Source organism: Myiozetetes cayanensis, unplaced genomic scaffold (assembly GCF_022539395.1).
Source record: "Myiozetetes cayanensis isolate MyiCay16 unplaced genomic scaffold, myiCay2020 scf4, whole genome shotgun sequence".
NCBI classification, from domain to species: Eukaryota; Metazoa; Chordata; class Aves; order Passeriformes; family Tyrannidae; genus Myiozetetes; species Myiozetetes cayanensis.
Window position 1 is genome coordinate 39,344,226 of NW_026087631.1, and position 70,883 is coordinate 39,415,108.

At 39.9% G+C, this 70,883-nt stretch overlaps 4 protein-coding genes across 8 annotated transcripts in view; 3 read left to right on the forward strand and 1 right to left on the reverse strand.

Annotated features, from left to right (window-relative positions):
* TJP2 (tight junction protein 2) overlaps positions 1-20,317 on the forward strand; it is a 61,511-nt gene extending 41,194 nt beyond the window's left edge. For all 5 annotated transcript variants that reach the window (XM_050329712.1, XM_050329711.1, XM_050329709.1 and 2 more), the window contains 21 exons: positions 534-658; positions 2,545-2,647; positions 3,116-3,695; positions 5,783-5,886; positions 6,374-6,527; positions 7,531-7,639; positions 7,746-7,885; positions 8,501-8,567; positions 9,294-9,444; positions 10,154-10,262; positions 10,941-11,151; positions 12,576-12,763; positions 13,788-13,883; positions 13,992-14,071; positions 14,548-14,758; positions 15,166-15,266; positions 15,633-15,845; positions 16,158-16,268; positions 18,071-18,412; positions 18,631-18,716; positions 19,391-20,317. In XM_050329712.1, coding sequence (XP_050185669.1) covers positions 534-658; positions 2,545-2,647; positions 3,116-3,695; positions 5,783-5,886; positions 6,374-6,527; positions 7,531-7,639; positions 7,746-7,885; positions 8,501-8,567; positions 9,294-9,444; positions 10,154-10,262; positions 10,941-11,151; positions 12,576-12,763; positions 13,788-13,883; positions 13,992-14,071; positions 14,548-14,758; positions 15,166-15,266; positions 15,633-15,845; positions 16,158-16,268; positions 18,071-18,412; positions 18,631-18,716; positions 19,391-19,562 — 3,453 coding nt within the window. In that variant the 3' untranslated portion in view covers positions 19,563-20,317. The remainder of the gene's footprint in view (positions 1-533; positions 659-2,544; positions 2,648-3,115; positions 3,696-5,782; positions 5,887-6,373; positions 6,528-7,530; positions 7,640-7,745; positions 7,886-8,500; positions 8,568-9,293; positions 9,445-10,153; positions 10,263-10,940; positions 11,152-12,575; positions 12,764-13,787; positions 13,884-13,991; positions 14,072-14,547; positions 14,759-15,165; positions 15,267-15,632; positions 15,846-16,157; positions 16,269-18,070; positions 18,413-18,630; positions 18,717-19,390) is intronic.
* Positions 20,318-26,494: 6,177 nt separating this feature from the next.
* LOC126647268 (interferon alpha-2-like) lies at positions 26,495-27,190 on the forward strand. The gene has a single exon (XM_050329351.1). The coding sequence runs from the start codon at positions 26,495-26,497 to the stop codon at positions 27,188-27,190; it is 696 nt and encodes a 231-aa protein (XP_050185308.1).
* A 9,538-nt stretch (positions 27,191-36,728) lies between these two features.
* On the forward strand, positions 36,729-52,084 carry HACD4 (3-hydroxyacyl-CoA dehydratase 4). The gene is made up of 7 exons (XM_050329657.1): positions 36,729-36,812; positions 40,859-40,962; positions 41,834-41,961; positions 46,897-47,009; positions 49,401-49,507; positions 50,259-50,390; positions 50,922-52,084. Exons 2-7 carry the CDS (start codon positions 40,866-40,868, stop codon positions 51,002-51,004), a joined length of 660 nt encoding a protein of 219 aa, XP_050185614.1. The 5' UTR covers positions 36,729-36,812; positions 40,859-40,865; the 3' UTR covers positions 51,005-52,084.
* Positions 52,085-59,171: 7,087 nt separating this feature from the next.
* Positions 59,172-70,883, reverse strand: part of FOCAD (focadhesin) — a 91,296-nt gene continuing 79,584 nt past the window's right edge. Inside the window, exons 36-44 of the mRNA XM_050329815.1 lie at positions 70,580-70,708; positions 68,515-68,630; positions 66,976-67,236; positions 66,298-66,387; positions 64,901-65,078; positions 63,382-63,479; positions 62,258-62,509; positions 61,041-61,116; positions 59,172-59,609 (exon numbers count right to left, since the gene is read on the reverse strand). Coding sequence (XP_050185772.1) covers positions 59,536-59,609; positions 61,041-61,116; positions 62,258-62,509; positions 63,382-63,479; positions 64,901-65,078; positions 66,298-66,387; positions 66,976-67,236; positions 68,515-68,630; positions 70,580-70,708 — 1,274 coding nt within the window. The 3' untranslated portion in view covers positions 59,172-59,535. The remainder of the gene's footprint in view (positions 59,610-61,040; positions 61,117-62,257; positions 62,510-63,381; positions 63,480-64,900; positions 65,079-66,297; positions 66,388-66,975; positions 67,237-68,514; positions 68,631-70,579; positions 70,709-70,883) is intronic.

The following is a 70,883-nucleotide window of genomic DNA, read 5'->3' on the forward strand; positions in this document are numbered from 1 at the left end:
ATAATTTACATATTTAAAATAGTTGATTGTGATAGAGATAATTAGAGAGAAGGTACAAGTTCACTACTTGATTTTTTGTCATCAGCCATGATCTTGTTTAGTTTGATCAATGAGTAAGTAGTTCTTACAAAGTAGTTAGCAATCATAATGAAGATGAGATCCTGGAAAAGCTGTTCCACTTTCCCAAGCATTACTAACAAAACAGATTTACCTAAAAATAAATTTGGTGTGAATAACCAGTGGGATGGTGAACCAAAATGCAGGCAAAGTTAATGAGTCCTCTGCTTAATTACTAACCATCATAAGGTTGTAGATTGAGGGACTTGTTGTTTTGTTACATAGATTTATAAACCCATTCTTTTTTAAATCTAGAGGTGCTGTGTATTTCTGCAACTCTCTGCATGCAATTATCATATTTTAAATAGTATCTAGTTCGAGTGCCATCACAGGAACATTGATGTTACTCTTCTTTCTCCTTGTCAAACTTCCTGTCACTGGATTTGAGTTTTGTTTTATTCTGTTTTGTTGTAAAGGATTCAAAACGAGGATTTGGGATTGCAGTTTCTGGCGGAAGAGATAACCCTCATTTTGAAAATGGTGAAACATCGATAGTCATTTCAGATGTTCTTCCAGGTGGTCCAGCAGATGGATTACTTCAGTAAGCACTTTCTTTTTTCTCTGTCTAATATTTTGGGGGGCATGGCTGCAGATACAGAAATACCTTCAGCCAGGCTTTGTTTAAATCTTTGTGATTTAATTCACTATTTGCTATTTGGTAGGAAATTAAATTTCAGTGGTGTTGAAAAGTTTTTAACAGTTAAGTATGTTTCTTTTACACTTGCATTTCTTTTGAAGAAATGGTAGAAATACTTAGTGTCTTAAAACATCCTTCTTGTTCTTCCTCTAACAAACATATTTAGTGATCTATCATTAGTTTCCAAGAATGGCTTAAACCAGCACAAAGAAGGTTTGCTAAATATTTATTTTTTATTTGAAGGAAAAATATATGGAAATAAAGTGCTTCTCTAGTCCTCCTGATAACTTCATCCTTGGTGAGGCAGCATTTATCATGGGATTTTAAATCTGTAGACTGAGAGTTTCTTACCCATCTGATCATTTTGTTATCCTTTGACCTGAAATACGTGATGAGGACTAGACAACTTGGAAGAATGCCAAAGTTGTGAAGTAATAGTAATTCAAAAATGTAGATCTTGTCCATTTTACCAAATATTAATTTTTGGTTAGGAAATTAAATGTCTGACATGGGAGTTGTTACTGAGTAATTGAATAAAAGGATTATTGTGAAGCAAGTAATAAACCATTCTTAACATAAATGTATAAAACCTACATTTTACAGCAGTGATCCCTGCACAACACCACTGTCATACATCCTGTTCCATAATGTTACAACATTAAGTTCAATACTGTCTTTGGATGTATGGACTGTGAAGAGAGCTATTTTAGTTCTCACATACAGCCTGGATGAAACTGGTGCTGGAATATAGTGTGCTTGCATACTCACTCAGTAAAAGGAATTAGAGGGGTGTGAAAAGAGGCACAAAAATCATTTAGGAGATAGAGTACCTTACAGATAGAGGCTTAGATTATATAATCTTCTTATTGAAAAAAAAGATTGTGATGTGATTTGATTATAATAAAGAGAAAATAGTTGGAATCAGATATTTCTTTTACCTATCAGAAAGTTGCAGAGTAACCAGTAATTGGTTAAGCTAGTGCTCTGACTATAAGGTTAGTAACTGAGTAATAACCAGAATAAACTAATACGAGGAGCGGTAAGTTGTTTGGGTTTTTTTATCTCTTGCATTTTTGCACTGAAATGCCATTATGAAATGTATGGGTTTTAATTAATCAATGTTACAGGGCTGTTTGGGGTGAAAGTCTTACTGGCCTATTTGACATGCAGGAGGTCTGAATAGTCAAGTTAGTAATCTCAGTTGGCCTGTGTTTTAGGGCAGGGAGGACTTCCTGTGTATTATAGTGTTGTTGGGTTTTTTCTCCCCAATCTACAGGGCAATCTACAGAGTAGATGGGACCTGAACACCAGTCTTCTAGAAAAGTGTATAATCGTACTTGTCAGTATTAGACATATGGTATTAAAATAATGGTACGGCTGCAGCAGTTTGAAGAGCTTGTGAAATGCTGGTATGAAAGAACTCTAGCACTAGATGTGGAAAACTAGGAGTTCTGAAAAAAAATTAAATGAAGAAGTTTTAATAGTCATCACAAATAGTCTTTAAAAAACAATGTCACAAGGTATTTAAGCTCGACATAGTATATGTACAAAGATACACAGTGTTGCTCAAAGTCTAATTTTTAAACATACCTAAAGCTGCTTCTACTATTCAGATATTGTGGTGTTTGTGTAACAAACACAGTTTTTAAGCAGAACTCCGTGTTAAACTGAATAAAATCCATAGGTTCCCTCTGGGGGAAAAAAAAATCAAAACAATTGTTTTGGTGTTTCCATGACAACTCCTCTTAAATCCTCTTTTTCTTTTTTTTTTCCCCTCCCCCTGCTTCCAGAGAAAATGACCGAGTGGTCATTGTTAATGGGACTCCAATGGAAAATGTTCTACATTCTTTTGCAGTTCAACAGCTTAGGAAAAGTGGAAAAGTTGCCACCATTGTAAGTAAATTACAAATGTATTCACTCTACTGTGGTATGTACATGTGTAACCAGTTAAAATTTTGGATTTCTTCTATGAAGTGTAGCATAAAGGCATAAAGCAAAGCAATCCTTTGCCCAATAGAATGTACAGCGTAAAAAAAAAAACAAAACAAAACACAGATATACTACAGGTGAAACAAATGGAAATTAACCAATGTCACAAAGTTATCTTGTTGGAAAACTGGAAGTACAATGTCTTCTATGTTTATTTTACTCAATAATGAGTGGTAATTGGATAAAACAAAAGTTATGTGAGGCCAATGATGTTCTGTGTACACAGATCTAGTCCATTAATAAGTAGAACATTGTTCTTTTTTTTCCTTATTTTTCCCCCAACCTCTCTTTTCGAAACATGAAGAATATTCATCTGTTGAATTTCACGCTCTGACCTTTGAAGGGAATTTTTTTTTTTATTGTACTGAACAGGTAGTGAAAAGACCAAGGAAAGTGCAGGCTGCGGCATTGAAGAGAAGCCCCTCCCTTGACTATGAGGACAGAGCTTTAGATGTAATGGATGACCATGCAGAATTTGATGGCAAAAGTGCTCGAAGTGTCTATAGTGAGAGAAGCTGGCACAGTGGTAATGGAGGGCGCAGCCAAAGCTGGGGAAACAGCCTGGATCAGGGCTACAGAGATGAGCAAAACAGGGGGCGTAACCGAAGCAGAGACCGTGAGAGGGAATGCAGCTACAGCCGTGATCGAAGTCGTGGTAGGAGCATTGACAGGAGCTTGGATCGAGACTACAGAAGAGATCGAAGCAGGGGAAGGAGCGTCGACAGGGATGGTGTCTATGAACAGGACTACAGAGGAGACTACAGCCCACCTAATTATAGTCATGGATCTCAACCTGATCCTAGATATGGGAGGGAAATGAGGAGTCAAAGTAGGGATAGGCTTCATTCGCGAAGTCCTTCTCCTGAAATACATCACCAGCATGAGTACCTAGGACCACAGGACCCAAATGCACCCATCAGTGTTCTCTTAACAAAAGGCAGACATAATGAAGGTAGGTATAGTAGGGGAGGAGAGGAACTGACTTCTGATACAGCTTGACTTGTAACACAGCATGGTTTTTGATGGGGGAAGGAAAAGAGCTGAATTACTTTCTGCTTTTACAGGTTAAATGTCGACTTTTCTAACTGGTGGCTTAGGTTGTTCTTTTATTCTTCCCAGTTGATTTGGGGTGTTTTTTCCCCAGCACCTCAGACTTTACCTTTGAACAAAGAGCCTGTTCACCCACATAATTTCAGTCTTTTCAAGCCACTGTGTCCTTGGTTTTCCGTTTTCTCTGCCCTTTTCTTCTGGTGAAAAACATGGATCTGATCATGATTCAGATTACACTTGGCACGTCTACAAAAGGGTTAGCTACAAAGGGTGAAGACTAGGCTCTGCCTTTAATAATAAGGATTGTTTGGTTCTGGTTGTTAAAGAATACTGAAACCGCAACAGCTGAAACAGGCTCTCTTTCCTGAGTATTGGAGTGTGTAAATGAAAGCCAAAAGCCTGACCTTTTGTGCACTATGAAATAAAGACTTCTGCTGTAAAGCGTATCTGAGATTAGGTTATGCATTCTTTTCTGTTTGGGGTTTTTTGAGGGGGGGTGGTGGTTTGTTTCTGGGGCTTTTTGGTGTTGTTGTTGGGGTTTTTTCTAATTTGCCCTGTTGTGATTTGTAAGAATTTTCTGCTAATATAAACTTTGTATGCTTGAGTTAACATCTTTTTTTCATTGACTTTGGCAAGGATCCTTTTCCCTCCTTCCTCTTTTTTCCCTGCATATAAAGTTTCCACTTGTAAAGGTAATGCAGATACATACACAAATAAGGGGAAATTTAGGGTGCCTTTGTTAACTTTTCTGTTTAGGTAGTTACACCGTAATAACTTCTGACATTCGTATGGGTACTGTGCAGACTTGCTCAAACATGGTAATATTTTAAAGCAGAACAATATCCTGTTACTCTAGGATGCATGTGTTTTAAGAGTTTTTGCCTATCTTTTTAAGTAACAAATAGAGTGATCCAAGTAACTTGGATCAAAGGGAAAGAAGGGTAGGGGAGGAAAAAAAATTCCTTTGCCTGAAACAACCAAGACATTTCTTGGAGTACAGATAGAACAGGGTCAGCATTCAGCAGCTGGTGGAAAAAACCCACAAAATCACAGAATATTCTGAGTTGAAAGGGACCGACAAGGATCATAGAATCCAACCCTTAGCCCTGCACAGGACCATCCCCAAGAGCCACACCAAGCACCTGAGAGTATCATTGAACTCTGTCAGGCCTGGTGCTATGACCACTTCCCTGGGGAGCCTGTTCCAGTGCCCAACCACCCTCTGGGTGAAGAACTTTTCTAATATCCAGCCTAATTAGGCCTCCCCAGACACAACCTTAGGTCATTCTCTTGGATCCTGTCACTGATCACCACAGATGAGGGACCAGTGCCTGTCCCTTCTCTTCCCCTCATGAGGAACTTGTAGGCTGCAGTGAGGTTTCCCCTCAGTCTCCTCCAGGCTGAACACACCAAGTGACCTCAGCCACTCCTCATATGGCTGCCTCTCAAGGACCTTCTCCACCCTCCTTTGGACACTCTCTAAGAGCTTAATATCTTTCTTCTATTGTGGTGCCCAAAACCAAACACTATTCCCCCCCTGTGCAGAGCATGGACAAAAAGTTCCCTCCTTCAGCTGGCTGGGAATGCTTTGCCTGATGCCCCCCTAGACACGGCTGGCTCTCCAGACTGCCAGGGCACTCCACAGGAAACCCCCTCTATGCCAGGCAAAATATGAATCAGAGAGAATAGTCCAGTATGTTAATAAGCATCTCCAGAACAAAGGCATTGTTTTGCTGTTGAAGATGCAGACTAATCATCCATCCTTGATTGGTTTTGGACTGTTGTATGTTTGTATTCTGGAGACAGCATAAATAGAGGAGAATTAGCCTAGGGTTAAGTGTGTTTACTGGGTCTGCATGTTTTTCTTTTTTGTTCCTTTCTTTTTTCTAAAGGTGTAATGGTGTTTGCTGCATATACACTGTGTATTTTTTTTTTAAATACATCCTAACTCATCTTCTAAGCTACAGTGGATTATTTTCTTGATTCCAGAATATGGACTCCGTCTTGGAAGTCAGATCTTCATTAAAGAAATGACCCGTACTGGCCTAGCAACCAAAGATGGCAACCTTCATGAAGGGGATATCATTCTCAAGGTCTGTTCTGATTTTACTGCCAGCAGTTTGGCAGGCACTGGTTATAGTGCTTATTTTGAATGAAGTCATGTTATAGTCAAGTTCACTATTAAACTTGAGCAAGTTTAATAAATGAACTTGTTTGTTTACTTCTAGTGTTATTGTTGCCTTTTTTTTTTGTGGAGCCCCTGGTGGTCTAGTGGTAAAGGCGCCGCGCTATCACTGCGGAGACCCGGGTTCGATTCCCGGTCAGGGCCACTCCCGGGCAGGTGGGGCTCGTTAGCCCTTAAAGGCAACCCATCTACGTCCTAAGGACCTCACTGCCACCGTCCAAGCTCGCTTGGCCCCGGCAGATGAACCTTAGGATTAAAGGGTGGGCTCAGTTCCGCGCACACTGTGTCTCACCTAAAAAATCCAATGCGCAGGCTGGAAGGTGTAAAGACCTTCCCCGGATCTTCGCTTGCGAAGACTGGCCATTATTTATTTATTGTTGCCTTTTTATGTCCAGATCAATGGTACAGTGACGGAGAACATGTCTTTAGCTGATGCCCGAAAACTGATTGAGAAATCACGGGGGAAACTGCAGCTGGTTGTTCTCAGGGACCGAAAGCAGACACTGCTCAACATTCCTTCACTGAACGACAGTGACTCGGAAATGGATGGTGAGGTTTAATGTGGATAAAAAGTTCTGGACTCCGTGCAGGGACAAAATGAAGCTTATAGTTTTTTGCTGTGGTAGAGTGGTACTAGGTTCTTTGAAAATAAAGAAACACAAACCTAAGTAGTAGTCAATTAAGCATCAAGCTCACTTTCTTTAGGTGAAAATAATTTTATAGTAATCATATAATTACATTTTGGGAAGGGACAAAGATAGAATAAGAAATATTGGTCTGTCAAAATCAGTCTTCTTGGAACAAGCAAGTCAATTGTTTTAATAAAAGTTTTAAAACAAGTGCATTGGACTGGTTTCTCCTTCTGAGGGTATGAACATTCATGGCAGCATTCAAATGGAGGGAAAGATATTAGGACAAGAGGAAATTAGGTCCCCCTGGACATCTGGTTTCCATTCCAAGTACCTGTTCTATACGAATGATCTCTTAGAGTGTATGAGCTATACCTGTCAACATAATCTTGCTTTGGGAATGGCTCAGAATGTTTGGGGGAGAAGGATGTTGTTATTCACTGCAAAATACTTGCTTCTCTGATGCCAGAATATGGGGTGGAACTTCCAGTAGGTTTTATCTAGGTGGAGATGCGGTTCAAGTCCGAGGGTCACTCTGTTTCATTTGTCACTGAAAGGCAATTATATGAAGACTATAAATGTGAAGGTAGTCTTCTGTTTGGGAACCTCCACAAGACCTCAAATAAAAGGCTGCTAACGCTAGCTATCAAGTCTGTAGTATGCTCAGAGTAGTTGTGTGATGTGTGTGTTTCCTAAAGGTTGTGTGAAATCTTCCTGAAACATTTGGGGGGGGGGATTGAGGGGTGGAAGCACTAAAAGGTATATAGCACTTTTTGAACCCTAGTCAAATCCAGCTTGAAACCAGGAGTAGGCTGAAAGGTTCAGTGTATCTTATATTTGAAAACTGTAAATTAACATGATGATCAGACAAGCAAATAAGTTAAATAAATCCTGCATTTCTTGATTTGCCACTCTCTTTATAGACATTTCTGAAATAGAGTCAAACAGATCATTCTCCCCTCAAGATGACAGATTGCATCATTCTGATCTAGATTCACATTCATCCAATGAAAAGCTGAAAGAGAAACCAAAGTAAGAAGTGGTCTTTTCTAGTTCATTTTTCTAATGCTTATCAAAGAAGTTCTTAAAATACATGTCATTCTTTCACTACGCTTTTTTTGCTTTTTCTTTCTTTTAGTGCAAAAGATGATCCATCCAGTAGGATGTCCAGGATGGGAGCAATGCCTACACCATTCAAATCAACTGGTGACATTGATACTCCTACTCTTACAGCTGTGGACACAAACAAAGAGCAGAAGTACCAAGATGACTCAGCAGGTCAGAGTCCAAAGGTTTTGGTTGCTATTTTTTCGTCCCTGGTCACAGAATGTCTCATCCCTCAATCATATCTGGTATGCTCTTCATGTCAGACCCATCCTGACACATAGAGAAGAGGTCTATCTTTCTTTGTGGTGCAGAGAGAGAAGAAACACTTGAGATTATTTGAAGGCAGTTGCTTATTAGATTTACCACCTCCAAAAAAGCTAGTACTCTCTAGAGCATCTACTGTTAGCTTGTCGCCCTAAGCAGTCAAATGAAGTCAATCTAGCTTGCCTGAAAGCAAGATTTCCTTCAAAGCTAGATTTCCTTGAAAGCTAGATTTCCTTGAAATCTTTGTTCTTTTTAAGAATTAAAAAAAGAAGGGAAATAAATTAATTCTAGTCAGACATTCCTGATGTGTAAGTCTGTATTAATCTTTGGCATGGAGGGGTTCGATTGCTATCTGATAGCTAAAAATTGCTGCCATATATAAGATATATATGATATATAAGATTATATAAGATACATAAGATATATAGATATATATATAAGATATATAAGATTTTAATATATAAGATATATAAGATTTTCAATATCCCAGTAACTTCTTTTGTCTTTGTTTTGTGTGTTTAGTGTCTCAACCAAAAGCAGTTACACGGACGATTCTTAAACCCAGCCCAGAAGATGAAGCAATATATGGGTAAGACAGGACTTGCTGAGTTCTTTTGCACTCTTCCATTGAGCTGTATCTGATTCTTTGTAGCATGGCTTTGTGGGATTTTTTCCCCGTTTGGAGTGATTAAGCTAAGAAGAGATGACATGGATTCTAATGTTGAAATTTGGAGTTCAACTTTGTTTTAGAAATATCTGCCAGGAAGGTATAGACTTGTCTTCTACCTGGAAGGTATAGAACACCCTATGCTTCTGGGCTTGCATGGGAATGTACTCAATAGTTTCATTTTTTTGCAGAGTGTATCAATAGGAAATCAACCTACATGTTTTCTTTTGAGAGTTTCCAAATACAGAAATTGAAGAGAGAGAAGTGTTGAGATTGTAAGGAGAAGCCTAGAGATAAGGGTTTGAAGGTATTCTGTAGCTTGGAGTATTTTCTTAAATGGATTCTCTTTTTGAATCTTTTCTGGGTTGGACTCTGCATATGTTCTCATTGAAGTGCAAATTAATCGAGTGATTATTTTGGTGAAGGGGAATTTATAGTACAGGCTTAGGGTATTACTGAGAATGGCTGACAGATAAGTAGTGTCCTCTGTTTTGGAAGGTCACTCAGTCATACAGCTTTTCTGACAGGGCATAAGGGTATTATTAATATGATTTTGTTGAAGGGGTTCCAATTTTTTTCTGTTGACAAACCTGTTACTGTTATATGCCTTATATCTGGTCTTACTTCCTTTTTCTGTAAATCTTGTAGTCCTAATACGAAAATGGTGAGATTCAAGAAAGGGGATAGCGTGGGTCTACGACTGGCAGGTGGAAATGATGTAGGCATATTTATTGCTGGAATTCAAGAAGGGACCTCAGCTGATCAGGAGGGACTACAGGAAGGAGATCAGATTCTTAAGGTATGAGTATATGTGCCAGAAATGTAAAAAACTTCTTTATACTTTGTTTTGCTTCTTAATGGAAATACGGAAGAAATTATTATCTTAAGAAATCAAATTACTGCTTTGAAGGGAGTGTGTGTGGTGGAGTCATCTTACAGAAATGAGTTTTTGAAGGAGAGGTGTGTGCCAAGCCTTAGTTTGTTTGCAGTTTTGTGGAAAGAGCACTTAGAAGAAATAATCAAGAAAAATGCTGCAAGATGGGACAAGGAATTTTTTGTAAAATGCTTCTTCCTACTTTGGGAAGAGGAAAAAATTGAGGTCATAATTATTTTCTTCTTTCACCTTTCTCCAGTTTCCTTATGTTACGGTGATTCATTTTTCCAGTTTCTTACTTATATCATCTGTACTACTTTTTCCCTTCATTCTCCTTTTTTTCCTGAAAATTCAAATAGGAAGCTGATGTAATTTTCTCTCTGCTTCTTTTCTCTTGCTCCTTTGGAGCCTGTTTAAGTTGAAGCAATCTAGCAGTGCACATCCAGGACCATGTTATTTCAAACAGGTTGCTGTTAATAGCTGGAATAAAATATTCACAAGAGACACTCATATTGACTTAAAAAAATACATAATAAGGGAAGAGAATTTAAGATCATTTTAGATGAAACAAAAATTTCTCTTATAGTTGATTTTTCAACTGTGGAATTCTTTTTTTTCTTTTTTCTGTATGTAGGTAAACACTCAAGACTTCAGAGGCATTGTTCGGGAAGAAGCTGTTTTGTATCTTTTAGAAATTCCCAAAGGTGAAACTGTGACAATTTTGGCTCAAAGCAAATATGAAGGTAAGTGCTTTGAACATAATGTATGTGTATCCATGAAGCTTTTAAGCTCTGCTTTGTCAGTGAAACCACAAATAATCTGTCTTGTGCTTATTCTCAATAGCGTTTTAGTTACTCTTCACTAGTTCAGAAGACAGCGGTATTCCATACATATGAGGGTGCATGTGTGTCATGTTTTTCAGAGTATTTGTCCATCTCTTTCATTATTAGCATAGTATCTCTTAATCCTGAAGAGTGGAAGGTACTGTTTGTTTCTTCTGCTTTTCTGTCTGTAGCAGCTGGCAGAAGATGTGCTGTTAGCATTGCTTTTCTGCTGTGCCTTGGCAGACATAAGGGATTTGGTCAGCAGCAAATGGACAGTTTTGTTGATGTTAAGAAGCAAACAAAGCCTCTTGTTTTCCTGTTAGAGACACAGCCTACTGCAATACTTTAGTACCATAGCTGCCTTTTGCATTTGGAAATGTGCAAGTACCTCCTTTGCCATGAGCTGTAAGGGCTGTATACATGCAAGTGTGGCACACTCCTGATAAAGTGTGTGTAGGGCAATGAATGTAAATGAATGTCTGGGTGTTTACGTCTTTTTCAGTGGACATTTAGAACTTCAAAACTGTATTCTCCAGAATCAGAGCCTAATCTTTCTTTCAAGTGTAAAAAAAATGTAAACTAAACATCCTGTTTTAGTCTACAGAGACATCATGGCCTGCGGTAGAGGAGATTCATTCTTCATCAGGAGTCACTTTGAGTGTGAAAAAGAGTCACCACAGAGCTTAGCATTTACCAGAGGGGAGATCTTCAGAGTAGTTGATACACTGTATGATGGCAAATTGGGAAACTGGCTAGCTGTGAGAATTGGAAATGAACTGGAAAAGGGCCTAATTCCAAATAAGAGCAGGTAAGGTGGCACCCTGTCTTCCTCCCCATTGCTGTAAGTAAGATTTTTTTCCTCCTAAGTTATTTTTGCTTCTTCTGTCATGCCTTTCTTCCTTTTTATTCCCCCTTAAAAGAATGAATGAATTGTTTTGTCATTACTTTTACAAGAATTGTGCCTGTAAAAACTGTAGGTTTTAGAACTGTGGCACTGTGTAAGGAGACTATGAGAAAGGGTAGTGTTACCTTCATACTTGAATCGTGTATTTTCAGCAGAGACCTACAGCTTCTGCCTCAGCAATCAAGCAAGCTTTGACCACTAGTTGCTTCAGTTTGTTTTGCAGAAAATGTGTACTGGATCCTATTTGTGCTTTTTTTTTTGCTTTCACCCCTCCCGCTGCTTCTTTGTGTGCCCACCATGCATCAAACCAAACCAACCAACCAACCAAAGCCCCAACAACCAAAACTCTCTACATCTTAGGAAGCTCATGACTGTGTACAAGAATACTCTGATGATTAATCTTCTAGAAAAACTTCAGTGCTTGAATTTCTCATGTGTATCCTTTTGGAAAACATCTCAAGAATTTATTCTGGGGCTAAGATTTTTTGGTACCTGTAGTCTGGATTTTTGTGTGAAATATTTTTGCTTAAATGTGCTTACATTGTTAAAATTCATGGGAAATAATAATAATTTAACTTGGTTTGAATATGGTCATGTGTTTGATCTCTGTACAGGCCATTTACTTAACAGTTGGACTTGATGATCCTTGTGGGTCCCTTCCAACTCATAATATTATGTGATTTCTGTGATTCTGAAGCGTTGAAATGTGCACAATGAGTAAAAGTATTAAAATTAATCAGCAAAAAAAAAAATCAAACTAAAACATATTTTTAGACTGTAGCTTTTAAGTTCTTTAGTGTGGTTGTGATTTTACAATGGAATAAAAAGCTCACAATTGCACTATACATGCCAGTTCATGAAATATGGTCTTATGTGACTTCCCTGTCTCTTTCCTGGTTACTGTATTGTCTTCTCTCTGTTAATTGATCTGACCAAACCAGCCTTTGTTTCTATGCTATAGCAACTTAATTTATAAGGCCCAAAGAATAGAGAATAGTGTCAGTAATCTCTTAGGCCTTAGTTCTTAGTTGCACTCTCTCACCACCTTTTTACAGTTGCATTCTTTTATTTATGCTTGTATAAGTTACAGTTTAAGACCTCAGTACTCATTCCTGCCCAGCATTTTGTAGCCGTGGCGAGTCAGAGCTTTGTTCTGACAACATGTTTGCTTCAAGGCAAAGGCACCTGGACTTGTCTATTTTTTCCTCCACTCACATCTGTATGGCAAATTACCTGTTGCAAATTCAAAACGCATTGTTCTTCAATGAAAGCACCTTTGCCCTCTTTGAGTAGTTCTGTACGAATGAACTCTCTGCTTTGTCTGTCAGAGCTGAACAGATGGCCAGTGTTCAAAATGCCCAAAAAGATGGCTCAAGTGACAGGGCAGATTTCTGGAGAACACGTGGGCAGCGATCTGGAGCAAAGAAGAATCTGAGGAAAAGTCGTGAAGATCTCACAGCTATTGTATCTGTGAGCACAAAATTCCCAGCTTATGAGCGAGTTCAGTTGCGTGAAGGTGAGACTGCCCATTTATTGCTGGCTGGTTTAACATCCAAATGTTTGGTCAGCTAAGAAAGTGGTTTCTAACAACTTCTGACAATCTTAAATTTAGCCAACAGAAAGAGATGACATTTTTCTCAGAATGCAAATTTCTGGATGCTATAAACTACTCTAAGAAAAAGCTTGTTATGCTTTTAAACTACTGCTGTTTCCTTTCCCTCCAAATTACACATGCCAGTTTTAAGGTTTAAATTGAAAAAAACAATGAAACAAGCAGGCCTTTCTTGTTTCCTCAGCTAACTCTTCCTTGACTAGCTCTGAAAGTAGAGTCTGTGTGCCTGAGATCAACCCCAGTCTTCATAAATACTGCTTCAGCATTAAATTTAGAGCAAATAGAATCCAGTTATTTTCAACAGAATGTCCCAGTGTGATCATGGTTGGTGTGGTCTCTCCCCATGACTCTGAACTAGCTAGTGATGTTGAGTTGGTCAAGATGTTTTTCTGGGTATTCGCACATGACAGTGTTCTGGAGCACAGCAAACAGTAAAGATTATTTTAAGGAAACTCCCAGATATCAAGATGAAGACTGAGAAACAGAATGGCGTTCCTCCATTAACTCTGAGGACTGTGTTTGCACTTGCTTTGACACGAGCATAACATAGTTTTGCATTTCTTTGCTTCTTCCACCTGCCTTGCAGATTGTTTAAGATTTGTATCTTTTTTCACACAAAACCCACTGTGTAAGGTTCATGCAGTTGGATGGATGAAAAGATTAATGTATGTTTTCAGATGCAGAATCTTCTAAATGCAACTTCATTAGAGGGAATAAGGAAGCTGATGTATTAAAACAGTCTCTTTTGCTTTCTCAGTTGAAAAACGTAGCACAAACAGTATCCTGTTGCACAAACTTTTGAGAAAAACTTTTTAAATTTATTTAATATCTTCAACTTAGAACTTTGCTTAGTAACTGAGGATCTTGTCTGTTATATATAAAATCAGTCTTCTCAGACTTACCTTTTTTCCAAATATTTTTCTTTCAGCTGGTTTTAAGAGACCTGTGGTCATATTTGGCCCTATTGCAGATGTTGCTATGGAAAAGTTGTCAAATGATTTGCCTCACCTGTACCAGACAGCAAGTAAGTGGCCCTCCTAGTTTCTTTTTCATCCTTAAGTTAGAGAATTGATAACTTAATAATCACAGCTGCCTGCCCACTCTTAGATAAGCTAAAATGTTGTCTTTGCAGAGACAGAACCCAGAGATGCAGGTTCAGAGAAATCAACTGGGGTGGTGCGCTTGAACACTGTGAGGCAAATCATTGAGCAGGTAGAGTATTTCTCTGAAAATTGCTTATGCTCAACGTCATGTTGTTTCATTTGTTTGCTCCTAAAGCTTGCAGAGTACTCAAATCTTCACTGCATCTATTTCTGTAATAAGCAGACTTGGCTTAATGATAAAGCTGTTTTGAAATTGTTCAACAGCAATTTTTGTAATTTTTATAGCTTTGAACCTGATATTAGAAGTTAAATTCTCCTTCCTTAGTTCCTTCTAAATTTGGACAAAGGAGTATCTGTGTTTCACTATATGCTTTCTGAATTTACCAGGGAGGCTTTACTGCCAGGCAGTGCTCTAATTGCTCTTACTGTCATCAGAAATGTAACATTGTAAGTGTGATATAACTGTGTGAAAACATCCAACAAGTTGTGGTCTTATTTGGACAAAAATACCCCAGCTTTCCTAGGATTCCATGCTCCTCCTTGTTCCCCACAAGCACCACATTAACTGGCCTTTCTTGCTAACAGGATAAACACGCTCTGTTGGACGTCACTCCTAAAGCAGTGGACCTGCTAAATTATACCCAGTGGTTTCCAATTGTGGTCTTCTTTAACCCAGACAGTAAGCAGGGTGTGAAGACCATGAGACAAAGGCTATGTTCTACATCAAACAAGAGCTCAAGAAAACTTTATGAGCAAGCAAACAAACTGAAGAAAACGTGTTCCCACCTCTTTACAGGTAAGGAGGAATGTCTGTCTAACCTGTTTACCTGCTTATCAAGAGAGTAGTGATGTGACTGTGTGAGTTTCAAGACATCTACTTATTACTCTGCATAGTAACTTACGTGGGCTGGAACTAAAAGGGTGGGAAGGTATGGTCATGAGCAATCCCTTCCTTGACATTTTTCGAAGTTTCAAAATTCTAATGCAAAAGAAATTGTGAGCTGACGTACTGTCATTAAAAGATAAATGATTTAATCAGTTTGGAAATACACAAAACCTAAAAATAGCATGCTTCTGTCAATGATCTAAAAGAAATGGCTGTTAACATTCTCACATAACTAAACCAAAAAGTGTTAAACAGCAAAGGATGGATAACGCATTGCATTTCCTGTGTATATATACTTTTTCTTTCAATTTTTACAGCAACCATCAATTTAAATTCAGCCAATGATAGCTGGTATGGTAGTCTGAAGGATACAATTCAGCAACAGCAAGGAGAAGCGGTATGGGTATCAGAAGGAAAGGTAAGTAGTCAGTCCATACTCTGTGAAGCTGTACAGATGTCTCAAAGTATCTCTTACCAGTAAAAATTGTTCAAAATTTTGTTTGGCAGTGATGGATAGGCTAGACAACTAGTCAGTTGATGTCTGTCTTGGTAACAGAAAATAATACTGTTTGTTGTATTTTGGAGCTTTCATCACTAATGCTGTGGCTAGAGAACGATGAGGAGGGATTAACTTCTACGGGACTTTTCATTGTGATTCTGCATTAGTTTCAGTTCAGCAGAGTTTTTACTAAGGAGTTGTTTGGCATGATGTTGAGACTTAACTCGACTCTAATTCTTATCTATTTAGTCTTTGTTCCTTAATTCTCTACTGACTTTTCTCTAGATGGATGGCATGGAAGATGATGCCGATGATCGTATGTCTTACCTTACTGCAATGGGTGCTGACTATTTGAGCTGTGACAGTCGGCTGATCAGTGACCTAGAGGATACAGATGGAGAAGGAGGTGCATACACTGACAATGAACTTGATGAGCCCTTGGAGGAACCAAGGATTTCATCTGTTAGCCGGTCCTCTGAGCCTGTGCATCAGGAGGAGGTGAGCTGATTGGATTTTTCAAAAAATCAGAGGGTTTTTTTTTTAGGTGCAGCTTTATCTTGCCTTTGATAGTGTCTCAGAGCTACATTGTGTAGAGCAAAAATAATAGTTCTGCTTTTCTGCCTAACTTTATAGATTTCTTGATGATGTCTCATCACCTTGAACTTTGCAATTACATCTGCAGTTGTAGTCAGGTTGCTGACAGTCATTTGACTCCTGGTAACTTTTCCCAAAATAGTAAACTTGAGAGAGAGGAAAAATGATTGAATTACTGGCTACTGCAATGATTTTCTCTCTTATTTTCTTTCATAGAGTTTAAAAAAATTTACTCCTGAACCAAGAGCTCAGTTGAGAAAAACTGGTAGCAGGGAGATCCTTAGAGAACCGAGTCCACCTCCAGCATTCAAGCCTGAACCACCTAAGGTAAATTTGTAGAAACGAATCTGAACATAAACATACTCTTTCTGGAGAACCCTCCAGGGTGGCACATTGGAAAGAGCAATAGGAATGATCAGAGACTAGAAAACATTGTAAATGTGGAGAGAAGGAATGACTGAAGGTGTTGCAGGATCAAGCAGAGAGAAGACTTACTAGATAATGATTCCTTTCAAATATATGTGTTCATATGGAGTAAGAAAGTAGACTTCTTCTTCTGTCTGTTAACAAACTGAAAGGCACTTTCTTTAGCTCAACAAAAACAAAAGTGGGCTAATCAGCAGGAAATGCATATCTGATGGCTATTACTGTGAAACACAAAATCAGAATCTACCACCTCTGGCTATCATTAGAAATTGATGTTAACTACAGTTTATTCAAACATTGCTCAGGAGTGATGGGGGGCAGAAGGGGGCAAAAATTACAGTGTCTGGACACCATTTATTTTAGCAGTTCCTGGTTTCCCCGGACCCCAAAGTCCTTTTTATTTTTTGTGAGGATCGGTACCCTCATATACTGCAAGTATTCAAAATGCAGTCCAAGTCTGCCTTGACAATGAAGATCGGGTAGAGCAAGACATGTGTAAGGAAAACAAAAGTGGAATATAAACCAGAATTGGGTCCTGTGCACTTTTAAACTCCTGATACGATACTCCACTTTAGGTAGTACTGAAAAAAATTATTTGGGGCATCAGTTTTCTCCGTGCTGTACCCTAACACACATTGTGTACTCTGGTAATCCTTAACAAATAGGACAAACAAGTCTAAATGTCCTAGTTGTCTATAAGCTGATGTGTATTCTATGAGCATATGGCCAAAAATGTTGCAGCAGTTCAAATACCTTTCAAGTGTTTGTTTTGTGTTTTGCCTCGGGAATGAGGGTGGATTTGAGGAACACAGACACCAGTGTTAAAGAATAAGTGCATAAGTTTACTGCAGTGCAAAATAGTAAAGAATTACAAAAGAAACAGTGGCTTGTGAAAGGATACACTTAGCAGTGCATCTAAGCATTACTACAAAGGAAGTGTTAACAGCAATTAAGAGAGAGATACATCACCAGTTACCCTATATACATTCCCATCATCCAGACTGCACTTCAGCTGGGGAGCCCCAGTCATAGCGAAGGTCTGGAGAACCTCTTTCTGGTAACTGGGAAATCCTACACAGTGCGTCCACTTGTAGGGTGAAGCCTCCAGCTTCACTGTGAGAGGGTCCATCTTATACAGTGTTAAACAAACTAGCTTACACCACTTGATTGGTGTGGAAAAACAGTTTGGCTTTATTCTTTCCTTGGTTTTCCCCTGAAGCCTGGCCAAGGGAGGCAATTTGGACTAACTTCTATCATATGACCCATGGCCTTGACTAGCCTCTAAATACAGAACACTATGGCTACATTTATATCTCAAATATGAACCAGCTGCAACCATGTGAGGCCTACTGCTTTTGTGACCTTGGAACACATACAAACCTTACTAATTACTAATAATGTGCTGTGCTAACAAGCATAAATGTGTACTCTTAAAACATTACTAAGGGTTATATAGCATCTTGGTAATAAGTAGATAAAGGGCTAAATTCAATAGTAGGTTAAATATAATACTAAGTTGAAAGATTCATCTATGGGTCAACTCCAGCTCAGGGATACCCCCAGCATTACAGTGTTACATCATACGAAGATTTGCACTGTGAAATACATATGCAAAGTGATTAATTTCAAGCTGAAGTCCTCTTTTGAAATGAAAATTACAAAGTTGCTGATGTAAAATTTGTTGGGGTGTTTTATACTTGCAGGGAAAGTTACAAAACAAGGAGGATCTATATGACTTCCCGAAGAACTATGACTCGATTAAATCAAGTAATGTTGCTGTCAGCAGTGAGACTTCAACTGTTTCAGCTAAAGCAGCACCCCCACCTGTTTCTGTGAAACCTGCCTTTGGGCGTCCCATTCTGAGAAACTCTCAGCCAGCAGTTTCACCTGCAGAGGAGGAGGAGGAGGCAAAGTTGGAAGAGGAAGGAAGCGAACAAGAAAACACTCCAAAATCGGTATTGAGGAAAGTAAAAATATTTGAGGAGATGGATCATAAGGCGAGGATGCAAAGAATGCAAGAGCTACAGGAGGCCCAGAATGCCAGGGTATGAAGAAATGTATTTCCCCCTGCTGTGCTTTTCAGCCTATAGGGCAGCCTGAAAAATTATTATATATTGTAGGAATATCAGTAAGATGTTTTCAATTTGTGCTTTGATTGTTTCAGGTGTAGCTGTGGTCTGCTAGGTCCTTGATCCTAGTATAGTATCCCTAATAATGGATAGACTTAAAAAGAACTGTTGTTTTTTTCTACTTTCTTTTAAAGCTTGAAATAGCCCAGAAGCATCCAGATATTTATGCTGTCCCAGTCAAAACACAGAAGTCGGAACAGAACTGGCCACAGCCGATGAGGTAAGGTGTATCCAGTTTTAAGCATTCTGTCCTGATGGTTTACTTCACTAGCAGGAGGAAAACTATCTTGCCAGTTTTTGTTCATACAAATTCTCCTGCCTTGGTATAGTATTTTGTTGTTGTGCCTCAAAAATTACTGTAAAGATGGGGCATAATTTCAGTGAGCTCTTCTTGGGTGTGGGGATTTTTTTTCTTTTAGTTCATTGATAGTATTTGAGTCATCTAGGAAGAAACACTATACTTTTTCACTCAAGTATTTGCAGAACCAGTATTTGCAAAACTGTTTGAGGGAAATGTCAGAAGGGGCAGGAGCAATGGCTGAAAACTTTTGGCTCAGGGAATAAAGTGCTGTAAAACTATTGATGTCTGTGTGTGCAAAGGGGTGTTCAATAGCTTTAAATCTGGCATTCTTCCAGGTAGGTTGAGTAGATCAAATCTGAGCATCATCCTCCAGCTTGATGGAAATAAGATGCCTCTCCAGATAGGCCTACCATGGCCATGCAGTTGTTCATGGGCTAGGAGGGGGTTTATTTGCTCCATAGGACTTTTTAAGTTGTTTGCTCCATGTCCCTAAGTTGCCATAAACCAAAAACTAAGTATAAATATTTTTCAGCTTTTTATAATGGAAGTAAACATTATATCTGTCTCTCTCTTTCCCTGTCTTGCTGTGTTAGCTCCAGACCTCCAGAACCCCAGAAGCCTCCTATTAGACCTTACCTGGAGAACCGCTGCAGTTATGGCAGCGATGCAGAGGAGGAGGAGGAGGAGTATCGTCGTCAGCTGGCAGACCACTCTAAGAAGGGGTATTATGGACAGCCATCCAGATACAGAGACACGGAATTGTAGGCTTGCTTAGTATGTCCATGTCTAACACTCTTTTGAGATTTCTTCCTTCGCAGCCAAAGTGGAGCAATAGTTAATTTTGAAAAGCTGTATTTTTATTGGGGGTGGTATTAGAGTGTACGCTACTCAACTCAGACATATCTATACACTGGAACTGGAAGAGTTCGTTTTTTGGGGATATTATTTTGTCAGCATCTATGAAAAGAAATCACTATTGCCTGAATGCTGTTGCCTGTTTTATAAGGACCAAATCCTTAAAGTTTGTGTTAATTCTTGGTATTTTCATATTTTAACATAAACCCCCTTTTTTCCTTTTTCTTAATGCTGCCTTTTTGGACTGTTCTGCTGTGTTATGAGAGTATGATCCCAGAGATACACTTCTTAATGCAATAGAACTAAATGTGAAAGTGTATTTGAAGAACAGTAAGTGCCTTTTAACAAGAAGCATCTGAAGCTGTTTGTTTTGACATCTGATACTTGGTGCAAAGCCATAACACACTAAAAGGGGATTGACTGTTTTACCTGTCTTTTATTTTTTATCAGCTTCATGGTAACAATTTTCCTTGCATGTTATTTTTCTAAGTTCATAGATGCATATGCAATATTTCATAAATACTGACTGTACATATTAAAGGTGCAATTGACTGGGTGGTTGGAAAAGACCAGGATGTGCTTAAACAGAAAAAATTATGTAGAAATTCAGTCACATATTAAAATTTACACAGACTGCAAATAATAAAGGATATATTCTAGACAAACCTTGTGTATCTTATTTTTCTTTTGAACACTATTAGTCTTCTAGAGTTGCTGAGTTTCATAAATAAAACTGAATAAACTGTTTCAGTTCATGGTCTCATCTCCTGCTGTTCAAGTAACTGGGAAACGTCACTCTCGATGTGCTTCACACTGTTCTAAACATCATTTTAAAATCTGTTGTGATTTAAAACTGATGCAAAACTATGGAATTCCTGCATGAGACTTACCTTTTAGAGTAGTAACTTCTGCCTCACCATTTCTGCACTTTATCCTTAGTTGTGCTATATAGAATAAAAATTCCTGAAAGGGTCATAGAGAATTTTTTTTTTGATCATACAATATGAAAGATGGTTTTCTAAACATAGAGACCCTTCCAATCCTAACCATTCTGTGATTCAATATTAGAAAAAATTCCTTCACCCAGAGGATGGTTGGGCACTGGAACGGGCTCCCCAGGGAAGTGGTCACAGCACCAAACCTGTCAGAGTTCAAGAAGCATTTGGACAATGCTCTTGGGTAACTTGGGGCTGTCCTGTGCAGGGACAGGAGCTGGACTTCAATGATCCTTTTGTGTCCCTTCCACCTTAGGATAGTGCATGATTCTACAATACTCCCTTAAAACAGAAAGGGTAATATTTTCTTGTTGAAGCAACAGAATAGATGCATAGCAGATGAGGAAACTTATGCTGCTCAAATTAGAATCATAGAATCATTTAGGTTAGAAAATACCCTTAAGATCATCAAGTCTAACTGTAACCCAAACAGTGGCAGGTCCACCACTAAACCATGTCCCTGCTGCATCTACACATTTTTTAAATACATATGTATGGAGGTGGTGACTCAAGCGCTTTTCTGGGCAGTCTCTTCCAATGCCTGACAGCCCTTTTTATAAAGAGTTATTTTCTAATATCCAATTTAAACCTCCCCTGGTGCAACTTGAGGTCATTTCCTCTCGTCCTGTTGCTCATTACTGGGGGGATGAGACCGACACACTCACTACAAACTCCTTGTCATAGGCAGTGGTAAGGTACCCACCTGAGCTGCCTTTTCTCCAGGCCAAGCAACTCCGGCTCCCTCAGCCACTCCTCATAAGACTTGGGCTCTCTTTCACCAGCTCCATTGCCCTTCTTTGGACATGCTCCAGTGTTGCCTAAAGTATCTGTCCTGTAGTGAGTGAGGGGCCCAAAACTGAACACAGGATTTGAACTGTGGCCTCGCCAGTGCCAAGTATATCCCTTCACTAGTCCTGCTGGCCACACTATTTCTGCTACAAGCCAGGATATCACCTGGGCACACTACTAGGTCATGTTCAGCTGCTGTTGATCAGCACCCCCACGTCCTGTTCCCCCCAGAAGCTTTCCAGTCACTCTTCCCAAAGAGGAAGGACAGGACCTAACACGTGGCCTTCTTGAACCCCACTGGCCTTGGCCCATGTGTACAGGCTGTTGGCATCCCTCTGCAGAGCCTTCCTGCACTTCAGCAAATCAACACTCACATCCAACTTGGCGTCACCCTCAAACTGACTGAGGGGGCACTTGATCCCCCCATCCAAATCACTGATAGGATATCAATATAATATAAATATGTGATATAAATACACAGAATACAAATAATGGTAATATGTCAATTTAGATGCGGTATAATGGAGCTAAGCAGTTGCTCTCTGAGATAAGCGCTCGAGGCCAGTCCGTACCGCGGCGAAGCTACAGATCCCGGCACGCGAGGCGGGGACACTGGCGAGCCCCATGTGTGGGCACAGGAGCCGCCCGGCCCTGAGGGAGCGCAGGCATTGCCTGTGGAACACAGTGGGGCAGGACCACAACTCCCCCTGCTCCCTTCCCAACCGGGCTGAAGAGGCAGGCGAAATACCCTGTAAGCAGCTGGGAGGAGTCTCACAATCTCTGGGCCCTGTTCTCATGGGGACTTCATATTGCCAGATTTCTGCTGGAAATACAGCAGATGAGGAAAAGGCTGAGGTACTGAATGCCTTTTTTGCCTTTAATAGCAAGACTGGTTGTCCTCAGGGTACCCAGCCCCCTGAGCTGGAAGACAGGTATGGGAAGTAGATATATCAATATCTTTGTCAGTGACGTAGACAGTGAAATCACGTGCAACCTCATCAAGTTTGCAGATGGAGCTGAGTGGTGCACTTGACACCACAAAAGACAGGATACCACCCAAAGGGATCTGGACAAACCTGAGAAGTGGGCCAATAAGAGCCTTGCGTATGTAGTTCAGCAAGTCCAATTGCAAGGTGCTGCACATGAGCCAAGGCAATCTCAGACATGAGTACAGACTGGGGAATGAACTCATTAGAGCAACTCTGAAGAGGACTTGGGGGTTCTTATGGATGAAAAGTTGAACATGAACCACAGTGTGCACCAGCAGCCCAGAAAGCCAACCACATCCTAGGCTGCATCGGAAGAAAGGGGGCCAGCAGGTTGAGAGAGGTGATTCTGCCCTTCTACACTGCTCTCGTGAGACCCCAGCTGGAGTGCTGCATCCATCTCTGGTGTCTCCAGCATTGGAAGGACATGGTCCTGTTGGGTCAAATTCCAGAGGAAGGCCACAGAGATGATCAGAGGGCTGAAGCACCTCTCCTGTGCCACAGGGCTAAGAGAATTGGGATTGTTCAGTCTGAAGAAGAGTAGGCTTTGTGGTGACCTAATTGCAGCCTGAATGGAGTCTACAAGAAAACTGGAGAGGGACATACTAGGGTATGTAGTGGTAGGACAAGGAAGCATGGCTTCAAACTGAAAGAGGGTAGACTTAGATTAGATATTAGGAAGAAATTCTTTATTGTGAGGGTGGTGAGGCACTGAAAGAGGTTGCCCAGACAAGTTGTGGATGCTCCATCCTTAGAACTGTTCAAGGCCAGACTGGATGAGGCTATGAGCAACTCAGTCTAGTGGACCCCCTATGGCAGGGGGGTTGGAACTATAGGATCACAGAATCACTTAGGTGGGAAAAGACCTCTAAGATCGTCAAGTCCAACCACTGACTAATCACACTGGCAAACAGACCAAGTGCCAACCAAGTGTTTACCACAAAGTGCTACATCCAGTTGTTCCTTGAACAGCTCCAGGGATGGTGACTCCACCACCTCCCCGAGCAGTCAATTCCACTGCTTAACAACCCTTTCTGGGAAGAAATTCTTCCTGATGTCCAGTCTGAATCTTCCTGGTGCAACTTAGGACTGTGTCCTCTTGTCCTGTCACTAGTTGCCTGGTAGAAGAGGATGACCCTCACCTGGCTACAACCTCCTTTTAGGTGATTGTAGACAGTGATAAGCCCCTGGGCTTCCTTTTCTCCAGGCTAAACACCCCCAGCTCCTTCAGCTCTCCTCATAGGACTCAGAAGGTGCCTTCCAACCCAAACCATTCTATGATTCTGTAAGGGTGAAGACAGGCAAGTTATAGCTGTGGTGAAAACCATAATGGAGAAAAATTATTTTCTTTTAGCATGGACAGTGTCAAGCTAGCAGGGGAGAAAGCTATCTTGTGCAGTGATAAGACAAACCTATGACTTGAACTACTTTGTTCCACATGGACTTCTTAAAACCAGTGTGTTTGGAATGAATGGAGAAAAGAAACTGGTATCTAGAATAGATGAAATGGTTTAACATGGGGTGGTTATGAGAGGTCAAAAGCATGCTATTTTGCAGGAATGTTCCTTCTCAGTGCTCCGTTTGCCAGCATATACATAGGCTGAACTTAGACTTTCCATTTGCCTTGGTGCCTGAGATAAAAGGTGGATAGCAAATATGCATGGAATTCCTCTATCGCATTATAAAATATATATGAAAAATACAATGAAAAATCTGCATTAGAGAAGTAATTTACAGCATTTTAAAGATATAAAATCATGCATTTGTTTAGACTTAGTATTTTGTAATGAATACATATATAGCTAGATGATCTTTTAAGCTCATATCTTTTTTGCATGGCATCAAAGACATAACCTTTCTAGAATAATGATCTACTATGTCTACTTGGAAATACAGCTGTGCTTTGCCAACTTTTTTCTTCCTTTCATTCTAGGTTAGAGTGATTGGTGTGTGCTTCACCCACAGGAAGAGAAATAAACAACAATCTGCAGCTTTGTATCACTCAGTTACTTCTTGCAGTTATTACTTTTAATGAATTGTTTGTTTCTGAATGAAGCAATAAGGGTAAATGTGTCCTGGTTTGCTTAGTACAGTAATCAAGAAACTGGATGACTGGGGAAGAACAATTAATTGTTCTTTTAAAAAAACCAACCAAACATACAAAAAACTCAAACACAAAACCCTGAAACCAAACCCTGGTGGACTAACTCAAGTGTAACTTTTGTGAGGAGGCATGGACAACTGATCTGTTAATACAGACAAGAGAATAAAACACTTGGACCTAGTGACACCCAGGATGGCATCTCCAGCTCTTCACTGAGAAGACAAAACGTTTTTGCAAGAACTTGTGTGTCTGGGAAATACAATGAGTATGAAGAAGTTTACCATTTAAATCAGTAAAAGAATTAAAGTCATATAATGATGACAGTTTTGAAAAAATACTTGTGTATAACTTATGGAAATAGCTGTAACATTATGTAATAATTTTCTTGAAGTACCTACATTCTGTATTGATTTCATGATAACTTTGATATGTTGGTATTTTTTCAAAAGTGATACATGAAGATGGCCGTATTGCATCTAAAACTATGATGCACTTACACCATTTTTCCAAAGTAACTCCCACTAAGTGAAAAGATTCAGTTCCATGTTACACATTTTGCATCCCACTCTGATTGTTGTTACTCTTTTTAGCTAATACTGTCATAGGTGATAGGAGATACATTTTCCCTCACGCTGGCAGTAACATCTAGTCCAAGGTTGCTTAAGCAACATCAGGGCATCCAAGGAGTTTGCTTATGAGAATAACCATGCTCAGCCTAATTTGTGACATTTTAAAGCCTTCCAAATACCTATGTGCTGAACATAAAGGAAGCCCTAAAATAGTATCATCAATCTGCTCAGTGACTATCAAACTGGGAATCAAGCCAACCATATAGCAATGGGTGCAACAACAGGAAAAAACTACTGTAGGAATGAGGCCTACAGCCATGAGATATGCCATAGGATATCTGGTGAAGGGATTTCCAAGAGGTATGCTGCACCCAGCCCCTCTGATCTCTGAGGACTGGCTGGAAAGCAGGAGTGTTTATTTTCTTAGATCAAGAAATACAGAGTCTCAGACTGAAAAACCATTTTTTCTGACCCCTTCATCCAGATAATATCACTTACAGACCATTGCTTTTACCTTTTCATATATATTTACAGGAGGCAGGGAAGGCAGCAAAACTAGCAGTTTAAAACTAGCTTGCATCAAAATACAATCAAGGCCAGGAGCCAGATTTCCCAAGGTACTGTGTTGGTTCTAACCTCCTCTATTATATGGCTAGGGAAAGCAAATGGCTGAATTTTAGAGTATTTTTTGTCTTCTCTATTAATTCTCTTCCCATTTAATGTCATAATTCAGACCAGAACTCAACTGGTGTTAATGTTAACTATTGTTCAGTTACTCATATAGGAAGAAAAAGAATATTGCATCCAACTATCTAACTTATTCCCCTGTATTTTTATCTGCATGGCACTTACAAAGTGAAATCAAGGCCTCATTTAATTAGCAGTGTGCATGTTTTTAAACCCACAAAGGTATGTTAATACATATACACATCTTTATACACACATACACACATTTTAATGATATGACATCTGTCCTTTGAGTCTAAATGGTCAAGAGAAATAAAGGTGAGGAGACAGAAAGTATTTTCCCTGAAAGAAAGCTTAACTGAATCTTGGAAGTATAAATCATGGTAAGGAGACAGGATGGCAGTAGTATTCAGCAGGTCCCTGACTCATCATTGCAAGTGTTTCTTGATTGCAACATGTTCTACAACTGGTAAAATATTAAGAAAATAAGTATTTCTGAAACTCTTTATTTCAAATTCTAATACTTCATTTAGAATTTTTGAGGGAAAGGGAATAGATAGTCTGACATATATATAACAATCTAATATCCAGCTGAAATAAAAAGGAAAGTTGCAAAAAAAAAAAAAAAAAAAAAAGACTATGAAGTCATAAAGCAGAAAATGAAAGTGTTCTCAAAAGCATACAGAAGGGGGAAAACCTTAAAAACCAAAAAATGATGAACGAAAACTTCTCCTACAGAATAATTAAATTTCAAGATTTTGAAGAAACAGGAGCCCACGAATGCCTTCAAAGCATCCCAGCCTGTCTCAGAATTTATAGACAGGAAAGGAAGAACACTAGAGCTTGCTTTATCATGAATGCTTTTGGATGGATACAACTTGGTCTTACTCTGTTGTGCACCACCGTCATCTGCAGTCATCAGTGCAACCATCTTCAATTACAGCAAAGAAAAGCGATTGAAAACAGCCTGCAACTTTTGGACAAAATGGGCAAAAACTTTCCTCAACAATGTCTAAGAGAGAAAATATCCTTCAGATTTCCTAAGCGGGTTCTAGAGTCCAGACAGAAAGAGACTGTCAGAGTTGCCATTGAAGAGATCTTCCAACATATATTCTATATCTTTAGCAGAAATTTGACTCTAGCTGCTTGGGATGGGACAGCTTTGGATCAGTTCCAAAATGGACTTTATCAGCAAATTGAGCAATTGGAGGCATGTGTAATCAAAAAGCACACCCACTACTGTTGGAATAAAGAAGTCAGCAGGCTGAAATTGAAAAAATACTTCAAAAAAATAGACTGTTTTCTTAAAGACAAACAACACAACCTGTGCTCCTGGGAGATCAGCCGTGCAGAAATCAGGAGATGTCTCCAACTGATTGATAAAGTGACAAGGGAGCTTAACAACTAAGGTACAAAGATTTTAACCTCACATAAATTATACATTTATAAAGAAATAGTATATATCATATTTATTATTGATTCTATGATCTATCTTGTGGCATTGCTTCTAGTTCATTCTGACTGTATTTAAATAATTATGTTCCTGAAATTTATTTTTGCAAATGTAATGCATTATTCAATGTAAATAATTTTTCTACTCTAGCTATAAATTAGTCTATATGACTTTTCACTTAGATTACCCATCCATTGTAAGATATTGTAACCTTATAATAGATAGTGAAATCTTATGATGTTTTCTACTGAGAAAAAGTGTTGCTACTTTCCATCTCTATTTCACCCACACATTTTCAAATCATGTGTTTGTGAATTGACTGCACATCCCTCACCTTACAGGAACTGCTAGATTGTACTGATTGAGACTACACCAAAAATAAAGTATTATATTGATTATTTAAGTGGTCCTGACTTAGGCTGAGAATATGCACTTTTCTTTCAAAGTTTATATCCTCTTTTCCAAGAATGTGGTTTGTTGTTTTTTTTTTTTTTTGCATTTGAGTAATTCTAACATTTGCTATGTTTGAAGATGTAAAGAAGGATTTGTTTACATAGGATATTTTTTGCAGTAGTTATGGCTTCTGCAGTAACTTTTCAATTTGACAGTGTTACTTATAATTGAAACGCATTTGCCTTGTCTAACTATTTGGGGCAAGGCTTTTATTCCTTCCTGCAATGTTTCCAATTCACTTAAACTTCTTTGAAAAGGTATTTGAAATAACTTTTCTACATAAAAGTACCCAAAAGCCACAACTGCTAGTGGCACCTCCTACTTGCTCATGGACATAGTCATCCTGCCTACTGCAATCTCAAACATCACCATCCAGTGCTCTGTTTTATTGCTGCATGAAAGTCTGTCTCTTCCTGTTTGCTCACAAATTGAACCACAGAAACATATAGACCTTGGTATTTCAATTAATTTCCCCTCCAAAACACACAGCCTTCAGTAATAATTATCAAATTGTTTAGAATAGCTTGCAACAAACTGGGCTTGGATTTTACCCTTGGGAAATTGTCCCTGGGTAACTCCATTTCAAATGGTGTGTTTTCCCCACTCACTTGTTATATGTTAGTAACAGGGGAAACAGAGCTATATCCAGGATCTTTTACCCAGGGAATATTGTTAAAAATTTGGTGAAAGACCCAACGACTTAAAAAAAAAAAAAAAAAAAGGCTGTTGCCTGTGGCCACTCCAATGTACATTTGGCACAACTTTCTGGGTCTGGCATAAAGAAGCAGAGGACAGAGCACATCTGCACCCAGGAGATGGTGATATTAGTTCTGGAGGGCTGAAGTTGCTGCAGGTTAGTTTAAGCATCATATAAGGAACCACTTTAAAGCTTTTCCTGATCTCCAGCCATTTGGAAAAGTATAATTCAAAGGGGTGATAATAAAAAGGTACATCTAAAAAAAAAGGACTGATGTGAACAATGGCAATTTGCAGGGTGTACATGCTCTCCTCACTACCACTCATCAATGCAAGCTAAAGAAGCACCAGGAGACATGGGTATCAGGTATGAAGCTCAAATACCAGAAATGAACCAGCTAGCAACTTCACCACTATCCAGAACAACATAAAAGACCAAAGAAACAGAGTGAAATACTGGAGTAACTTTTCCATCTGGTGACATCCTACCACAAACATTACAGCAAAATGTGTATTTCTCGGGGTTTGTAACTAACAGAACTTGAAATGGCTGCCACCATGGGACTATTTCAAATCTTATTTCTGTTGCTTGTTTGCTTTTTGTACTTCTTCAAACCTGTACAATAAAAGGACATTTAGTCTACTTACCCTTCTGGTTCTGACATCCTTGCGTGGCTTCTGCAATGCAAGCTGTTATTGAAATGGCCTCATTTTTACAGAAACTTGGAAGAAGCATGAAATATTTTTCAGCTGCTGCCTCATGAAGGATTCCAGCTTTTATTGCCGAACTTGTCTGCAGTGAGAATATGTTAATTCATGGCCCACTAATTGTTTAGAAACTCGTGCCATTATGCTTTCTTTTTTAGTGTCCTTAAAAATCTCATTGCCAAATAAAACCCTGATTTGACATATTTCAGTCGTCATGGTATTTTGCAGTGCAGAAAAAAAACCAGAATGGGCACTAGAGGGCAAAGTGAAATTACAGACAAATATAAGAGTTGTAGGTTAATGTACGCGTGTTTTGGCAAGACAGTGTTTCGGTTCTTTAAGAGCATGCTGCTTATCAGTAAAGTGCTATTGGGTTCATAGAACAGAATTGAAAGAAAAATGAACTGTTCCTAAAAGAAACAAGAAGATCTCAGAGATGGTGATGAGAGCTCAGAAAACAGCATTTGATTTCAATTACTTTTTTGCCAGCTGTGAGGTAACAGAAATTATTTGTACTGAGACTATGCCTAGAAGACATATTTAAAGCTGGGGACTTTGCAACAAATGTAGTTACTCCACAAATGAAAGGAAAAAGAAAATAGCAAGCCAATATGTCTTTGTTTTATTCTTACCTTTTAAAGAAAGGTAAGCATTCTTAAGGGAAAAGGAAGAAAGCTGGAGAGTTCAGGAGGTCCTCTCTCTTCACCTTGCCATTTTAACATTTTGGAGTAATCTGTATTTCACAACCACTGTGTGATCAGGTCAGCTGTATATTGTGTCCCTGGTTAACTGGAACTCTCTGGTGTTTCTTCCAGTTAGTATTTTTCTAGAAGTTAAACAAATGAGGTAAAATGTGGTTTTTAAACATACATTATTTTCAAAAGGAAATTAATAAAATAGTGAATGCAAAGTCTCAAATCGCCGTAAGAAATTTAGCATAGATGAAAAAAAAAATCCTTCCAAGATTAGGCTGCATATGGGCCAGAAAGTTTCATAAACTTTTCCATAAAACTCACGCACCAGTGCTGCGCAGCACAGGTCCCAGTCACAGTTCTGGCAGTTCTCATGGTTTGTCCACAGCACCCTCCTTATCTGTGCTGTGCTGTGTTGTACTTTTGGGGACACTGTATCAAAAGTGGTAAGATTTCATCCATACAGAGTCCGTTTTCTGGAGTGGATTTATGGAATCGGGGTTGAAAGCCTTGTCTTCCACATGAAAACTTCAGAATAGTTACAGTAGAGCTGAAGAATGTTTATTTAAGACTTTATTTTGGAAAAAATTATTCACAAGGCACAGTCAAACAGCTTCATCCATGAGTTTGTCTTGTTCCACCAGTTCTGGCTTAATTAAGAAAAAAACCACACCAAAACCAAACAAACAGAAATAAAAGCCTGTGGGAATAACTCTACAAATAATCACACAGAGTTAGCCCCATTTCCAGGAAGGACAGCTGTGAACTCCTTCAGAGCAGGCCTAGGGAAGTTTTAGGGGTGGCTGTGGTAGAGCAGCCAGACAAGCACCAGGGCTGGGGGGTTTGGGCTGGAGAGGGGATCAGGAACTGCCTATGGGAAGACAGTCCTCACATACTGCTGCATCCTGCCAGTCCTCACACCTTTCAATCCAGTCTGTTCCCTGGTTCAGGGAAGATCAAGAAATGAGGGTGACAAAGATAGAGAATAAATCCTAAATGAAGGTTTTAGTTTTGACTGGCAGAATGAATTTACTTTGCTTAAAAATTTAACACAAAGGCAAAAAGGTAAACAAAGCAGATAAGATTAAAATTAATACTTTCCAATCAGGTGACTTGCTTTTTAATATCCAAAAATCTTCCTACTAATCCTCATATAGGCAGGGATGAGTCATTTGTATCAACATTTCCCACACTTCTGCTGATGCCATGAAATCCTTAGTAAAGTGCAAGAGATTTTTCAGTGCTAAGAATTCCTAGAGGAGCGAACTCTGACGGAGAACACAAGGAAAATCTTTCTTCTCAGCATTGCAGCCATGTCAGTGCCACAGCCCAGCCTGCAAACTGGAAGGCAGTTGCAGTGCTACTGTGGGGCCACCCTTCTGCAGCCACAGACTGCCAACCCCACCTTGCTTCCAAACACCATTCAGGCTCTTCATTGCTTGTGTCCTGGATGAATTCCTTTTCTCTCTACACACCTTTAAAATTGAAATTCCCAGCTCATGTGAACTGGTAACCCTCCAGTTTAATTTCAGTGGCACTGAGGAGGAATCAATGGTAAGTGATGAGCAGATGAGTAGAGGGAAATCCATGTCCTTCCTCAGTTTTCTACACAAAAGGCTGAAAGGTTTCATTTTCTAAAACCGACCTTGCTGAGCCTGAGCCATTACAATTAGGATCCTAAAACCACGTTACCTTCAGCAATAAGTAATTATGTTCTAAGCAAATAATATAATCTGCTTTTGAGTGTGGGAATGTAAATACAGTTAACACTCCCTTCTAAAAAATAACTGTTAAAGCATGGCAATGCGTTTGCAAAGTCAAAATACACATTAAGGAGATTAAACACTGAGATTTCAAATAGCATATCTGCCCCCTGCACACGAGTTACGACCACATCTATTCACTGTAACTCTTACTGTTGAGAGTATTCCTCAAGTTTCTTATCTTGGTAGGACAGAACCTACACAGCTTCCTCTGGACTTAGCTGGAGTGATGTGTTATAGTTCATTTTCCCAGAAAGGAAATATCTTGACAGACATATTTATATAGAAAGCTTTTCTTCTAAAAAAAAAAAAAAAAAAAAAGCCTATTTGACTTCAATTATTATTCAAAATGTTGCTCTCTCTTTAAGCAATTAATGTACTTTCTTTTTAAGTGTCTTTGAATTTGAGGTGTACTCAGTTCTGGTCTCCACTTTTTGGGAGAAGTTCACATTAGCTAGAACAGATTTTTTCTTGTGATTACAATATTTAATAATTAAATAATTTGATAATTAAGTAATTAATTAATAATTAGCTCATGGTGTTGTCCTTGTGACAAGCATTAAATCCTGTCTGAGCTACTTATATTTAAAAAGGATTTATGCTGGCTACTATTACTGGTCATTAAAAGTATTTCAAAATACTAAACTCTGATGTTTATTTTTTTTCTTTCTTTCTTTTTTTTTTTTTTAAGAATAATAGGGCACATATCCCTGTCTCTTCCAGTTCCCCACAGCTCACTATTTGTGCCAATTATTGATTAAACTTGCATAAAATGTCAGAAGCTATTATCACAACTCCTATTATGAGTGACTTGGTAAGGACTACCACTTAAAAAAGGGAAATCTCCCAGCCCATCAAACACTAATTCCTCTTTATTATTGTAGTAACATATTTGATGGGTTCTCATCCAGCAATGAAACTGAGAGCAGTGAACTGGGAGGCACAGATACTGTAGAAGCATGACTCATTTTAGAACTGGGTATGTCTTTGATATTTAGTTAATCTTTTCATGGCCTTCCACCTGTGAATTTCCCACTCTGCTAAAAAGAAGCTGCTTGGGAACAAGAAGAAAGGACAGGATAAAGGATAAAGGGTGTCTTTTTTAAAAATGGAGAATGAGGGGTGGTATTTACATTGTTTCCTGAAAGAAAATTAAATTGTAAAAAATTGTCGCCTTTAAAAAAATAGATTATATTGTCCATGAATATGCAGATTCACGTTCCCTAAGAAGAGTATAACTGTGTTACAATAATCAGCCTAAAACATCATCCTTTGCATCATAAAAATAAATTCCTTCCATGTGGAAATATTTTAATGAGAAGCAGGATTAATGTGTGTTACAGAAATGCAATGGTTTACATTTTTATCCTATGCAGAGAACATCGTCAGTAGATTTCTATTGTTCACCTCAGCCTGGCGATTAGGGTAGTAGCTTGTAGCTTCAATGCTTGAAATCAGTGCTTGAAAATAATGAATCCCCCAAACCAACATCTTCCTAAGGAGTTGTGGGGCTGGTTATGAATACACAGGTCAATCTAGAGGCCATATGATCTGCTCCCTCAAAGACTCACAGGAACTGACAAATAAGGAGGATAAGGCTGCCACATCTTCTCCAAGTGACATTTTGGGAGGTCTGGACAGGAACTGCCTGGGGGCTATTGACTATCTTCCACCATCCTTCCTCTTGCTGTGCTCCAGCTGTAGGGGAGTGGCAAGGAGATGGCACCAGTTGCTCTTTCTGAAATACCCCTGCCTTCATTGGGCCTGAAATGTCCCAAAAGCTGGCAAATGTAAAAGAAGAACAAAGTCGAACAGACTGGCTGTGATTCTCTTTTTCCTTCAAAAGCATTTCCAAACTTCATTTTTCACCTAATAAAATTGAAAAGCTAATCATCCTACCAACTGTGTATCTGTTTGGTGGACCCTTGTGGCACAATGCTTGGTCCCCCAGTATGCCTCTTGTCATCCTAAAACAGTTAGGAACTTTCATGTGACTGACTCAGATGATGCCACCAAGTCAGCTTCAGTGAGGCAGGTCCTGTTTGCAAGCCTGGGGCTCTGCTGAATTTACAAAATCTCCAGGGTTTGAGAGGTGTGAACCTGGCACAGCTGCTGCTTCCTCTTTTGTCTGGTTTGAGAATACAGACAAAGACCATGACACTTTTCCCCATTACTTGCTTGCGGTGTGAAGATGACTTTGTTTCCCCAGCTGCCTCTGCCCAGCCTTCCTTTTCTCATTAGCAGTCTTAGCCACACAACACAAACACCACCCAGCACTGTGCAAGTACTCTGCCTGTTAGTGAGAAGTAAGAGTGGGCAGTACTGCACCACAGCATCCCCAATGCCCCCAGGCAGCCCAGGATTTACTGTTTAACTAAAGTGAATAGCACTGGAGTGTGTGCTTCCAGTTAAGCACTTGTTTCAGGGCTGTGAGTTACCAGTGCTTAAAATAGCACAATCCACTGGCCAATACAGGCTTGAATTCACATAGACAAGAAATCTAATAACGGCAGAAAGGAGACATAAAATTAACAGGGACACTGAAAATTAATTTTAAGACACATGGTTCTTAAAAACACATCTGCATGTTGCTTTTATAGCAAGGATTTGGAAACAAAAGCAATGCAGATGTTTTATTTTGGCAATGTTTCCTATTTGAAGAGAATGAGATTCTTTCCGTATCACATGAAACCTTCCAAAGTTGCCATTAACTTTTCACATAAGTTGCAATGGTTCCTGACACAAGCACTGTGGCCAGACAGAACAGTTTTCCCCACCTCATGATGCAGGGAAACTAGATGTTGTAACAATCTGTTTATATTTTGAGAAATCCAGAAGACTCAGGCTGAACATGGGCTGAACAGTCACATAGCTTGTTTTAAGAGATGCCAGCACTTACATACAAGTCATTACTTGATGCTGGTTGAGGTGTTTCTAGACAGAAGTTTTTTTGCCAAAGCAACAGCTGGAGTGGAGAAGAAAGTTTATTTTCCAAAAATAAAAAGGTAGAATTTTTTCCAGGACTTATTGTATTGTTCTCATATCCAGCTAATATTTATTCCAAAAGTTCCATTGAATATTTGCTTTCATCTGAATGTCTTTGCAGCTTACAGAATTGTTAAATGTATTAAGCACAAAGGCCTTTCTCCAAAACCTGTGTGCCTGGAAGCGTTCCCACTTCTATGTAGTCTCATAAAAGTTGTTACTTGTTGTTACTGATTTTCCTTTCTCATATCCATCACACTACAAAAACATCAGTGCAAATTGCACAGTTAAAGAGACCTTACATGTGTTTTCAACTGAAAGTTGTACGCAGAAAAATACCCTTGTATTTCAGAGAGATATTTTTGCTATTCTAATGTCTAGGACCAGGTTTGATTGGCCAGATTGACTACAAGCCACTGGCTGAATGGTATTCTACATCTCCCAAAGGAGAAATTGAATATCTATGTAAAAATAGATTTATAAAACCCTGTACTTTGGCACTACCCTTGCAGTGCATTGTCACTCCAATGGGTGCATTTGTAAGAGCACTACAGTTCAGGCCAGAAGTAGACCTTTGAGGTGAATTTTCTAGTCATTGCCCCTTGTTATGCCTCATTCCTCACCACAGGGCAGGCTCCGAATGCACCAACATATTTCCTTTCACATGGACAACAGGACAACATGACTCCTATCACATGCCATCACCCCAGGAGATTTTTTTTTTTTCAGCAAGCAATGGGCATCCACTCCATAGGGCCAAGCTGCTGCCAAAGGAAAGCCCTAAAAATGCTTCAGAGGTGGGCAGCACCTCACCAGGCTCCTGCCAGGTTGTGTCATGGGTGGCCACCACCATGGACAGGAATTGGGATCCAGCTTTCAAGCCCTTGCAGGTGCCCTTGTCATCTGTGTGAGCTTTAACTTGGCAGCTGCCCACAAGAGGTGTTTTGCACGTCACAAAGCTATCTGAGCTTTTGGTTCTTTTAGATATTTGGCTGATGTTTGAAAAGAGCTGTTCTTCCTGCTCCTGGATCTTGTTACAGTGGTAAGCTCCACTCCTGCAGTATTAGTCACTCAGTTGTCCTCCTAGAGGCAGGTAGTGTGGGGGCTGTTTTGCAAGAGCTCAGTGGAGCCTTTCAGTAGCCATTTGTTTAATTGCTTAACCCTTAGTTTTACACTGATGTATTATTTCCTCCTGAGAAAGAAATAAGTTCTTTAGCATAGAAAAATATGATGATTCTTGAGCAGTGCAAGTAAGATGCCACACAGACAGGAAAGCCAGTCATGACTGCATAACCCTTGTGCTAAGGTCCCAGATGGGAGGCATACCCGTGGAAAATACTTTGCCCCACCGTGCTTGCCAGGAAATCATTCACTTGCCAGGGAGACATTTCTTACCTCCCCAGAACACCACAGGACAGCAGAGATGGTCCTGCCAGGAGCTCAGTGCCACTTTCAATAGGGATGAGACCTGGTAAGCCACTTTTTATCACTCAGACATTCTGTATCTACACATAACTGCTCATTTTGTCCTCAGAGACTGCTTCATTTATAGCATCAAATTTCAAATATCACTGTAGGATGGGATGGGATTTCAACACTAGTGCTGTGGGGAAAATTATTTATTGGCAGAAGGGAGTTTATAAAAACATTAAGGCATTCTTCTTCATTTTATTTATGATGAGATATCCCAGACACTTAAGGGCAGAAGTAAACTAGGATGAACACATATTTTTCCTGCCAGTAGTGCCCATATTTCACAGGGACATGAAAAACCAGACATTTCTAGATAGGAAGTGGAAGATTCTTTCCTCTATATGAAATAATTTAAAGTTCTCCTTTTATGTTGTGCAGTCTTCCTTGTCATTTGATAGTGTTGTTAGCATCATTGTAGTGATGATGCTAAACATAAAAGAAAATTTTTTAATTATGCATTTATTCTCTCCAGTAATCCTTCAAAATATTGCTCTGGGTTAAGGGATAAGGTTAGTGGGATTTAAAGACCAGCTTACTAGTACAACAGCAACAAACAATTTAGGTTAGGTTAGGTCGGGCTAGGCTGGGCTGGGTGAGGAACAGAGTAAATGTAATGGAGACATTTGGGTTTAGAAGCTTCTTTCTCGGGAAGTGCAGTTTTGTTCCTGCTTAGTGTTACATACAGTGACGTCGAGTCCTCGGGTGGGGAAAGAGGAGGGGTGATCTCCTAACAAACAGCTGTTGCAGCTGCAGAGAGGAAAAAGGAGAAAGCTCAGGAGCAGCAGAAGTATTCGACCCCTGCAACAGGTAATATGACTTGGGCACAGCTGACCTAGACTGCTCAAATGCAAAAAGGAAGGGGGAAAAACAATGGGTGGGATGTTCCTGTGGGAGAGAAGTACCTCAGCTGTACTAGTTGTCAGCAGCTCTCTTCTTCCTGAGCTGCAGAACCCTCAGCTTGTCACAGGGGTGGGAGGGGGAAGGAAGAGAAGATCAGACCACTATGACTTAATTACTACTTAAAAGGAAACAGTGTCAGCAGAGGGGCTTTTCTAGCAGATCTTTCCTGCTGAAATAAGAAAAAGAGCACTGCTCTCTGGTTTCAGCCTAAGGGCTGGTTCCTCATGTGCAGTCAGGGCATGTGGGAAGATGGCCAAGTGCAATGGCCCTGACAGCAGGGAAGTGCTCAGTGCACGCAGGCTCAAGTGGGGCCCTGGGACCAAGGGACCCTGCTTGGGATGCCCCCTGAGAGGGACCTGTGTGTGGCCTTCATCCTGGCACTATTCAAGGCACATATAGCTGGGGCAAAGGGATGCCCTGAGCTGGGTGCCTCTGCTGTGCTGTCACCTTAGCTCCCAGGAAAGCATGGTCCTGACCACCCTTCAGACACTGAGGGCACCTACCTCCATGCTTGCCTTGGGTCATAGTTGTCACTAAGACACACTGGAGACCTTCATGATAAAAATAATAAAATGCAACAGTTACACTTTTGTGACATTTCTACCTGAAGAAATACATCAGGTTTTGCGAGCAAAAATGGTAAAATCTCTGCTGGTGAATAGAAGGAAAGGAAGGCTATTTGGGACCATGCTGCAGTGTGCTAGTTCTGATATTTATTACATTTCATCTAGTATTGTAGGTTTTGAGCCCAGAGAGAAAGAAGATAAAGTTTTCCACTAAGCAAAGTTGATACTAAGTATGATAACTGCATTCCTAGCATTTCAATGTATTTGGCATAAAATCAGTCACAGTAAGGAGAAACTGGTAACTAAAACAGCAGATAGCAAGTCTGGCCTTCTGTGTCTGCCTCCTGCAAGACCCATGTTTGTTTGTTTCTCCTGTCATCAATGCAGGTAGAGTACTGAAATGTGTAGTGATCCCCAAATGCCTTCAAAGGAAAGCAACTTGAAAGTCTTAAAACACCTCACACTACAAGGGAGAAATGCAGCAGCAAACCAGGCACTAGTGAGGCAAAGTGAGGTTTGGAAGATTAGCCAGCAAGACTGAACAGCTACCTTGTGGATTGCTAGTCAGTGCTTTGTCTACAGGGGTGCTCTAGAGGCAGGTTCTGTGAGGTAAATGTGGAATGATGTGAACCGAGGGAAGCAGGGAATCTAACTAAAGCCCATTTCTTCTGCTAGTGACTTTACCAATTCAGCAGATAGCTGAATTTTGTGTTGTGATGCAAAACTACTGGGACAGTGAAATAAGTTATCCTCAGCCTTATTCAGCCTTTGGATGAGAAACACCTTAGAGAGTAGTCACATTTCAGCTTCTTCTGAAATCACCTTTTATTCTCTGCAGATTACTTCACCTCTGTGAAAGGCTTATGTTTGGTCTCATGTACCTTTTGTGCAGTGATTAACAAAGTAGGATGAAACTGCATATTCAGATGAGGCTGCTCCTTTACACAGTGGAGAATATCACCAAGTGAGGGAGCTGTGCTGCTGGCAGCACTGGTGCCAGGATCTGTCCACCAGGTAACACGAGCACGCTGCCTGGCAGCACATCTCTACACTGCACTGGGAATACGGAGCCCTCCACAAATGCTAGCACTGTGTATGCATTTCAGCAGTCGCCAGGACGTTTTAAAGATGACGGGTTCTAAATGCAACAGCTGCCACATTGCAAAAACACTAATGTGAGGCTGCACTTATGAATGTCCTCTTGGTTATTCCCTGTTTAGTCATGACCAAGTAGTTTAAGGATTATTAAGGATTAGAAAACAACAGTTTTCTAGCCAGCCAATGGAGGAAGAGTCTGGAAAATATGACCAAATCACTAAAAGACAACTTCTGAGGATGACAGACAGATGTAGCAAACCAAAATTCAGAAGAGAGAAACCATATGCTCAGCTTGCATCCAGTTCAAAGCCCATATGGCAATATCAGACCAAAGTGAGCGGTGGAGGTGCTGGCTGGAAAGCCTCAAGGTTTTTATGACGGTTCCTGTAACTTCCCTACCCATTCTATCCATCCAGTAATAAGATTGTTTCTTAAATCAGCACAGTGTTCCTAATTTTCTGTCATTTTGTAATGTACAGTTTCCCATCCTTTTTTCTTACAACAAGATAGAAAAAAGTGTCATTCAGTAATTAAAGACATGGGATTTGAGGTCAGTTTATATAGATCTCACTGGACTTTAATACAATTCAGTTGTATCATACTTTTCCCAAAAGGAGGGTATATAGAATACATTCCTTTGTTATATGTCTTATTTTCATAATATCCAAGGGCACAGATGTCTCTTGGGAGAGATATTTTTCCCCACAAATCTTGTTGTGCTTGTAGAAGTGATGATATGAACAGCAGCCATCCTGCACAACTAGAAGAGAGGAAGACAGGCATTTTCTAAGATCTCCCTGGGACTTATTTAGAATAAAAACTTAGAAGATCAGTTTATATAGATCAATTTGAATAAGTCTGTATTGTTATTTATGGTCTTGGTCCAGTATAGGCTTTTATCAAAACACAGAAATTTACTATGTTTGTTATTATATAGATATAAATGAAATAAAGTGTGATGGCAGAGACTGAATGAACACACAGGATCAAGGGGCAACTTAAAGAGAGTACTACTTATTGGGGTAGGAAATCAATAGGCCAAACACAGGAGACACAGGAGATAGATTCTAGTACAAAATTAACAAATAAATTTCCCAAGAAGGTAGATAGTCTTTTTTATAGCTGGAGGACAGCAAGCATCTCTCTTCAGAATAGGCCAGAAGAAAATACATTTATGGGAAATTAGGATCTCCAGAGCCTTTGAAGTTTTGCAAAAAGTCAGATTATCCATGAAAATTAGGTTAGAATAGCTACAAAAGTGCTTCTGCTCCAACAGAAGGTTTATTTTATGAAATGCAGCTTGAATCCAACAGTCGGTGGAGTATCCTTGTTTAGTTACTTTTTCCTCTGGCACAAACTTCACTTTATGGCCATAGCTCACCCTCATGATTGGTGGAAACTCAGAAAAGTTTTCTGGGCATATCCCAGGTATAGCCACAAAGAGAGCCTTTGATCCGTCAGGCAGAGTTCTGTTTTGCGACCACTCAGAGAGTTTTCACTGATCTTTTTACATTTCACAGAATCATAGAGTGGTTTGGGTTGGAAGTGACATTAAAAATCGTCTAGTTCCAGCCCCCCTACCATGAGCAGAGACACCTTCTGCCAGAGCAGGTTGCTCAGGGCCCCATCCAACCTGCTCTTGAATACTTCCAGGGATGGGGCATCCACAACTTCTCTGGGTAACCTGTTCCAGTGCCTCACCACCCTCACAGTAAAGAAGTTTTCCCTAATATTTAATCTAAACATACTCTATTTCAATTTGAAACCATTCCCCCTTGTCCTGTCACTACATACGCTTGTAGTCTCTCTCCACCTTTATTGTAGGCTCCCTTCAAATACTAGAAGCCATCTCTTCTCCAGGCTGAACAGTCCCAATTCTATTAATGTTTCCTCATATGGGAAGTGCTTCAGCCCTCTAATCATCTTGGTGACCCTCCTCTGACTCCAACATGTCAATGTCCTTCCTGTGCTGGGGATCCCAGAGCTGGATGCAGCACTCCTGGTGGGGTCTCACAGACCAGAGCAGAGGGCAGAATCACCTCTCTCGACCTGCTGGCCATGCTGCTTGTGATGAAGCCCAGGAGACAACTGACTTTCTGGACTGCAAGTGCACATTGTTGGATCATGTCCAGCTTCTTACTCAGCAGCACCATCAAGTCCTTCTCAGCAGGGCTCTTCTCAGTTTCAGGTCTTTTCCTTTGATTTACTAACATGTCCAAAGAGGGTGCAATTTCTTACAATATGTTGTTGTAAGTCACATGGTTTGCTTTATTATTTTCACTTCCACAGCTTTACCATGAACATGTACCTGTTTGTGTATGACTTAATGCAATTCTGTGGACATTCATGGATATTTACAAATATGATCATCAGGTTCATGACGTTTGGAAAAGGTAAGATTCTTTCTCTATTTTCATTAAGCATTTTAAGAGGCAGTGACAGACACAGAGAAATATCAAACTAGAGATTAAGTTAAGATTCTGAATATGTGACTATAATTCAATTAGGAAAATACTCGGTTAAAAAGGCTGAACAAATTACTGATACCTGTGTTCTGTCCCTGTCACATAAGGAATGAAGCTCATTTTGCTAATGGGTTTTAATATTCAGCAGCATGCTAGTAACATTTGACTTAGACATAGACCTAAATGTGACTAGGTCCAGTCATTATGGCAAATATTAATCTTACTAAAGCCACCAGGAGGGAAGATGTTAGTGGTTATTGCACATGACTCTCTATCTCCAAAAACATTACAACGTATTCCTCTTTCTATTGCCTGGAGTTAAGACACAAAAACAGAAAACTGGTGATGATTTATAGTGGTGGACAGTTGTAGGCATATAAAATGCCTCCTTTCTGGTCTACTTGTTTTAGGCAGTGCCATGGGTACAGATACAGGCAGGAATGCAACATCTCCTCATGTTTAGACATTCTTCATGCATTTGCTCAACATTTCCTCCTATTTAGAAATTTCCCAAAGTGGTATCTCTAAACCAACACATTCAGTACAGTGTATGCCCATGAATTAAATATAGGGCATTTAATTATTTTCTCAGCTCCTTGCCTCTGCATCAGAGCCACACACGGAGTGGACTGCCTCCTCCACTCCCTGAAGCTTGGCTTCTGCTACCCAAAAGTTTGGTAATGTGTGAACTTTATTTCTCTAAATCTCCAGTGGTGATAGGGCAAGAACTAACCCAGCAGTTGCTCCAGACCTTTACTGTATAACCATCCTCTAATTTTCCTCTTTGCTTTGTCTATAGATTCATTGGCAGACACCTTTTACTCCATAGGACTTGTAATGCGTGTTTGCCAATTGTTATCTATACTGGAGATCCTACACATCCTCACTGGCATTGACAAAAGCCGTCTGCTCCCCAGGTTTTTGCAGGTAAGTTCATTTCTCAAAACTGTCTTCATGACCTACATGCCAGCCATGGCTCCCCCTGGGGACAAGCCCAGGCTGAACTACCCTGAATGTTCCACCTGCACCCCTCCTCGGGGAGCCTGGTCTGCTGATAGTTTGCTAACTGCAGGAATTGAGTCCTCAGAACTGGGTTGCTTGGGAAGGAGCTGTCCTCTCAACTTTTTTCTTTTTGAGCAAAACTGAATAGTGAGTGCCACATGCCTTGGCCCACAACAGCAGAGACTCAGAAGATGTCCAGATAAGTGGCCACCTGCAGAAGTGGGTCAGCTCCCATTTCTGGGGTGTAAGTGGCTGAGGCTACTATCTCCCCAGCCAACCTGTTTACAGCCAGAAGCATTTCAGAACCCAAGTTTCAGTATCTAATTATTTTCCATGCCTTTTCTTCACCAACAAGTGAATAATTATTTTATAGACAAGAACAAGACAAAATTTTGTGGGGTAGCAAAAGGATGGCAGTGAGAAAACCACCAGCACATCAAGCCTCCTGAAACATGGTTTGCAGATCACGGAAGGAAAAGAATTGATTAAGAGAGAAATTTAGGAGCTGAAGAGTTAATGCTGGGAGGAGAAAGAAAGGAGAACTGTCATGTTCTTGCAGCAGAAGTCTCTGCTGTCACAGACCCAGGCAAATGGTACCAGCATCCAGAGGTTCTGATGCTGTTCAGGGTTTACAGGGCATATAACAGAATCATAAATTTGAATGAGATCTTCAAATCATCGCATCCAACTGTCAACCCAGCACCACCATAATCACCCCTAAACCGTATCTCCAAGTGCCACATGAGACACCTCTTGAACGCTTGCAGAGAAGGTGACTACACCACCTTCCTGGGCAATTTATTCCAATGCCTAACCACTCTTTCAGTGAGAAGAATTTTCTGACATGTAATATGAACCTCCCCTCACACAACTAAAGGCCCTTTCCTCTTGTGCTTTTGCTTGAGACATGGAAGAAGGGAATGACCTCCACCTCTCTACAACCTTCTTTCAGGCAGTTGTCATGGGATAGTAGCATTTAAGAAAAACACTTTGAGATACATGTTATAAATAGTGGAAAAGCAAACTCAGAGCTCTTTTCTGGAAAAGCTCATCCAGAATTTCCTCACTGAGGGAACAGTTTCAGGCCAACAGGCACCTGAGAAGGGTTAGGTAGGCCAAGGCCAAGTCACACCATGACAGAAAGATGAATCTGATGTGATGGATGTGCTGGGGGAAGGCAAGACAGGGCATGGTCAAAAAGCTGGTGCAAAAGGGATGTCTCTCATTTGCAGCTTGAGTTGGGGAGAAGGGCAGGACAACATGCCCTTGTCGCCAAAACAGAAGATAATAAAATGTGACAGTCTGGCCAGGGACTGGTACCTTAGTAAGGAGAGAGGAAAGATTAAAAAAAAAAAAGAGATTGGTGGTTTTCTGAACAAAACACCAGTTCTTCATCCTGTGCAAACAGGATTTGATTCACCAAACCAAAAACAACGTAATACAGACTTGTGATAAAACCATTCACTTTAAATATTTAGTAGCAGTTTTCTGACTTTTGTTTTGTTTTTAACATTCACTGAATTGAAGAGCCATCTAAGGGTTTCAGCTACCAAGTACAATACTGCAGTCACAGTCATTAAAAAATGGAAGTGAATGTGCTGCCTGCTCCTGCCCAGACCTCAGCTAGCCAAATTTGCTCTGTTTCACTTACTTGATTCAAAAACACAGGCTGCCTTGTGGAAATTTATGCCCTTCTACAGAACTTGCTGTATTCTGTGAGAAATCAGTGCTGGGAGAGGAAGGAAATTCCGATTTGATTTTAAAGAAGGAAAGAAAAGTGAAACCATTGTAATTATGCCTTGTGACATGTCAGCACATATTTTCTTTTTATGAATGTGAAAACATGAGACTTGGAGATTTGCTGGTTTGTTTTTTTCCTAAGCAACAGAGCAGCAAAAGAGAATCCCATATTTTCATTCATTCAAGGATGGAAGATCCATACAGGAAATGATCCATTGCTGAGCAGTAGCATGTGCTTTTTATCTATGTGTGTATATGTGTGTATATGCACATGTGTATATATTTATATATGTACATGACTCCATGTATATATGTATACAGATATGGTGTGTATAGGGGCACAATATCAACAGACATTTACTGGAATCTCCTCTTCTTCAAATAGCTTGTCACTTGCAGAAAAGGTCCCCAGTCCCTGACTAACCCCTGCTTCTACCTTTTATTTGTGCAGGCTACCTAAAGGTATGAGCTGTGAAAGAACACAATGTCTTGAAAGGGAATAAAGGCAAGCAGGCAGGCAACCCCCTGATTTATGCAGAAAAAGAGGTAGGATGCCACTGTCTGTCCTCAAGGGGACATTACAATTGCTCTGAGCAGCCAGGTCTGTCCCCTGCCTGCAGACGCTCCTGAGTAAGGCCACAGGTTGTTTCCTGGTTCAGTGTCTGGTGGCTGCTTTGTGCATCCCATTCTTTGCCAGATGAGACTGCAGTCTAAGGGGAACAGGAGATCTACAGGGGGCCAGCTTTGTGTCATGTTCAGCTTCCTGCTCTTGCCGGTACTTAACATCGTTTACAGTCTGATTACCAAGTTCCATCATATGCAAATAGTAGAGATGAGTGCCTCCATCACTCCCATTCCCAAGCATGAATCCTCTGATGGAGGAACTATGCCTCTCATGTTTCTGCTTGTGCCTTAATGAGAGAAGAAAATCCACAGCCTCTTCCACTCCCAGATCATGAGGCTGAACTGTGAGTCTCTATAGCCACTCTGTCTCACTGGCCAGTGCACATTCTTTTGAAACTGGGGATGGTGACTTCCTGCTGCTTGTCTTTTTTCTCACTGAAATGGGAACAGATTCTGATCACTCGACCCATGCTGTTTTCCAACACATTTCCCCCAAGCTGATTCTTGAAAAGCAAGTGACTATTTGGAAAATCTTCCATCTCTGATATCTAGAAACATGTCCATTTTTTTCATTATCATGAAATAGCCTTGGTCTTTAGGACAATTTCCTGTGGCAACTCCCTGAAATAACTCTTTATTAACAACATTGCAGAACTCTCTCTCCCCATCTGAGTCTGATTTTAAGGTCAGTAACAAAATGCCCACATCACCAATGCTGCACTCTTTACCACCCTTCATCTAACAATTTTATCTCAGGTCTATTTTATCTGTTCTCTCCTGCACACAATCCCATTCAGTGCTCACACTGCTTTCACCTTTGTTTTATTTTCCCTCTTGTGATGGTTGTCCTGCCATGTTTCTCCTGCCTCTGTTCTATCTGGTTTCAGATCCTGAATCAATACTTGCAGTTCCCCTACGCTTTTGTCAAGTTCCTTGGCATCACTGTACAAACATAGGACCTCTCAGTTTCTGTTTCTTGACCCATATACACAGAAGTCTGTCAACATCTGACCTTTTTGGAAATCAATTCCTCAGTTACGGACCTATGGGATCAGAAACAGAAGATGACAGTCAGGATAGGGTGAGAGGCAGCAAAACTATTTTTAGCTGTTATGGGCCCTCAGTACTTTCCAAGATGAGGAACCAGATCCCTAAGGGATAGACATGCTTTCTTTCTGTATGAAAAAATTGCTCTCACATAATTTTGCTGAATAGTGAAGGCTGCTTTATCCAACAGACGTGGTTTGCAAAAAAGTTTGTCCCAAAATGATCCATGCAGGAACCCACAAACATTATGTAGCAAAATTACCACACAAATTGGCTTAGAGGGAAATTTCTTATTTCGTTTAAGGAAGGAGTAAGGAGAAAAGAGGAAACCAGTGAAGAATTACTGTGCTTATAAAAACAACCTTGGTAATCCATTTTCATTTTGTAACTTTTCACTGGCTTGACACCTCAACCTGTGAAATCATTAAACCTAAGGTATCTTATGGAAGACATGGCAGTGGGTAAAAAAAAACTAAACCAATGAAGCTACACTGATTAATGCTAACTGATTAAATGCATGTTTTCTCCTTCAATACTTTCAAATAAAGTGTAAATCAGAGTGAATTGGTAATGTTCTGGGAGAGCCTGACAAGCAAATTCTTGGCAGTACTAATATATTTACTTTGCAGGGCAGGGCATGGATACTGTTAGGAAACTTTTTCAGGAAAGCTGCAAAAAGACAAACTTGTTTTTGATTCCGTGAGCTTTAGTACCACAGAAGTATTTATTTTAAGCTGGGGACACCGCCCATTTAATCCACTTTTATCTCTTCATTTGTAAAGGCATACCTTGTGGGTCAGATAAAGTTCAACCCCTAGAAAAATGTTAGGGCATAAATACTAAGGCAATCACTCACATAAGTGACAAGCTTAAACCTTCCTCCCCCAGTCAGGAATAAGGCAGAAAGAAAGACAGGAATTCTGCTTTTCCTCCCTCTTTCTGCAAATCTTACATGACAGAGATGCCTTGAGACACAAATCTCTAAGTTATGGAAAACAGAGCTGGGAGTGTGAGATTAGTACTTTCTGGCATACTACCCCTCCAAGAAGGGCCCTCCGTATCCCACTGCCTCCCACACGGCCTATAAGCAAGGGAACTCATCCCTGCTGGCCCTCCAGGCACCGGTGTGCAGTGGGAGTAGTCCTTGCTTCCACGACCTCAGCCGGTTCAGCCACAGGTTTCCTAGGTTACAAACCCAAGTCATGCCGCTTGGCAAGCAAACCTCCACACTTACCATGGCAGATCTGTGATGTTGCAGCCAGCGGTGTCCAGTTGCCTGTGAAGGCTAATGGGATCTTGAACAAAAGCAGGTCAAGAAACAAAACATCTACTGCTGAATTTGCGTAAAGAAAACTGGATCCACCTGTAGCCTCCTATTTTGCCACAAAGGCACAGAAATAACAGCTACAGAAGGTGCTACCTGAATTCAAAATTCTCTTTTCTTTTCAGATCACTGAGAGAATAATTGTTCTATTTGTCGTCATCAACAGTCAGGAAGAAGTTCAAGGGAAATATGTCGTGTGTGTTTTATTTTTCCTTTGGAATTTATTAGATGTGATCAGGTAAGGAGTTAGCATCAAAAAAACAGGTTATTCTTGCAAGCAGAACCCCACCCTTACTGTGCAGCAGGCTCATTTAATTGTTTCAAAATTGGCAAAGCATATTATCCATTTTAAGCAAAGCTTGAATCTTATAAGTTACTTATTGGTTTTTATAAAAATCCACATGGTTAAGAGGCAGAGTGACTTAAAAATATAAGACAGAGTAATGCAGTAACATAATGCATTATCATTTGTAGTTCAAAGGCTTTGCCTTTTTTAACAAAAATTTAAAAGGAAATCGAAACTACCTTCCAAGGAACAACAATTTCCGAAACTGAATTATGACCCTGTTGCTTTATTTTTTTTTTTTTGTTTTTATCCACTTTGATCCAAGATTGATAGCACGGTAAGGCACCAGCAGAACTTCTTGCTAAAATGAAAAGACTATTCTAGGTTAATTGCACGTGTGCTTTCCCAAAAGCCAAGAGGCCCTGTAGCAGAAATGAGCATTTTGGTGTAGTAGGGCACATATCACAGCACAAGGACAACAAACATACTTCTCAAATGTAACATAAGCCTCTATGCACCTCAGTTTGTAGACTTACAGCAGGTAAAACATACAGAATTAAGAAGCATTTTAAGAAGACATAGCCCTCACAGCAACCTATGTATGGCAGCAAAATCTTTTTTTCTTTCTGCTAAAATAGCTTTCTGCTCCTTCAAATATATTGCTTAGGGGACTGACTGAAAAATATGGATTTAGGCAGCAAAGGAAATGCATGTTATAAAAGAGATCTAAAAAAGAAAAGTGTCGGAATTAACAGAGATTTTAAGTCAGCTTCAGAGTATCTGTACTGCATGTGTTAATAGACTACTACTTATATTAATTATTTTGATTATTGTTCCATCCTATTTATTTTTGAAGCTTGTAAGGCTAAAATAGTAGAACTTAATCTGAAATGAAAGGGTTCTGTGCAGCTGGAGAGATGCCAAAAATATAAACAGCATTGGCTGTAACGTCTTGTCAGTGCACAGTAGTTCTATCAAAGCATCATTAATTTTCTACCATTGCTTAAGAACACGCTCCAGCATCACAGCAGTAATGGTAGTTGCTTAGTAAGCAAAATACTGTAGTCTATAGTAGCAAATGACCAATTCAAATAACATATTACAACTCATACAGGCTTAGAATTATTGCCTGATTTCTTTTACAGCATCTGTGTCATGTCCTAATATCTCAAAGAAACATCCATGGCTAAAAGTGCAAAGGGATCTATCCCAACCAACTACTCTTGAAATATTACATGTTCTTCCACATAGTCCTTCAGGGACATAAATATCCCTGAAGGACTATTTATTGTGCATTATGACTAATGGTGGCCATGAGCAAATTCTGCAAGGTTTTCTGTACCTGATCTTTCCTGCTTATACCATGAACAGCCCATGGAGTTGTATAGAGAGGGAGTAGCTGTTCCTTTTCCTGTTTTGTATCAGGTTGAGATTCAGCCTTAAAAGCAACAATAATAAAAAATTGAGACAATCCTGAGGTTTCAGAGGACAATGAGAGAAAATGGTACATTTACAGCCTATCACACTCTTGCACAGCCCAGGTATGATGCAAAATTAACCAATTCATAAGACAGGAATATAGAAGGTTTGTTTAATGCTGGTTTCATCTGTCAGAAAATCTTGGGTAACAGACTTTTGTACCTCTAGCAAGACCACAGAGCAAAATGCCTCTCAGCTGACCAAAAATGCAATCAGATCTGTTTCTCAGTGTTTGGAAAGCTCCTGTACCACTTTAAGATCAAACCAGGATTAGCTCACCTTTGGATCTGAAGTCCTAAGCATTCTGGTCTCCCAGTGAGAAACAGTAACAGCCACAGTAAGAATATAATGATGAATTACACTGGAAAACAACTTTTTTTTTTTTGCTCCTACTACCTTTCTGAGGTCTAGGAGAGGGGCAGATGTACTACAGAAGGTTAAGTTCCTGCAATTACCATCCTGTTTAGCCTTTTCCAGCTAGCTCAGCAGTCATAAATTAGCATTTTCTCAGTCCCCAGTGATAGGCATATTCTACCTGCACCTCCCAGTTGCGATATCCTCATCTGAAATTAATTTTCTAATGGATCAGTGTGAAATCATGATGTTTCTGATAGAGCTTTCCATCAGGAGGGCTCTATTGCTGTCTGCCTGCTCTGGGGTAGCACCACACACCCCCTCTTCAAAACAATGAACCCTCTGCTTTTAGATAATGGAGCCCGAACAAAACCGTTGTTCACTCTGAAATTTACTGAGATAGGCTGCTCCAACCTCTTCTGCAATTCCTTTGGATTTTTCAATAGCGTCTCTTTATTCTAAAAGACATCATCATGCCCTCTGAGCTCATCTGCTTTCCTCTTGCTGCAGATACACTTACAGCATGTTGGCAAGGATGGGAATATACTACCTACCACTGACATGGCTCAACTTCTCACTCTGCATCCCACTTTATCCCCTTTCAGTTCTGGCTAAAGGTAAGGAAGTGGGAAAGGTACCAACAACTTGCTTCCTCAATATTCTTCAAAAAAATGTGATCGCTTCAACTGTCATTTGTGTTTAAGGCAGTTCTTGTGTTGTCAAAGTTGTCATAAATGTTTATGTACCTTCCTATTAAACTGTATGTCACTTCTCTTTCTCTTTCTCTTTTCTTTTATCTTCAATAGGGGCTCTCTGACGTTTGGGGTTTGTGCCTCTGGTGGGGTTTTTGTTTGGTTGGTTTTGGATTGTTTTTTAACAATACAGGAAAATGTTCATTTTTCTGAGTAAAGCAGAAAAATAGTCTTGTAAAAGACAAACAGATTCTCCCACATTATTCTATTGTGCTCATTCCACACTGAGCACATTAGACAGCAAGTTCCAAAGCTGCCTTCTCCCCCACTGAGGCTGACCTTACTGGTTTAGGCCATACTTAGCAGGTCATCATACTCCAAGAAAAGTGTCCACTGAGAGCACACTGAAAGCACTGTAACTACAGGATTGACACTGAATAGGAAATACTTGCTAATTCTAGTACTAAGAACAATTAGCACCTCAGACCTACAAAACTGAAGTAAAGGAGAAAATGTTCATATGAATGTGAATATATATGAATGTGAATATATATGTATATGAATGCATAGGTATATACAATACAGCTGTTTGTGCTTTAAAAGTAATTAACAGTTACACAAAGATTCTTGATGATCTTCCACTTCCTTTTGACTAAGGATTTACCATGTTTTACAGCATTTGCAATTTGCGTATCACTGCCTTATTTTGAATCTTTTGGCACATACTCCATCAAGCTACCATTTCCATTCGCCTTCTCAATCTACTTCCCCTATGTTCTGAAAATGTACCTGCTAGTGCTCTTTGCAGGTAAGTATCATCTTTCAGAAAGCTGGGTACCAAGGCAACTGGGATGTCTATGGCAACAAAGAATCAAGTTAGTATTGTGCCTTTCACAAACTCTGCCACATCTTCTGCAGACCACTGCAGGGAAGTGCATCACCTCCTGTTTTGATTTCTTGTTCTGTGCAACTATTGCTCATTCATTTGTGCAAGCTGGGATGAGAAGTTATATCTAAATTAAGACTTTTATAGCTTGACTATTCAAGCTGATTATTAGCCCACTCCAAAACCTGCATGTAAATAGGCCCCTTCTCGGCCCCTTCTCCTCATCACCAAAATACTTCTGAAAAATTTGGAGATTACAGACAAGTCTTTGTTCTGTCATTGACTTTAACATGAATTTGAAGGATCTCAACTTTATGATGCAGTGTTCTGTTCCTAAGTGGAAGGAACCGTGCAAGGTTGCCAGATGAAGGCTCCTACTGCTCCTTCTAAATTTATCGAAGACAGTTTGGACTCTACTCTCTTGTTCTTACAATATTTTGTGTTTTGATTCAGGTATGTGCTTTATCATCCAGAACCTCTTCTCTGAGAGAAAGGCACACCTAGGGACAATCAACATCAAAAATAAAAGAAGCTAAGTCGATATTTTGTTTGGACATACAAAATATACTTCTACTGGACTGCTGCACATCATAGGTTAAAAAGAAACTGGACAAAAATTTTTCAAGGTCACACTCCTTTTTGCATGTACATCATCTGGCTGTGTAGAATTTTCAGAAACGCAGGTCTCTTGAATGCACCTCAAAAATGGAGCAACTTTTGAAGACTTTTTAAAGTTTTGACTAAAAACTACTGGATTTTTAAAATTAATATTTTTTTTCTAACATAGGTTGGAGAATTCTGAACAAATTGAACAACCCTTATTTCGGTGTTCATTCTTACCTCATTGGCAACAAATACTCTGTAATGACAATTACCATTTAATCTCTAAAATTACTTTATATTAGGCCAACATGTATGTGCCTCATATATAAAAGTTAAAAAGGCTGGAACTGGAATCTCTCAAGAAGCCAGAACCTTTGCAACCTATGAGACTGACATGCTGATTAGCCCCAGGCACTCACATTCTGGCCCATTCTTCACTTAATAAAAGAAGATTCCAGAAAATGCACCTAACCAGAAGGGCAAGTGATCACACACTCAACTACTATATATTCAGGGGGATACTTAAGGGTCAGAAATAAATACTTATGATCATGTATCTGCCATGTCTGCCTCTTTCCCCACAATGATGAACAGCAGACAGACGTGTACAGGAGTGCAATGCGGTCAAGCCAAATATATGTTGTTCTTTAAAGAGAACTGAATGACTACCAAAAACCACGTGCAAAATTCTAGGCTTTTACTCAATTGTATTGCTCCTCATACTTCTGCATACCTGTGAGAATGCAACTAGATCATAGGCTCTTCAGAGGCTGGTAATTAAGAATACCAACAGCAACACAGTGGATTTTACAGGCAAAAATAGCCAAATAACTCATCTGGGCTGGCAGGATGTTTCCTATGTTTTATATGTATTGATTATCACCTGCAATTCAATTTAAATAGGTGGGGCAGAAAAGTGAGGCTAATTTTTTGAGCTTGACTAAAAACTGTGGGGAGGGAGGCAAGGTAGTAAGAGAGAATATAATAGGAAAATAAACACTATTAGAATATGAAGAGGCTTTTGCCTGTAAGACTTTTTAAACCATGTAGCCTAAGAAGTTCTATAAGGAAACGGGGAAGCTGAAAGGTCACCAACTATAATTTTTATATATTTAATATATGTGGCAGACAATATATAGACATATATCTATGGTGGACCAGGTTGTCCCTCTGCAGCCCATGCTGAAACACGCTAGACAGGAGATATCCACACTGCAGCCTGGGGAGGATCCTATGCTGGAGCAGGTGGTTGTACCCTGAAAGAAGCTGCAGCCCATGAAGAGCCCACACAAAAGCAAGTTCCTGGTAGGAATTGTGACCTATTAGGGACTCATGCTGGAGCAGCCTTTTCCTGATGGATTGTACCTCATGCTAGAGCAGCGCTTGAAGAGCTGCAGCTTGTGAGAAGGAGCCATCAAGGACTGTATCCTATGGGAGGGATCCCATGTGGAACAGGGGAGCAGCGTGAAGAGAAACAAGCAGCAGAGATGAAGGTTTATGAACCAAGTGCAACTTCCAATCCCTACCCACCTTGCACTGCTTGGGGAGGGTGCAGGTAGAAGATTCAGGAATGAAAGAGTAAAGCTGACCCTAGTCAGAACAGAGGGGTGGGGAAAAGGTGATTCTAGTTTTGTCTTTCTTACCATCCTACTCTATTTTTAACTGGCAATAAATTAGTCTTCCACAAGTTGAATCTGGTTTTCTGATAGTGAATGGTAAACGGTCTCCCTGTCTTGACCCATGAACTTTCTCATCCTATTTTCTCCCTGTCCTCTTAAGGTGTTGGAGTGAGAATGGACATCTGGCAGCCAGTCGAGGTCAAACCTACCGCAGATTAAGCCATGTTTATTGTTTTATGTTAAAAAATTTTTACGTCATTGAGTCTTGCAGCAGGCTAAAAGGCTAAAATAGGAAAAGGATTCTTTGAAATTCACTATGGGGAGGGCCTCTGCAGGCATAGGTACGCTTTTGGAAGAATTTGTAAGGGGAAGCTAGAACTTGCTGTTCCACTTAGGAAGCTTTTTTCCCTTTCCCTTCTGTATTTCAGAGAAAGCTGCAGGGAGAGCTGCGAGAGAGCTCTCTCTGGAATGCAGGACAGATTAAGTTCACAGACGTGTACAGGGCCTCCTCGGGCCACAGATGGAGGGGGAGGAGAGGGAGGATAAAAAAAGCCCTGGAAGAGCATGGGAGCCTTTTCCCTGAGGCCTGGTGCTGTCCTGCAGCACTGTGAGGCTTTTGCAAGTTTTTAGCATCCTTGCCTCCAAAACAAACCTTTTTGAATCCTCTCCACTGCCTTGGCATTTTTGGGGAAAGTACCTGCATATACTTCACCTTACAATCCCCAAATCCAAACTGCAAGAAAAAGGCATGAACCTAACGTCAGAAGACTTCCCCACCTCCTTCTGGTACAGAGGTAACTTGGGGCAGGCAATGGGGAGATCCAAGCAGTCAGACTTCCATGTGTCACCACAGCAGGCCACTGTAACTTCAGCTCCAATGCTTCACCTGAGTTTCTGGAAAAGCTCTGGGTTGGGCAGGCAAAGAGATGTTTAAGACAATGGCTTTTATGACAATGAGTTGTACTTTAATGATTGTAGCCTGTTAGAGAGGGATGGGATCCACCTGTCTAAAAGGGGCAAGAGAATCTTTGGCAGCAGGCTGGCCAATTTGGTGAGATGGGCTTCAAACTGAAGGATTGGGGGGGTGGAGTCTGAAGTAATTGTAATGCTCATGCCATTATGTTCCCCTGGGGCGTAGACCAATGCCAACCAGTGCAACTTTGGCTGCCTCTCAAGGTGAGAACCACAGGGCTAACCACATCAAGGGTGTTTACGGCTATGGTGAATCCCACTACACCCCTTATAGGGAACCTGGATGCTGAGTTACCTCTCTGAACTGCCTGTACACAAATGCATGCAGCATGGGGAATAAACAAGAACTAGAAATCTATGGGTGGTTATAGGGCCATGATCTCACTGCAATTAGAGAGACATGGTGGGATAGCTCACATGACAGGAATGTTGCCATGGATGGCTATGTACTTCGGGGAAAGGACAGGTCAGAGATGGTCAGAGCTCTTTATGTGAGAGAGCAACTAGAAGGTATTGAGCTCTGCACAGGGACAGACATTAGTTGAGAGCTTATGGGTAAGAATTAAGGGACAGGCTAATATGGGTGACACTATTGTGAGTGTTTACTACAGGCCATCTGATCAGAAGGAGGAAGCTGATGAAGCTTTCTATGGGCAGCTGGAAACAGCCTCATGATCACGGGCCCTGGTTCTCCCGGGGGACTTCAACTGGATATCTGTTGGAGAGACAACACGGCTCAGTACACACAGTCCAGGAAGCTCTTGCAGATTACTGAAGATAACCTTTGATGCAAGTGGTGGAAGAACCAACAAGGAAAGGTGCTATTGCACCTTGTAATAACAAATCAGGAGGGAAGATGTGATGGTTGGGGGCAGCCTTGGCTGCAGTTACCATGAGATGGTGGAATTCAGGATCATGTGTGGAGGAAGCAAAGCAGTAAGCAGGACTAGAACCCTAAACTTCCTGAGAGGTTGCTCTTCAAAGACCTGCTTAGAAGAATCCCACAGGATAGGGCTCTAGAAGAGAAGAGGTCCAAGAGAGGTGGCCAATATTCAGCATCACTTCCTCCAATCTCCAAATCAGTGTATCTCCATGAGCAGGAATCAGGCAAAGGGGACAGGAGACCTGCATGGATGAGCAGAGAGCATCTAGCAAATCAAAACAGAAGAAAGAAATTTATGGGATGTGGGAAAAGAGGCACATGGCAGGACGTGAGAGGAACTTTGTCAGATATGCAGGGATGCAATGAGGAAGGCCAAGGCCAAGGGCCACTTGGAATTGAGTTTGAAAAGGGATGCCAAGGACAATATAATGGGTTTCTACAAGTACATCAGCAGCAAAAGCAGATTAGCAAAAATGTGGGGCTCCTGCTCAGTGAGATGGGTAACCTGTTGACAGAAGACACAGAGAAGGTGGAATTACTGAATGCCTTCTTTGCATCAGTCTTTACTGCTGAGGCCAGCCTTCAGGAATCCCAGACCTTAGAGGTAAGAGAAGAAGGCTGGAGAAAGGAAGACTTCCCCTTGGTTGCAGAGGGTTGGGTAGAGATTGGCGAGGCAGATTTACCACCATAAATCCACGGGCCCTGATGGGATGCACCCATAGGTGCTGAGGGAGCTGGCAGATGTTGCTGCTAAAGCACTCTCCATCATCTTTGAAAAATCATGGAGAACATGAGAGGTGCCTGATGACCAGAGAAAAGCCAATGTTACTCCCAAGGAGTAACTTGCCCAAGGGCAAGGAGGACCCAGGAAACCATGGGCCAGTCAGTCTCACCTCAGTCCCTGGCAAGGTGATGGAACAGATCATCCTGTAATAACAGATCAAGCTTGTAAAAGAAAAGTCATTAGTAGTAGTCAGCACGGATTCACCAAGGGTAAATCCCACTTGACCAATCTGATAGCCTTCTATGATGGCATGGCAGGATGGGTTGACAAGGGGAGACCAGTGGATGTTGTCAACCTTGACTGCAGCAAGGCTTTTGACATCGTCGTAGGTAAGCTCAGGACATGTGTGTAAGATAAACGGACAGTAAGGTGGATGAAGTACTAGCAGAGCTCAGAGGGTTGTGTTCAGCAATGCAGAATATGGTTGAAGGTCTGTAGTCAGTGGCATTTCCCAGGGATCAATACTGGAGCCAGACTTATTCAACCTTACTGAACAGGTTGAATAACAGGATGAAGGTATCTGATGCATCCTTCAGCAAGTTTGCTGATGATACAAAGCTGGGGGGAATGGTTGATAAACCTGGAAGCTGCCATTCAGTGGGACCTTAATAGGCTGGAGAGCTGGGCAGAGAGAAACCTAATGAGGTTCAACAAGGCCAAGTGTGCAGTCCTGCACCTGAGGAGGAATCACCCCAAGTGCCAGTATGGGCTGGAGGCTGAACTACTAGAGAGTAGCTCTGCAGAGAAGGACCTGGGAGTCTTGGTGGACAACAAATTGACCATGAGCCAGCAGTGAGCTCTTGTGGCCAGGAGGGACAATGGTATCCTGGGGTGTATCTGGAAGAGTGTGGCCAGCAGGTTGAGGGAGGTGGTCCTGCCCCTCTACTCGGCGGTCCATACTTCAGGAGCATTGTGTTCAATTCTAGACTCCGCAGTTCAAGAAAGACAAGTAGCTACTGAAGAGGGTCCAGTGGAGGGCCACAAGAATGATCAGAGGTCTGGAGCATCTCTCTTATGAGGAGAGACTGAGGGAGCTCGGCCTGTTTAGTCTGGAGAAGACTAAGAGGGCACCTCATCAATACATATAACTATCTCAAAGGTGGATATTAAAAAGGTGGTGCCAGACTCTTTTCAGTGGTGCCCAATGACAGGACAAGGAGCAACGGCTGTAAACTAAAACAGAGTGGTGGGGGGAAAGAACTTCACACTGAGAGTGGCAGAGCACTAGAACAGGGTGCCCTGAGAGGTCATGGAGTCTCCCTCTCTGGAGACATTAAAAACCTGGAAATCCGCTTCTGAGGGCTTAGAGATCCACAAATGTTGGTCAGTCTTTAAGAACTACCTTTTAAAAGCACAGGAGCAGGCAATCACACTGTGCCAGAAGTCAAGCAAGAAGGGCAGAAGAGCAGCTTGGCTGAACAGAGGACACTGATAACTAGCTCCCCAAAGCACTAAAGATTTGCTGTCTGTCTTGAAATCTAGGGTACTAATTCTGATGATCTTTTTTCTCATTTACACCAAAAAATTTAAACTCAACCATTTCATGGTCACTGTGGCCAAAACTGACACCTACCATTGCATCTCCCATGAGTCCTTCCCTATTCACAAATAAGTCAGGGGGGCATCTTTCCTAGCTGGCTCACTGAATACTTCTGAGAAGAAATTATCTTCAGCATAATTCCGGAATTTCTCAGACTTGCTTGTCACAGTGGTCTGGTATTCCCAGTTATGTATGAGAAGCTGAAATTTTCCATAAGGACAAAGGCTACTGATTCAGAGATTTCTCCTCATTGTCTATAGATTAAATGATCAGTGCTGGCATCGTGGCTGACTGAACAACAGTAGACAACCACAATGACATCTGCTTTGTTTTCCATCCCCCTAGTTCTCACCCAGAGGTTTTCAACCTTAACTGTAAGGACTGTACAGTCAAACCTGTCCCTCACACACAGTGCAACTCCTTTGCCTCACCTGCCCTGCCTACCCCTCCTTAACAGCCTATAGCCCTGCATCCCAGCACTCCAGTCGCGGGACTCATTCTACCAAGTCTCACTAATCCCAATGATATCACAGGTCTGGGAGCTGACTAATGCTTCCAGTTCATCCTGTTTACTTCTCACATCTTGTGCTTTCGTGTACAAGAATTTCAATGTGCTTTTAAACTCTCAGTGCTCCCTGCAGCTGTGTTAGCATTGCCACCCTCAGGCCATGCCATGCCATCCCTTGACTCACATTTTTTACTACATTTGAGTAGAAATTCAGTTAATTCAGATGTTTATATACTGCTCCACTATGCAAACTAAAACACAGCAAGTAAGCATCACCCAGTGGTTCCCTTTAAAAAAGACAAAAATTTAATCTGAATTAAAATGCTACTACACATGCAAACTAAGATGAGTAAAGGTGTAAATTAGCTTGAAACAATATACTAGAGATGGCACTATTAAAATGTGACATATTTGGCTTTGTTAGATGTTACTTAGAAGTACACACAAATAGAAATGTCATCAAATAAGATACTGACTCAGTGACAACTGCTTTCAGTGAGTCCTTCTGCACATTCACCTTTAATTAGTCTTCTCAGTATACAGCTGCATACACAGCAGGAAATTACCATTAATTATACACTATTTTGGAAACACAAACAAGTACTGCACTAATCCTCCACTCACCCTATCACTGAAGAAGTGTCCAATCACTGTGGGAAGCTCACTGCCGTCCCACAGTAGCCTTGCTGGATGAGAAACAACACGCCCCACCCCAAGAATCACAGAATCAAAGAACTTTCTGAGCTGAAAAGGTTCCACAAGAATTACTAAGTCCAGCTCCTGGACCTGCACATGACAACCCCAAGAGTCACACCATGTGCCAAACACTTTGTCCAAACACTTCTTGAACTCTGTCAGGCTTAGTGCTGTGACCACTTCCCAAGGGAACCTGTTCCAGTGCCCAATCACCCTCTGGGTGAAGAACCTTTTTCTAATATCCAGCCTAAACCCGCCCTGACACAATTTCAGGCCATTCGCTCAGGTTCTGCCACTGGCCAGCACAGAGAAGAGATCAGTGCCTTCCTCTCATGAGGAGAGGTCTCCCCTCAGACTTCTCTTCTCCAGGCTGAACAGACCAAATAACCAAGATGTCAGACGAATTTCTTTCACAGAGGAAATGTTACCAGTTCTGAAAATAAGAGAATTCCTGCAATGAGGTGTGTCTTCTAGATGTAGGGCGGTGACATTTCCTTCAAGCTGCAAAATCAACAATCCTGTCACTAGTACTGTTCCAAAAGACATTAAGGAACAGTGCCCAAGCAATTATATTGAGTTAATTTTTGTCTACTCCAGCAAGGAGGATTGCTAAATACAAAACCCCTTTTAAGATCTGTCTTAGCAAGACTGCAAAGTAGCAAAGTTATTGCTTCAGAAAGAGAAAAGTGTTAAAAAAGAAAAATAGCAGGAGCTAATCTATTCAAGATGGTGAAGATGAAAAAGAGTTGCTGTATTGTCCCTTTTCTCTAGCGGCAGAGAAGAACTCCCTTTATGTGTGAAGAAGGGTAAAGGAGACAAAACCAGTAATAAGTGGAAAGAAAACTGCAGCTGTCCTGGAGCTGAAGATTTAACAGCCATCAGGGTTTATTTCAGTGATCTTTATAAAGCCACTGCAAAATTGAGAGGCACACCACCCCTTTCAGAAACCTTGCTCGACTATATATACCTGTAATGTGTTGTCACTACTACACAAGAACATAATGTTATTTCTAAAAAAAAGGATTATCAGTTGAAAAGTAATGCTCATTTAGAAGTCTGTTACACTAAACACTCTTTAGTAAATAAGCTACATCCAAATAAACTTCACAAATTTGTTTTATTTCCATCCATTCCTACAAAGCTTCCATGAATTAAAGGAGTATTCCACTCCAGCTTTCAAGGTTCTCAGACACCACTGAAACAACTCAATTGAAACTCCACTGAACATGTCTTTCTCATTTAGATTCAGCATGGCTGAAGAAGAAAACCAACCCATCAATTAAAAACAAAACACTGTTTTTCATCTTAGGAGTCTTTATAAGGAGGCAAAAGGGTAAAATAAAACAATTCAAAATCCTCTGATAGAAAGTGTCTTTGGAATTTGGCTTATTGATGCCTGAGTCATAATATTATGTTTTCAAGTATGAACAGTTTTCTTCATTGGGTAAGATATGGTGTGCAGCTACCATCCATATGCTTTAGTCCATACTGCTTTCTTCTTGAACTCTGCAAGAGATCTCAAGGCCAGAAGTGTAACTGTGAAGACAGGGAAAAATTAAATTAATTTTTGTAGTCCAGACTGGAAAGGATGTGAGTGTATTCTCCCCAGTAATTTTACTAACACAGGTATAAGTTTAGCTCTCCTTTAATGACTCTTTTCACGACTCTTCCACTTTTTAGTGTGACTTTTTAGTATTACTGCCACTGTTTGCAAGGTACACTAGTCTCTACATCCCTCTGAAATGTGATGTTGTACTAGGCTTTTCGTATGCCATAAATGGTATGTCTCCTACTGAAATCACATCATATCACCTAATAATTAGTCTATCACTTAGGTACATACATCAATCACACTGCAGAAAGTTTGAATTCAATGAGCAAATATGCAAGAGGGGAGATAGAGGGCACTGGGAACAAGAGAAGCACAAAGTCAAAAGTCTCTGTTGCAACTCACGGATACCTTAAGTCAATCTGAAAAGATATATGTTTAGACAAAATCCAGTAGCCAAATTAGTCACAGTCTAGTTATTCAGAAGGGAGTTTCATGTTCTAGCATGTAAAAGCAAAAAACCAATGCAAAGTTCAAAGGGAACAATGACTTATCTCAATCGGGGCATACTGGGAATATCCTGTTCATCAGAATCCTCTGATATACCAACAGCTCTAGGCATTGCTTCTGGTGGAGGTCAGTAGACACAACACAGGAATTTATCAGAGTGACTAAAGACTGCAGACCCTCAAAACAAGGCTAATTTTCCTAGTAATGAAAAGAACTTACATCTGGATTTCAAGAAGCCTTGTTTAGGTCCAAAAAATCAGGTGATCCAAGAGAGGTGGCTTGTGTTAATGGAGGGAAGCACAAGTGCACTTACTTCACTTGGAAGTATTTGTGGTGTCCTATTAAAATGACCTTCACTAATTGTATTCACAATACTACACACACAGGTGAGCAATGGGACTCATGCTAGGGCCACAAGCTCCTACTGTAATTCAAAATACTGTTTACTTTCCATCTTTATTTTCAGATATCTTTTCAGCGACCCTCACTCCTCTTTCCTTTTTTTTCAGACCGCTTCACCAGGCTGTCATTGTCCATCTCCTATCCCTTTCCCACAGTGAAGTCTTCAGTTGCAACCTAAGTTATGTGATTTCTCTTCTAGTACTGGAGAGTTTCCAAACAGTATGTTGCATTTTATTTTTAAGGGTAATCTCAAAAACAATGGACAGATCCATCACTGAAATAAGCCTGTAGGACTAGATGTACCTTTAGGTTCTTTGGACCCTCAGTGCTACATAGTAAGCAGATGAGACAGCAAATATAAGAAGGTGCTACAGACAAGAATATTAACTTACCTGTGAAAGGTTTCTTAAAGACAAAATACAGCTCATTTCATTCCTTGTAACAACTGCGCTTTGATCTGTCCTGATAGTTACGGAAAAATAAGGACCCAGTTAAAAGTATCCTACCTTTCAGCAGGTCCATGGAAGACTTTGATAACACTTCCTTAGGACTTTCCATCATATTGATCAGCCAGTCAATAAACTAAAGATTGAAATATGAGAAAAAGTCTGAATTAAAAGAGCCTCTCTATCAAAACATGACAAATTCTTTTCAATTTGACAAGCAACATCTGATTCCTGCTAAGTTCAATTATCTAGTCAGAGGCAGTGGCCAATGAAGCTTCTGCCCAGAGTATCCAAAGTATATGTACTCCAAGCTCTGGAGTACATCTCACTGTCAGGACAATTTTTCCCACAGTTGGGTCTGAAACTCCCTTTGTTCCTTCTCATTATCTCAGCAATAATTCTTTGCAACAAAGAAGGCACAGTAAATTATTTGCCACCATCTTGCCTGTTTATGCCTTTAACCTAATGATTCTTTGTTATCAGTCTCTTGTCCAAATGTTCTACTTCAAATTCCTCAGAACTCTTATTGCCTTTGTTCCTCTTTTGACCTCTCTCATTTTTCACTACTTTTCTCTGGCAGTGTGTGGTGTCTGGAGGACAATATGGTATTTCAAACCTGTAAGGATGATTTTCAGGGCAAGACCTCAAATTCTTCCTTAAAGCCTAACTAGACACTTGCATATTAACAGCTCACCCCTGCATTTCTCCCAGATTCTGAATTCTGACTTCAGTGGAAGCTCTGAGCACAGGAACCTGCTCAGAGGAATGAGTTCATAACAGATTCTGGTTTGCACAAAACAGCTAACTATTAATCTACATGTTTATAACAGTATTTCCCCATATATCAACTAGAGGCAATCTACAGTAGGTCTGCCACATTAGGCACAATTGTCCACACTTATTTTCAACTCATACTTGAAAACAAATGATATAAACTACAAAGAAGACCACTGATTGCCCTAAATTGATACTGTTGTGTCCAACTGCAGAGGATCTGTTTTTCAGTGTTTATAAGACTGACTTGCTACCAGCAGCTCCCAATTCTCCTATCATGAGTGTACCTTCTAAAGAGTTTGATTCCCAGCTTTGGAATTTATTTTTTTTTTCAATCCTCCCATTTTATTTCAGCAATTACATTTATATCTGATTAAAAATAAAGAAAAGTGATATAACAATTCATATGCAATAAACGTAGAGGAAATAACTGCTTTACCTAAGACCCAAGCTGATTACTAAAATGGCTCTTGTACAATGCTTACCATTACACACAATTTTACCTTCTGTGTTTGTTCTTTCCAAGGCTCTTTAGCCAGCAAAAGGGAAATGCTGCTTGGAAGGAGAGTGAGAGTCTCTTGTACAGCAAACTTTTCAGTGGGGTGCTTGCCAATGTGATCCTCAGATAAGTCCGGCAATATCGTGTGGTGCTTCCATGGTGACCAGTCAGCACTGAGGCCAAGCAGTAATGGTGCACCGTGGTCAGCCCAGGCCACCACTGAAGCTGCAAACAGCCACAGGAGAAAATCTATGCACTAAACAGGAAAAAGGCAAAAATGCACTTTTATTAAATGAATAATACAGAAAGGGGGGGAAAATACCTACTAAAAAAAATTCATAAAAACAACAACAAAAAAATCCATCCAAGAAAGAAACCAACCCCAAACCCAAGAGCAAAATCCAGATGGTGACTCGCTCTTCCAATCATCTGAAAATTCAGCTAAAACTCAAAATGCAAGAACTAATATTCTTCCATGCTTTGAAACAGCTTATGCCTCTTTCTAAATTCAAACTAAAATGTCTACAACAGAAAGAAAAGAAGCACACTCTTCTAAAATCATCCTTTAGATTAAAGCTGATATACATTTCATCTAAAATAGGTAAATAACTTCTTCACAGCAATCTGACTGTTGAGGGAAATCAGAGATGCTCACCCTTTTGATGGTTGGGAAATACTACAGCAGTGTAACAAATGCCTTTATGATCGAAGCAGCAGCTTATTTTTTGTCCTCAAACAGAAGACCTAAACAATATTATTTCTCTAAAACTGGCCAAGCCCTCTCAGAAACTACACAGTTCTGACCTGTTTAGACCATTCTAGTAGAAAATTGAAAATTTTCCTTCAGTTGTTCTAAATACAGTCAATGTGAAGTAATTATTTCCTTTAGTTGCCTTTAGTTTCTATAATAATTTAAATGTCAAGGTTATTTTAAAGTAAGAGTTTTAAATAAATATTCACTTACTAAACACACAATCATTCACAAAAATAGAGATTTTCTCTGTGGAGGAAAGATAACAATCTTCTAAAATATAAAAGCATGGGGAATAACACTTATTACCGAGGAAGAATGTGAAATATATCAGAACCTCCTTTTTTCCTGCTGCAAATTATTTTCACAGCATGTACCTCTTTAAGATTGATATTTTGTAAGGGTATTGACTTGTATGCTACATTGCTGATGTAGCCCATCAGGTCTAGCAGCCAGTCCACTCTTTTCATAACTCCTAGAAAAAGAATAAGAACATTGACTCATGCAAAACACTAGAATGCACTGTTTTTCATTAAAAAGCAAGCACAGAAAATCACTAAAGAAAGAAAACACTAACTGTAGAAGAACAATGACCACCAATACCACTATCACATTTGATTCACGGGTGCCACTGACAGAAGTCATATGAGCCTTTAAAAGTACAGAAACTTTCATTACAATGCAGGGAACACTCTGAACATACAGAGAAAAGAATGCTGACTGAAAATTATTTCACATAATGGCAGCCTGCCAACCTTACTAACCAAGTCTACATATATGACCACAGAACCATAAAGCCTCCCTCAGGTTTTTGCCCCAGTACTTCATCGAAGTCTAGCACTGATGTCACTGTACATTAGGCAAGAATGTGGGGAGTGCTGTGAAAAGGCTCCTACCGTGTTGAGAGGATCAGTAAGAGACGGTGAAGGTACAAATATAAAATCAGCCTTCAACTGAACCCAAGGATGGAACACATTTCACTGATTCAGATTCTGCAGTCCATAGTCTGTTATATCTCCTACAAACTAATTCACCCTCGAGACCATGTCACAGCATACACTACCATTTCCATGCAATCTTTACAAGTGCCCTCTTTCATGCTGCCTCCTCTTTTACCCAGAGAAGTTTCACTCCACTCAACTGAAACTCACTATTGTTTGAAGTTTTTCAAGCACAGCTGGCAGCTAAGGCATCTGGCAATATAATGCATTCAAGTTGTTCTGTGAGCACAGACAGACAAAGACCCTTCTGCCATGAAAATGAGACCTCATTCTTGCCTCTTTCTGTTGTTGCTTCCTCCTTTATCTTTCTGTGTGATTCTCCTACTTCTCTTCCATCAACCCCAGTGCTCTGTCAGATCCATAGCTGAGCCACTCCAAAGCATTAACCCACCAGATTTGTTTCCTGTGTTAATTCAGAGCAGGTTTTTCAGAAAAGCAGGCTACCTCCCTGGTTCAATCAATTTCATGGGAACATCCCCCCACCTACTGTGTCACATACCGGTAAGTCAGATATTAGATCTGAAGGTGAGCAGAGTGGCACTAGTACAGGTCTCTGATGTACTATGTACATTTATGACCTTACACTACCTTACACTGAAAGTCTGAAAGGAGTGGGAGATATGGATCTAGTCAAAACTCTTGTCTGTAAACCACCTTGATGAGATAAATATCTTGTAACTGAACCATGAAAAAATAAAGGATTGGAGAAAAACACAAAAGCAATGTTTGATACAAGTATTTGAATAATACAAAGACTCTGAAGACAGTAGTTTCTAATATGATAAATTTGGAAACACTTGGATTAAACCATCTTAAAATTATTTTAAAAGCATCAGTGTAGATTCATCAATATCTGTTGGTTGTGTTGTTGATTCTTATTTAAGCCTGATCTTACCTGTGTTTTCATGTCTCACAATACGAGCATGATACAAACTATACAAGAGCATCCATAAAATATTTTCTTTCTGGTGATATCCTGCCACAGTATCAATCACCACACTCAAGTTCATCAGAGACAGTCTGCCTTGGGAAATCAAATACATTTTCGTGAATGCGGCCTTCTCTATATTGTTCTGCAAATGCAATTAAAAAACATGTTAAGTTGAAATGGATGTTTCTTGAGGAAACAGTAAATGCAACAGAAATTGAATAACTAGCAGGCTCATTTTTCCTGAAGACACATTATTAAACAGAAGATTGTACATATTATTTGAACTTGACACTGGTCCAAATAATCCAGCAAAGTGTAACTCAGTACAGTTTGTTTTCATACTGCTTTAAATTTTACATTCCCCTTTAAATTGAAATGAGTCAGTTTGACAGTTCTGGAGACTCAAGTCTTCTTGCAAGATAAATTCACTGCAGTGACAAAAAAAGGTTTTCTTAAATGGCATTTTCCAGTGTGGAAATAAGAACTAAAAAATATAAGGAAATGACAGTTCAGCTTCCCTAACTATTTGAATGCTTGATTCTGTAGCGAGTCTGTTAGCAAAAAGAACAGCATGGCTTTAAGTCATGGATGTTTGTTTATAAAAGCCTGATCTGAAGCCATCAAGTGTTTCCACACAGGTCATTTCCTTAGCATTTCAGTCGCTAAGAATTCCACCGTTAATTGATTCCATATCAGTCAGGAAACATTGTGTGAATGCAAATATAGCAAGAGTCAAGAATCAAGGGATGTTCAGTCAATTACTTCACATTTTTAACAGAAGCATGGATCCACCGGTTCAAGCACAAGCTAATCATCAGGATGCAATTACACTCCTTTTCAAATAGGTGGTTATGTTAACCAAAGAGGACCATGGTTTGCTGTTTGCATCATCAGTCTGGGATTTGTAAGATTTAACACCATTCCTGTTTGACCAACAGAAGTAACTTCACAGAATCAACTACATTGGGAAAGACCTCTGAGATCATTGAGTCCAACCTATGACCAAACATCACCTTATCAACTAGGCCCTGACACTAACTGCCACCTCCAGTCTTTCCTTAAACGCCTCCATGGATGGTGACTCCATCACCTCCCTGGGCAGCCCATTCTCTCCCAAGTTCAAAGCTCCCAGGAAAAAATAGCAGTATTTCAGTTGTCTTGAGAAAGTTTTGGATATGGGTTCTTAGCACTTTTGCTTCTCTCTGCTGCCTGCAGATTAGATCCATAACACTCTTACCTGCATAGCAGATAAGACAATTAATGATGTCAATGAGCTAAAAGATTCTGGTGACAATAAAATGATAAGGTATGCTTCTTTCATATGATTTGGTGATGAAAGACCAGAATCAAAACATAATTACCTTTGAGATCTGGACAATGCGATCAACCTCTGAATCAGCCATTTCTGAGATACATTTTGCTACATCAATATACATCTCCAGTTCATCTCTCTGCAAACAGAAAAGTAAATGCATATTTAAATGTCTATTTCCAGCATTCTAGTCTCTAGACTCATTTTACTTAATCTATTTTAGAAATTCTGTATTTGCTGGGGAATTCAGGGTACTTCATTATATAAGAATAATGACAGTTGAATACTTTCAAAGAGTTTGTTTTATTTTTAATGAAAAAGTGCTCTTCCTTGGAGGTATTTTCTACATCCTGTCTACCTGTAGCTAAATAGTTTCTTTCTTCTGTGAAAAGCTGAACTCTCTGTAGGGAAAAAGAAAAAATAAGACCTTCTGACTGTCATCTGCTTCTGTTTCAATCACATCTATTTCAGCATTAATAATTTATTTTTCCATTACCAAATCACTTATGAGGGAGAAGTATACATTAAATTGGTTTCACAATGTCATATTCTTAAGTAACCAAAAGTAACTTCAGTTGAAATTATGCTACTATTTTAACTATTATCATTAAAAATTGTACAACTTAGTTAATTTTTCAAATCTGATGGGTCAGTGCAAAAAGACAGGACTTACCATCACTAAAAATATCTAGCTACAGTGTTCATACACCTCATACTTACTCCTTACCTGAACCTCATTTGGAAGAAGCTCATATATTTTCTCCACAGCCTGGCACAGAAAGGTCCAGCAAAACTGGGCAGGGTTGGGAAGTTTCATTGCCTGGATAAGCCCATGTAGAACGCACTGGCAAATTTCTGGAGGTTTTGTGCGGTTCTTCACTTCAAATTGTTGTATCAGAAGCACTTCTATAAAAGACTGCAGTTTGTCTTCTGCAACATGTTGCATCCACAGGGACAGGGACATGAAAAGGTATTTCTGAGTTTTCACCTGAAAAGGAAAAGCTTTCACTCAGTTTCAGACTCTACCTCTTCACTGACTTTGAACTATTGCTATAAAGGATGAAATTATTTAAAAAGTGGCTCAAAAACCACTTAAAAAAGGACTCAAAATCATAATACTTTCAGTTTTTCCTCCCATTTTTGATGAATTGCTTGAATTAAAAAGAGTTTAAATATGTCAATGTTGTATTTTCCTTAAAAATTGAGGAACTTACTTTCAATGAACCTTAAATATTACATCTCTGTACGGGCAGAACAATTTTACTACATGGGGCCCCCCACTGCTTTCCTCATAAAGCATACAGACACCCTAGACAGCCAAGGACAGAAGTATTGTAGTCATGGCACCATTAATGTTGCCAGCCAGTGAAGAAGAATTAATACCTATTGGTAAGAAATGCAGAGCTTACACACTCTGACTGACCTCATTTTGTGACTTCAAATTCCCACTGCAGCTGGCAAAGTGGTGCTCAGAAATAAAATCCTTTTTTTTTTTTTTTTAGATATCTTACCAATTATATATCTTAAAATTGCCACCAAATGTTTGCACATGAATTAAAAACTAATGAATTAAAAAATACAAGATAAAAACACCCCCTGAAGAACTGTAAAACGTCACAGAAATACACAATGAATTTTCCGAGAATTGTCAGGAACCTGCTCCTGAACTTGAATAAACTGAGAGAACTGTGCAGTCAAGCCTACTGTGGCATTAAGACAGTTTTACATATTGTACCATGGAGTCCACACTGTACCTTCAGGAGAACAGAACTGTAATGGAGGATAAGCCCAAATTTGATCATACCGTAGGTTAGTCTCTTGGATATCTACAGAATTAAGGCAATGCTTTCAAAACATAACGTGTTTTACTAGATCAAGAGACAATGCTAGAAGAAGCAGGTAAGCTTCTATACAGATGAGGTTGGACCTTTTTCTAATACAATCAGCTGGTATAAGAAAAGATACTTTTTCCTCCCTACATGCCATGCCTTCTTATGTCTCCAGATTGTCAGAGCTACAGCACAAAATGAGAGAGAGAAAAAAGGTCTTAAGAAGTAATGTGAAACCAGTGTACCAGATCTGAAGTCTGCCTTGAATTTCAAGGTCCCAGAATATTGTTTCTCTCACTATAAATACTTGCTAAACAGTATTATAGAAGAACTCTGCACCCAGTAATCCTCTTCTGGTGAGACATTTTTAATACCACAATTGAGGAACTTTACAGGAAAGAGGTGCTGAGCTCCCGCAAGTTTTCTGACATACGTACACAGAGACTGTAGACAAGAGGAGGTGCCACCCACATGCCTAAAAGCATTGCTGCATTTTTAGACGACTGGGCCTGTGTCACAGCCAGTTGAAGGCAGAGATGTTTTACCTCATCACCTACAACAGAAGAAATTAAACATAAGTTACAAAGAAATTATTTCCCCTTTAAATTTGTTCTCAAGTCATAAAATAAAGGAGGGGTATTGTTCTACTAGAGAACTACATTAAAACTTATTTTTCTAGAAATGCTACTTAAGGCTTTTAATGTTAACATATATGTTTGAAGAATCCTCTTCCCATTCATGCACTTCCAGCAAGAAATCTCAGCATTTGTCCAAGTTAATTTCAATTTGTTCAAGAACAAAAATGTGAGAATGTTAAGAAAAGTAAAAAAAAACCTCTTTGCCAAATAAAGATAAGATTTAATTCACAGAAGGAAGGATGAGGCAATATTCCTTCCTCTTAAATGCAGGAGTAATTAGCATTTGTTCACATGTTTCTACTCTTCCATGTACCCCATGTCCATATAATACGTCACAAAGAGAGGTTAGTCACCATTACCGCTGTGGGTGCTTGGTTGCAACACTTTCCAGGTTAGCACATGGGAAGACCTTACGTTGCATAGATGTTGGGATGGTTATGGAATCCTTATTTTTTTCTCTTTAAAGTCCCCTTAAGGACTGATACAGTCTGTTTCTTAAGAGACTAACTAGTCATAAAGATGATGAAGAAGTGAACAAAGCAAAGATTTAAGAGTGCAGTGTCAGGTTCTTCTAAATATCTTATAGAAGAAATTAAAAAACTTGCAGAGCTTGGAAAAGGTGAAATTTTAACAAGACACCAACTGAATAATTCTATCTTGAACTACTAAGACAGATTATGTAACTTATGACACATAAGATGCATGATTTGCCTAAGACTGTTCACTTCAGAGCACTACTGAACATGAAACACATACTACTACAACCACGTGATATGGTTTCTGCTCAGCAACAACTGCAATAAACCCCATAGGACGGGAAAGCAATCTGTTGTCTTCCACATGTATAGATGAACAACTCATCACAGTAGAATCTGTGAAACACTTCAGGTTCACAAAATCAGTCATGAATTCTTAGACATGAGTAACATAGAGTATCCGACAGAATTGAGCAGGAAGTCTAATTTTCACAAACATATTTATGGTATAACTGTTGCAGAAAAAAGTGTCTAAGAGTATCACATTTCTAGGTGGACTGTTAGGTCATAATACAATTGTTCTGTATTATACTTTCTAGTACAAAATAAATATGCTCATTAGCATATAGCAAGACCTATTTCTGAATTCACTTATAATCTAGAGAAGGATCTGTAACTTCCACAACATTATAGAGAGACATTAAAGAAAACTTATGCATAAAAAATGGAGACTATGATGCCGTCTGAAGTCTAAAAATTTCCTATGGAAACTCCCTTATTTACAAAAGTAAGATTCCTAAGTGAAAAACAGGAATGATAAAGAATCCCCCATACATTTAACAAGTTTCAGCTATTCACAAGGATTGCAGAGCTCAGTACAGGAAATTCTTTCAATTATTCTTAAGGCTGTCACCCAGCGGAATTTAGTAGAGAGTTATTTCGAACTAGTGACAGCTAGATGAACTACCAAGCAGTTCAAATATGTGAAAAAGCTGCCTGCAGCCTTTGATGTGGACACTGGACCAAGCATTTAGCAAGTACTGGAAACCGGATACAATTTCATGTTGTTTCATGATGAGTTCTTCTTACTGTAAATAATTCAAATGAAGTATTCAGGCTACTTTCACCAGTGTTTTAGGGAACTTCCAGTACTGCTCTAAACTTCTCAGTTCTTATCTTCTTTAGTTTTTTCTTGAGTTAAAACAGTGTCCATGTGGTGATCTCAAATACATGCTTGCAAAAATTAAAAAGTTGGTCATGAAAACATAGTAAACAATAACTGCACTAACTTCAAGTCCCTAAGTGGGCTCTAAAGTTTGTGAAAGCTGCATTAGTAAAGAAGTCTTGTGACAAATACAAAAGACTTAATAGAAAACTATTAATCTTACCAAAGTTTAACCTCATCAAAGGAGAAAGAACTGATGCCCAGTTTACAGGTGGATACTGATGGCTTTCTCCAACTGATGCAATGGGCGCCAGTGCTACTTTCACCAGCTCAGCTGGGACAGCTTCAGGACCTAGAATACAACATTCAATCAGAGCCTGAATTTTATACACAGACATTTTGCTGAACTGCTCACCAAAAAAATGTGAACACTGCACTGAAGTTCAAGCCGTAGTGAAGAACTGAAAAGCATTATAAAATCATTGTTACTTCCTTTTGCACTTGAGAATTAGCTATCTCTTGTTTAT

What these genes read in the sequence shown, in the direction of transcription:
- LOC126647268 (XM_050329351.1), top strand. Translation starts at nt 26,495, where the DNA reads ATGATGAACGAAAACTTCTCCTACAGAATAATTAAATTTCAAGATTTT.
- HACD4 (XM_050329657.1), top strand. Translation starts at nt 40,866, where the DNA reads ATGAACATGTACCTGTTTGTGTATGACTTAATGCAATTCTGTGGACAT. An exon ending in TGCTCCCCAGGTTTTTGCAG is followed by an intron (nt 41,962 to 46,896) that starts GTAAGTTCATTT and finishes TTTTCTTTTCAG; the next exon opens with ATCACTGAGAGAATAATTGT. An exon ending in CCTGCTAGTGCTCTTTGCAG is followed by an intron (nt 50,391 to 50,921) that starts GTAAGTATCATC and finishes GTTTTGATTCAG; the next exon opens with GTATGTGCTTTATCATCCAG.